Consider the following 59,503-nt stretch of genomic DNA (forward strand, 5'->3'; position numbering starts at 1 on the left):
TATTCATTAGAGAATTTTTTTTAATCAATTTTATTTTACCTTTAGGTTTTTTGATACTCAAAAAACAGTTTATTGTAGATTAAAGTATATATCAGACATTCAGATCAGGTTTGTACTGAATGGTTGGCAGAGGTACAGGGGCTGCAGTTCAAACATCATTGCCTACTTTGTGTGAAAATACTATCACGCAATGCAAGACACCAATATCATTGAGTGTATGTGTGTGTTCATTTAATCCTCCTGTGTCTGTTTACCATAATCTACCTTTGCGACTGTGTGTAGTGTGTTCATGTCACGTGTGTGCATGCCACCTGCATCACTGCTACTCAAAAGACCAGGGGGAGGAAAGTGTGTGGGTTAGTATGTGTGTATCACAAGTGTCACAAATCACAAATACATGTGGTCTCCTTTAAGGTATAAAATGTACCTCTCCATGATACCGGTACAGTTAATCAAATTACAAAGTCCCCATGTGAAATTATATAATGAAAAAAGCGTACAAAATCCAGTCCAGTCCGGTGTGTGTATGGTGATATTTTGGATTCAGCAACACTGAGTGGAGAAGTGAACTGTAGTTCAAGTTTGACTTGAAAAAATATTTATGTGAAAAGTACCACTAATTTGTGCATTTTCCTTGATAACCCACCAAGTAGACTTAAATTACAGTATCTTCCATAATAATCACATTATGACTTCACAATAAATCATGCAGTCCTAGTTCCCATAATATAAATAATTACGCTTTGAGATTTTAAGGTCAAGTACTTGTTTTAAGGTTATAGTTAAGTTATGGGTTAGGTAAGGTTTGGACATGTTTTGAGTATAGTTATGATTAACCTGTTGCTTGGTTTTTCTGGATGCCCCTCATCATCATGTACTTCAGTACCAACTTCATTTTTATTTTCATTCATTCATTTATAAGAGTAAGTACAAATTAATGAACGTTAGTCGTAAAGTTTCATCTGGAGCCTCTGGGCAGGGTAAAGTTATACATGGTTAGTCTTTTGAATCTCACAGCAGGAGGTGCTTTGATGTGTGTAAACCTGGTCTGTGTAGATGTGCTGTGTGTAAATCAACAGGAGTAGTTGCAGCAGCGACACCAGCAGCAGTCTCTGGGGCGCTCACTGAAGCCACAGATTGTCTAATTAGATTAAGCAAGGCTTTCCTCAGATAATCATTTAGCCAGCTCCTGTTTTTTTCTCCGATGGAGCGTTGCTGCTGACTGCAAGCTTGCTGAAGGTCAAACTAAAAGTGTGAACAACAGGCAGTTTTTGGGAGTAAATTGTGGTCTTGGAGTGGGTCTGCAGGCTGCTGGCTTTGGAGCTGTGGCTGGGTTATGGGCTGTTTCTGGAGATCTGTGTGTGACGCTGCTCAGTGTAATCGGACCGCCACTAATACCTGCTCCTGCTAACACAAGGCGATGGGGGAAGTTTCTGTAAGTAAAGCCTTCATTCTTACATACAGCTGATACTCTATTTAATATTGTTTCCATACTGTGGAAAGCTGGCTGCTAAGTTTATTCTGCTTATTGACAAAGGTACAGTTTGTGTAGTTCCATGTAATTCTAGCACGAGTAATATGTAAATAAAATAAATCAGTTGTATCTTCTGTAAAATAATCTAATTCTCAAGGTGATTATTTAAATCAATCCTTAGTTTCATCTTTTGTTCATGGGTTCTCTTTTGTTTTCAACTGTTGTTAATTAGCTAAATGAAATTAATGAAGCTTTAGTGTTGTGAAGTAAGCAGGAGAGCTTTATTGACTAGTGTAACCATCTTGACTTCTGTTCAGCTCATTTCTTTTCCTCCTCCTTAAACAGGCTGCTTCTCTCACTCAGATTAGTTCTGGGCTGACTGATTGACACAGATTACTGCTGAAGGCACAGAGGTCACAACCTAACCTATGAGGGACAATTACAAATGCTTTTAGTTCACACACCAACAGATATACTCATGTATTCTCAGACTTGATTTCAGCTCAAAGATTTTATGTTTTTACCGTACATTTGGAATACCAAATAACAAAAGTCTGTGAGGGTCAATGTAGCTCAGACAGCAGTCAGTAAGAAATACAACAAAAATACAACATATACCTACATAAACAAACATAGTCAAATTCACTGCTGTCAAATCTTTCATTGTAACAAAAACAATAAGACAGAGCAGTGTAAAATGGTAAAATTTAATAAATAAACAGGCCAATACAGGGTAAAAAACAAAGATAACGTCACTAAACACATTTGTTTAAAAAGCAAATAAAGGTGTTCCTAATGCATTAACAAACTTGATGTATCTGTTTTTTTGCTCCACTAACCTCTGCCTTTTAAACGTCTGATATAAAGAGTGCTAGGAGTTCAATAAGAGGGGCTTTCTGTTTAGTTTATACATAACAAGCAATGATTTTTCAAGTCCTGAACCACACTAATGCAATATTTTCCTAAATATAAATCAGTTAAATTCTGTTTTTTAGGTTGATAATGTGTTTTATCTGCAATTGCCATTTTACAATGGATGCATGCTTGTATTTGTCAAATTTGATATGAAATCAATAGTTTATAAGGTAGTCTACATTCTATACATTCTTTAGTCTTTTTAACTATTATTCTGTCTGTGAAATATGAAATTAAATATGCTAAAATATACATCATGTTTGCAAAGAAAATCTACCATTCTATTTAATACTGTTTAGATATTAAAACATATTATCATTTTAGTCATTTTTAATCTGCATTTGATTATAAATAGATAAACCCCACCATTGTAGAAACAGTACCAACTCCCCTCCCTTAATATCTACTTTCCTTCTAAACCTAAAGTCTTTTATCCATCCTCCCACAGTCACAGAGTCCCTGTCAAGGTGGATCTCCTCAGGGTGGCCACTGAATCTCAATTTTTGGGCAAGGCCTGTATCACGCCCCAGAGGACAGAGTCATGGCCAACTACAAGCCAGAGTTCAGCTGCTCTATACAGGAGCTGCGTACTCTTATGCAGCTCAGAGGAGAGCAGGGGCACAGGAAGATTCAGGAGGAATATGAAGATGTTCATGGCCTATGCTCCAGGCTGCGGACGTCACCTGTCGAAGGTAAATAAATGTGTGTTCAGTGTCTATTGTCACACATACGCCTTCAGTGCCATTTTCAGGGTCCCAGCATCAATAACATGATTCTAAAATTGAACATCAATTTAGATACACTTCACTTCAGTTATAACAACTGTGGTGTGGCTCAGACCCCTCCCCCTGCTGATGTGGGCATCATTGAACCAACCACAGACAGTCTAACCTGAAGTCTTGCCAGAGGAAGTGTTGATTATGTGTTTGTTTAAGTCATCTGTGACCTGCAGTCTCTGTTGGTAGTGTTCTGCTCCTCAGCAACTTCAGGGCCAAATGGACACATTGTGTTAGTTGGAGTGGTGAGGTAGGGGTTAGTTAGGGTAAGTAGGGGTGAGGGTCGGTGTGGTACTCATGTCCTTTTAACTTCATTTTTAATTTTCAGTTCTTACCACAGGTTTATCTGTGGTACCAGATGGTTTCAGTGGATTCATGTCCTACCTTCACATCACTGATATTTTGTCTGTCATAGTTTCTCATGCCAGTTGTTGTCCTGTGTGACACATTACATGACGAAATGAAGCCATGACTGGGCTGGGTCTTAAGTGTTTGGATGGGATCACATGTGGTAGCATTTGTTGAAGACATGTGAAATAAAGATATGGATCATCTCAGGGGCTCTCTTATGTCCTCTGACATTTTGCTCCTTATCAATAATTCATTCAGTCTGTCCATCTTGCATGCACTCAATAAACACCTTCAGTTTCTCACCCCCTGCAGACATAGAGAAGGAAAATGTCAGCAGCAGCTTGAAATCAGCTGAAAATCTATCACATTGCACTGTGTGTCATCATGCCAATAGCTAGAGGAAGCTTCTTTACCTTTCAGCATGATCCTATTCATGTAAAGGAAAGGATTTGGTCAGAGTAACACACTGAGTTCATATTTTCATTTTCAGATAGCACCAGCTGCAGTGGGTCCACAGGGACCCAACCCAAACATGTCCATGCATGTTCGGCTAAATGCAAAGCAGTTTGCTTTCTGTTCCAACATCCAACTAAAATACACAGTAAAATGAACACGGTTGTGTTCTGTGTTGAGTAAGACAGTATACCACTGACATTATATTGTTTTTACAGTTGTACAATTTTCAACTATATTTCCATGTATCATAAGAAACCAAAAATGCCTCCTTGGATTAGTTTACATTATTGTTTGTGTTGGCTTGATTAAGGCTTGGCTTAACCACATCATTTGTTCCTGACTTGATGTTAAATATTTGTTGAATCAAAGTAGCTAGATATTGTTGTCGACATTCATGAGACACAGCAAGGTTCAGCTAATGGGACATCACTCCTTATGCAATATATTGAATTTATCCTTCAGACTTGCCAACATGTGAACCATTAGACTTTAAATAATCCTGTTTATGTGTCTCCTCCTACAGGCTTAGATGGAAGCCCAGAGGACATCGAGAGGAGAAAACAAGCATTTGGACTGAATATCATACCACCTAAAAAACCAAGAACCTTCTTGGAGTTAGTGTGGGAAGCCCTTCAGGATGCAACACTTATCTTTCTGCAAGTGGCAGCCATCATTTCATTATGCCTTTCTTTCTACAAACCGCCAGATGGTGATACACAACGTGAGTTCATCCATTCATCTTTTACATGAAGCTGTATGTACCATGGTTGTCAGGTGATCAGATGTCCATTGTATTGTTAGTCCTTTCCATGACCATCAGTGTTGTCAGCAGTACCGTACAAAACTCACATTCTTTTATGTTCAAGTGGCCTCTTATTTGTAAAAAAAAAAAAAAACATTTATTTTTTCCACAGTTAAGTAGTTAAGTCTCACAAAGCTGTGATAGCCTTTGTCACTGATTTCACAGACATGGTCATGAAAATTATAAAGACTATTATTCTATTCTATTCTATTCTATTCTATTCTATTCTATTAGAAATTATTGAATATTAATGTGGCATACAGTCAGGTCCATGACTATTTGGACAATGCCACAAGTTTTATTATTTCTCCTCTGTACACCATCACATTAAATTTAAAATGAAGCAGTCAAGAAGTTACTGAAGTGTGGCCTTAAAGGGGTTTGACAAAAATATTTAATAATATCAACCACTTAGAAATTACAACCATTTTAAACATATTCTCATGTTCAAAAATAACTGGACATTGCCAGGTATGGCCTGTCCCCTCATTATTTTGTGCCACATTAAGCAGAAGAAAGATCTGGAGTTGAATCCAAATGTTGAATTAGCATTTGCATATAAGGTCCAAAGATGTGTCAAAGTGTGGGAGGGTGTCATTCGACTGAAAAAACAAAAGAAATCTATCTGTTACGTAGTGAAAATGAATCTGTAGATGAGTTCAGCAAAACTAAAAAGGACTGGAAGATCACAGAAGACAATTTAAGAGGCTGATCACAGAATTATTTTGTTGGCAAAGAAAAACCCTTTTACAACATCTAGCCCAGTCCAGAGGACACTTGAGGAGATAAGTGTGTTATTATCAGTTGAATGTAAATATAGAGGGTTGACTACAAGGTGCAAACCACTGTTAACACTTAAACACAGGAAGGCCAGGTTAGAAAGCCTACCCAGTTCTGGACTAAATTTTTCTGAACAGACAAAATCAAGACGAACTTTTACCTGACTGATTGGAAGAAAAAAGTATGGAGACGGAGAGGAACAGTACAAGACCCATAGCATACCATGTCAGTCATGGTGGAGGCAGTGTTATAACATGGGCATGTAAGGCTGAGAGTGGAACTGGGTCACTGGTGTTTATTATGATGTGACCGGTGATGGAAATAACAGGATGAATTCTAAAGTATACAGGTCTGTCCTCTCTGCTCAGATTCAGACAAATGATGAAAATGGAAAGGATGGCATTTCACATTGCAGATGAATAATAACCAAAAGCATCCTGCAAAAACATCCCAATAGATTTTGAAGGTAAAGAAATAGGATGTTCTTCAGTGTCCAATCTGATCTCAACTCAAAAGAGCAGATTTCCAGTTACTGAAGAGCACATTGAGGGCAGATAGACATGCAAACAGCAACGGAAGGTTGGGGTAGTAAAGACCTGGTGAAGCATCTCCAGAGAGGAAACTCAGTGTTTGTTGATGTCCATGGGCTCCAAACCTCAGGATTTTCATCCCAGTATTAAAAACAGTCTTCATACTTTTAACAGTATGAGTTTATCCAGTTATCTTGGGTTGTTGAAAATGAATGGACTACATTAAAAATAGTTACAATTCATACAATATTTGCAATATTTTGCATTTTTGTTAAAATCCCTGAATTAAAGTTGAAAACCCACACTTCAGTCACATCTGGATTGCTACAAGCCCCCTGTGGTGGTGTGCAGAGACCCAGTTACAAAATGTGTGTAACTGTACAAATACTTATGGGCATGACTGCATTTAATAGAAATATTCTGCAAAAATAACTTGATCAAAACAAGAATTAATATACAGAATGAATTTAGAGGGTATGTATTCATAAAGACAGACATGAAGACAGAGGAGAGACACAGATTATGTGCCCATTTTCCATGTTCACAACACCACATGAGGCATTTTATATATTATTATTTGTCTTCCAAAAGTGATAGAGGAGATTACTAAAACACTGCGACCATTGGGTCTGAACAATGCAATTGTGAAATAATTTCAATCAGTGACAGAAAATACTTGATCAACACAGTATTTGAAATTACGGAGATGAAGCATCAGGCTAAAGATGTGCCTTTTGTGAGTATAGTTTGTGTGAATGAAGGGATGCTTCACTCAATGTTCAAAATCAATGTTCTGGCAACAGAGATTAGTCACTACTGTGAGAATCAGTAGAAACTACTGGATACATTGCAGGCCAGTAGCATTCTATAGTTCAAGTACAGTACAATTTCTAGGTTTTACTTGTATTTCCACGTGTTCACTGTCTTGTAATATGTTATGAAAACAGTTAAGTTGCACTCAGAGCAGTAAAAAGTGAAAAATCTGGTAGAGTTTGGTTATTATATACCAAATACCTATACCTACTGTACCTACCTATACCTACTCACTGAAGATAACTAGAGGTATCATGAACCATAATTGACCTGTGTTTCATAGGGTTCTGCCCTCATGGTTTAGCACACTTGTGAGTTGCAGATTAATTAAAAATATAATCATCATAGCTGAACTACAGTTTCATAATTGTTGTGACTTAAATTTCCACAAATACTTTTCTGTTTGAAACTTAATGCCTCTAAAATCCCATAGCCCCACAGAGTTTCTGTCTTGTGGGCTGTTTTTAGCTGCTGTCAGTCACCAAAGTTGTATCAGTGTCTGGTTTATAAGGTGTTTTGCTGTCTGTTTAAGGGACCCATTCACCCACTCTAACATCTTCAACAAACTCCTCTGTTACCTGCACAGCTAGAAACACCTTTTCAGATTCCTCACTCTAAGCCCTTATTATTTCCTTCTGTCATAAGTGTATGAAATGAAAATAAACAAACATTTTCAGCCTCACTTCATCATCTTACATGACCTTATCAAAATAGCATTAGCTTCAAATTAAAGCCTAGCTTGAGGTAAAAATCATTTGTCTGTGTTATCTATGCAATGAGTTTATGAGGGTTTTTTTTTTTTTTAATTTATTATCACTCTACAATTTAAAAAAGTGAATATTCAAATTCTGAAATTGAAACACCAATCTCTACCCACCAATTGAATATCCAAGTCCAACCATAATCATTTCAGAATCAGCAAGGAAATTGTTGAGTTCGCATGTCTAAATGCAAATCCCATTAGAGACCAAGAGTCTGGGTCATGATTAGATTTAACTTTTTGCCTCACTGTGCAGTGTGTCACTTCCTGTGAGTTTGAAATGTTTTGGTGTAAAGGGGGCTTCAACTAACATTTCTAAAACTACCCTGTGTGTTCAGACTGCGGGGAGGCGGTGGGTGGTGTGGAGGACGAGGATGAGGCGGAGACTGGGTGGATTGAAGGCGCTGCCATTCTTCTTTCGGTGGTCTGCGTGGTTCTGGTGACAGCCTTCAATGACTGGACTAAAGACAAGCAGTTCCGTGGCCTTCAGAGCCGAATAGAACAGGAGCAGAAGTTCACGGTAGTCCGAGGAGGACAGGTGACTCAGATCAAAGTGTCTGAGATAGTGGTGGGAGACATCGCACAAATCAAATACGGTGAGAAAACAAAACACTTTCTGAATTACACTGAAATGTACTGTGTTAAAGGGTCAGTTAAAGGGTTTTTTCATGGGGCTCTCATTTTTTATGCAATGCCCAGTGCACAGATAAAATGGTCTCAGTACATTTTTACTTTACATCTGTGCTTGTATAACCTTAGTGCATGTTTATACACCAGCCCATTACACTAGTTTCATCTAGAAATAACTTTAATGTCTTTTTTTGAAATGAGCCACCAAGTCAGTTACATATGCTCAATGGGTATTGTGTATTTTTTGTCCAATTGACCAAAAATGCAGCCTATGTAAGTTTAGAAATAGAAAAATAAACCTAGATTTCTCAAGCAATGTCAGACATATAATACTATGAGAAGCAGTTCCATAAAATCTGGCCTTAGTGTTGATTTTCAGTTTTATTTGCAAAGCTTTTCAGATGCCTGCCATCTTCTTTTGTGGCGGAAACTAAGTGTTTTACCTGATGAATATTATTTAAATGCGTTGGTGTATTTTCAGGTGACCTCCTCCCTGCTGATGGTGTCCTGATTCAGGGCAATGATCTGAAGACTGATGAGAGCGCTCTGACTGGAGAGTCTGATCATGTCAAAAAGTCTGTGGACAAAGACCCCATGATGCTTTCAGGTGCTTTTTCTACTCCATTATCTTCAAATTACAGTTAGGATCACTGTGACCTGTGCTGTCATTATCAGTTGTTGCTGTTATTTCTGTCTAAATTTGCATTATAAACACTGAACAGTAAAAGTCATTCTCTGAACGCATACAGATTTGAACCTCCAAAAATAAAATAAAAAATTCACCCCCTTGGATGGTTTTCACTTTTATTCTACAAGAGATAAAAACATGGTCAACATAATTTGGCTTTTTGAAAAAAAAAAGTTCAAAACATCTTTCATGTTAAAGTGAAACCAAATGCATACACAGTAATGTCAGTTAATTACAAATGTATGATGTAAAATAATTGCATAAATGTTGTATAGATTATAAATATAAAAAAATAAATAAATTAGGAATATAAAAATGGTTTAAAGACAAGGTGAATATTCTTGAGTGGCCAAGTCCAGACCTCATTCCAACGGAGAACCTGAAGCTAGACTTGAAAAAGGCTCTTCAGACCAAATCACGATTCAACCTAAAACAGCTTCAGTAATGTTGGAGAAAAGAATGGAGTAAAATTGAGCTTCTTTGTGTGTAAGCCTTTGAACTTTCAATGTGCATTACTATGAAGATATTTGTTTTCACTTTTAAGATTTTTTTCTTTGCCAAATTATATTGACCATGATTCCAGTTTTGAAAGCAATAAAAGGGGAAAACATCCAAGGGAGTGAATATTTTTTTTAGGTACTGTATATTGTCAGGTGTTTTCAAAACATCAAATCACATTTTTTTACAGTCTTTATAGCAAATGAAAAAAATAAAACTTTACAAAGAGCACCAATGGAGGATCCCTCTTCTGGACACAAGAAATGTGTTTCATAACTTACACTGCAAACAGAAATAACAACCTTCCTATCTCTCAGGTACCCATGTGATGGAGGGCTCTGGAAAGATGTTGGTCACTGCTGTGGGTGTGAACTCCCAGACTGGAATCATCTTCATGCTGCTTGGTGCTGGTGAAGAAGATCAAGGTGATCACAGTGGTTTCACATTCACTCATTCATACACACTAAAGACACACATTGACTCAACTATCAGAAGCAGTTTGTGACACATTGACATATGGATTAGTGGATTAGTAGACGATCCACTTCACACGCTGAGCTGTACAAAGTCCACACTGACTGTGTTGATAAAGTATGTGTGTTAACATGTTTTTTTACTAGTAGTATTATTTAGACTCATACAGCATTATTACCAAAAATAAACCTACAGGTGATGATAAGGATGCACAGTAGATACTAAGGTTGCAACAGAATGAGAGTCTCAGTGTGATTACGCAAAATATCACTTGTTCTTGATATATGATATTACACTTTTATTATCAGTGTGTTTGGTCCATATTTGAATGAAAACAATAGGGATTTTTTTAGTTGAATAATTGTTTTATTATAGATGAATCTTGAAATTTTAAAGCTACCTTGACCATATTAATCAATACAATTATAAACATGATAGTTAAAATAGCATGTACCTATGACACAGAACTAAAGGATGACGTTTACAGCAGTGGTGGAAGATGTATACACATTTTTGACCACCTTAAGAGTACTAATACAACACACTTTTCTGTTACAAATAAAGACTTGCATTGATAATATTACCAAGGTAAAAGTATTTAATCGGTGAAAATGTTCCTCAGTTCAAAGTATCAGAGGTAATTTATTATTACTTATTCACCACTGAAATGCCTGTATTTGAACATGTGAGGTAACTTTATGTCATTCTCTTTTTCAAAAACTGGAAGTTGACACGTTTCAATTTCTTGCCTGGTACATTTGGTTGTGCTATGATGTGCATTCCTCATGAGTTTTTGAGGGTAAACCAATTGTCATAGGGTAACTTGAAAACTCATAATGGTCAGTGCCGTATATTTGTATTTTGGAATCCAGATGCTTTTCTCACAGATGAACATGGTGAACAAATTTATAATTAGTCAAACGTCCATTACATTTACATTAAGGTTAGTTTTTAATAGTCCCCACCTGCTGTTGTATAAATCTGTCCATGTTTTCAAATGGAAACACATTTTCTTTAGTAGAGCCTGCATTGAACTTTATATTTTATTGTCTTTGAACCTGTTCTCTATACTTGGAATGCAGGATATACAACTAAAATATCTCTATTCAGGCATGGCATTATAATTTTTGTCATGATATGATTTTTTAATCACTGTGGAAAGAGAGTCTGTGTAGAGAGAGGGAATTTGACTGTCAAGATATGTCCTTTATCACACCTTGATCAGTTTCAGGCCTTGTAACTGTGTGTATTGGTTCACTGGAATGACCTGCTCGGCAGCTAATGACAAATAGCCACAGTTAATGTTATCAGTAACACCTGTGCTTTACCTACTTGTACAAGCCAAAATGTCTGGTGTGAAAAAGGTCCATCTTGATCCAAGTGCGTCATCAGTGGCAGGCGCACTTGACCATGGTTTGGCACAGCCTCAAATGAACTGTGCAGCGTGGACTGTGCACTGTGCTATTTTTGCTTCTATAGCCTTAGTGCACCTTTGTAAGTGTGTGACACTTCTGTAGTTTCGTCAAGAAACAACTTTAACATCTTTTGTTGAAGTGAGCTACCAAGTGAAGGATAATATACTCGATGGCTATTGTGGAATTTTTGTCCAGTTGACCAAAAATACTGCCTCTTTAAGCTTTAACAACAAATATTTTACAGAAAAACTAATTTATATTTCCTGAGTAATGTGAGACATGCTGTATAGTACTGCAGTGAGTATCAAAATATTTCATTACAAATCTCACTTTAGTGTTGATTCAGACATGTTCATTTTTATTTCTACGGCTTTTCAGATGCCTGCTATCATCTTTTTGCTAGAAACTAAGTGTTTTACCTTATGGGTGTTATTATGGTGGGCTGATGTATTTTCAGGTGACCTCCTCCCTACTGATGGTGTCTTGATTCAAGGCAATGATCTGAAGACTGATGAGAGCGCTCTGACCGGAAAGTCTGGTCATGTCAAGAATTCAGGGGAGAAAGACTCCAAGAAGCTCACAGGTGCTTTGTTTTGCTCCTTTATCTTTAAATTACAGCTAGGGCACTGTGCTATCATTATCCGCTGTTATTAGAATGCAGGTTGCTGTTACATCTCTATCTATTATACACACTGAACAGTAAACCTCATTCCTTGAATACATACAGCTTTGAACCTCCAAAAATACGAAAGAATTGGAAATGTTAGACTGTAAAAAAGGTGAAAACAATAGTGTGTACTGTACAGTTCCTAAGAAAGTATACATCCCTTTGGATAGTGTGGAAGGTCTCATAACTGGTTAATCACTATTGATGCTGCACAACCAGTTGAGAGAAAGGGATATTCAACAGTATGGGTCAAGGAATCAATACAGTAAAAATTCCAAATCCTTCAACATCCACTGAAGTTCATTTAATTCCATCATTAACAAAAGGAAGGAATATGGCATATGTGTAAATCTGACAGATCATCGCACACACCATCCATGAACGTGAAGCATGGTGGTGACCGTATCATGCCTTTCAGCAGCAGTTAATGTCAAGTCAGAGATCAATGACCTGAAACATATTACAAAAGCTGTATGGAAATGGTTTAAAGACAACATTTTGAATATTCTGGAGCAGCCAAATCAAAGTTCAGACCTCCATGTGAATTTGTGGCTATGATATAAATGTTTGTTTTCCTTTCAATGTTTTATTAATGTTTTGTGATTGAATAACTGAAGCTGATTTTTTTTTTTTTAATCTACAGGTAAAAAAGCAAAGAAAGACAAAAAAGGTGAGCGTCTCATCATTCTGACTCTGTAATGTCTTCACAGTGAGTTTATCTGTGGATTTATTTGTGTTATGCACATACATAAATTGAGAACAGGAAACATATGCAAGCACTGAAGTATTTTGTAGCAAATGCTCATTTGCAGTGTATTACTATTATATTATAATTATTCATAGAAGTACTTAGTCTGCTTCATAAATGACCTATCCTCCAAGATTAAATATAATATTTGTTATGGCTATATTATTTATAATTGTTACTTATATAACATTTCTCAAACGGGTTTGTAAACAAGGCTATTGAATCTTCACTCCTGGGACTGGTGTTCTACTGAATGTTGTGCATGTGTAGATAACGAGGATAAGATGTGAAATAAAACATAAAATGTATGCATTGCATCTCAGCAATGCAGTAAATGAGAAAACCAGAGCTGTTTATACATTGTTCTGCCTGTCCCTGCATGCTGTTATTAGTTGGAGTTGCAAAGTGACTATTGAGAAGCTGAGGCTCAAAAGGGTTTCAAACACAGCAAAACCAGAGGAAAATAGAAAATACAGGCAGGGGGTAGGGCTTCTGCACTTAAATACACTATCATACACTGACAGGAGGGTAAAAAAGTGACTGGTGGCTGCAAAAGATTATTATTTTATGAGTCTATATATTGTTTTTAGGGCAATGTTACATACTTTGCCTTTAAAGACCCTTGATGCATGCTTGTTGAAGGTGTTTTCCTGACAATCTTCTGTAGGGTGTGGATCAGGGTATTTTAATTTGTCATTTAATGGGTTTTTTGTCACTGTTTTTAGCAGAACAGCCTTGGCACCATAATCTATGAATTAATCTGTGAAATCCATTTTAGTGTAGTTAAAGGTTTTTCTGGCCACAGTGAATTCTGTTGGAGAACAGGGGTGCATGGTGTATACTGGGTTCAACATTACGACTCCTGTAACTTCCCAGGCGGGTATGTGTGTGTCTCTGTGTGTCTGTGTGGTCTGAGCGGCAGCAGCAGGTGCTCCTGACTCCGTTGATGGTGATTAGGAACAACCAGATTATCGGCCTTAAGCTTGGCAGCTGCTTTCTTCTCCTCCCTGCTGCTGCCTGCTTGTCCACTAATAACCTCGTTACTGAGCAAGGATCAGCACACTCACACACACTCACACACATAGTACATATACACACCTGCAGATATCCTCGCACTCACATTCAAGTGGGTTTTTTGTTCCTGTACTGATGTATTAAGTATATAGATGATGCTGTCAGTAAACGGGACATTTGATTTAGTTTGGTAGATCTCACTACTGACCCCACTTTTTCTACTTCTCTGCTTTTTATTGACGGTTTGGCTACAGTCATGGATGCTCTATGTTACATTAAAGTTTTGTGCATTTTCAACAACTATTTACTATCACCATCTGACCAATCACACATGGTAAAATTTATTTAAATTTTTAATGAAAATGCATTACTTGTGTTCTTGCTTTTAAATATGTTTGGAAAAAAACACTAATTACGCTGTAACAAAGCAAGAGTAGAATCAATAACCACTAATGATGACTGTGCAGCCTGGACAGACACACTACATCACAACAGGATAATGTGGAGAGTGGTCTAAAAAACTAGATATAGTTTTATAGATACAATACTTCATCACAGAGTACTGAGACCAGACTTGAGAACATTGAATTTAGTGTTTGGTTGAAGTCTGATAAAAACAACTAATTAAAAACCAATTGATCCTTGGAACTTTTGGTTCCAGAGCCACATTAGAGCTACAGTTTATGTGAAGTCAATAAACCCCAAACCACCATCATCTAGTATTGCTGTATATTTACTGTACAAATGTAAGTCTCAGACAAAAATCAGACTTCATATAATCTATGCTGTGTTTTGCCAGTATTGATGTTGAATATGTGTTAAATTAGATTCATAATCTTAGTCTTATCCAGTTGGTAAGTCTGACATCACAGCCCCTTGAAACTAATTTCCATGTCTAAACCGAGAGGAGCCCTTATGCTGGTTTACTCTAACCTCTCTTTTGTGAGGTACCATTTTGAGTTCACACTTTGTGTTCAGCTGTGTGTTGACATGAATTGTTACTTCCCCAAGTGGGAACTGGACAACTCAAATAAAAGGCTGATGAGCCAAACATGAAGTGTGAAGAAGTTGCAAGTCATAAAAGCCATTTTCTACATCAGTGGAGCCCATAAAGATCTAATTTAGCAGATGCAGTGGTAGCTAACAAGTTAGCACCCAATTTAATTTTTTTTGCCTTTTTATTAAGACTTGTAACTCACTTATCAGTCTCATCCGCTTCGTCTGTGCTTTATTACCACATATAAAGTGGTGGAATGAAAAGCTGGATGTTTTATGGACTCAGGGACACAGTACTGCAGCAGATTGAACACAGAAGAACTTCATCCAGAAATAGGAAGTGATGTCATGGCTTAATAACCAGATATTCTTAAAAAGTCTCATATTGAATTAGTTTAAACTGGCATAAACTGTAGTATTATGGGTTTATACAGTAAATGAAATTGACCTCACTGACCAGTATCGTTAACACTAACTAACTCAGTGGTTTCCAACCTTTTTTGGCCCGTGACCCCATTTTAACATCACAAATTTCTGGCAACCCCAGACATTCAAAACTGAGACTTTTTTTTTTTTTTTGTTAACATTTATTTGTTTTTGATCATGTAATAGTTTGCTGTACTATGTTGCAAATAAACGTTAATTTTAGACGACATTTAGGCTATATAATGTATATTATTATGGACGGAGGCAGAAAAGCCAGGTGTAGATTACTGCACAAAGGGAGAATTTTATTTTCCTTGGTCAAGATATGTACAGTCAGTCCAGCTTGGATTTAAAAGGCTGACAATTAATACTGAACAAATAATAACTCAAACTATGAATTATGAAAGAGCTGCAGCATCTGAAACCAGCCACAATGAACATTTGAAAGATAAACAGTACCACAGTACTTAAGTTTTCTGCTTCAGAGTTTGTCATGTCTTTTATGTATTGTTATTGTCTCTCTCAATTCACCATATATGTTTTATTAGCAAGTTTGTTTGTTTGTTTGTTTTTTTTATCAATTACTAGAAATTTCAAGTAACCCCATTTGAATTCCAGGCGACCCCAACCCGATCCCAAGGTTGAAAAATGCTGAACTAACCTGACCACATTGCAGTAAAACAGGATGTTCTAATAATGTCCTGTGTGTTTTGTAGGAAAAAAGAAGGACGAAGGTAATGCAGAGATGCAACCACTAAATTCAGATGGAGAACCAAAAAAGAAGAAAGCCAATCCACCAAAGGAGAAGTCAGTCCTCCAAGGGAAGCTGACCAAACTGGCAGTACAGATTGGCCGAGCAGGTACGAATCAGAGAGTTGGTGTTAATATCACCATGGGAGAGCCATCATTACTCTGCTTTTTCCAAATAAACAGTATACTGGCCTATTAATGTTTAGTTAAGCATTTTGGGAATCTTAAACAACCACTCTGTAGAGATGCATGTCACCAGATCATAAAGGGATGTAACTTAATGCCTATATTGCTGCAGGGCTAAGGATTCAGATTCAGAAATTTTGGATATTTTATTGACACTGGATGGCTCAGCAGCTACCTGTTAAAATCTTTTGTCATCATTTGTCTAAGTTTCACAGTTTATCTTGTCCTACGCCTCAGTGATGAATATAATTTACATGTAAAACTAACATAACCCTGGATTAAACTGGCTGCAAGTGATTTAAAATAAGAAGAGGGTATGATGTAAATCTCTCTGCTTTATTTCTTTCTAATGTCTGTGTCTGTACACCCATCCCTTATTTGATTAACACTATGTATATTAATCTCGTAAACTATATCTAAAATGAACACAGTGGGAACATTTCCTTATAGTCACAGGAGTTGCCATGTTGCTTATGTGACACAATATGCAGGAGAGATGTAACATGCTCCGGCCACCTGTGTCTGATGGATTCCAGACTGTGATTGGTCATGACCACTCTCAGTCACCTGCAAAATGACAATATGAACATTAACTGTTCAAATCTACAGGGTGTCCCATAAGTCTCCATGCATAGGAAAAATAAACGTTTCTTGACATAAACCATTTTTATTTATATAATATGCTCTATATGACTGCCATTTTGTCGGGAACACATTTCAATGCGTGTCCTCCACTGCTGAAGAACTATAAAGAAGAAATATAAAGAAATACATGTTAGAACCATATGTATTATGTCTCCTATGTATGGAGACTTATGGGACACCCTGTACATAAAATTCCCCAAACCATCCAGAAATTATTTGATGCGAGCTTTGAGTTTTTAGTTTAACTGAAGACAAACTGAATAACATTGAGGGTTTGGATTTATGACATCTGCTGCAGCCAGCTACTACTGACAGACTGAGAGTTTTTGGAAAGATCTCTCAAAACACTAATTTCATTATATAGTCTGTTTTCAGTCTTGCTACTGGACTAAAGTCGGTTTCTCTGTTTTTTTCAGGTCTGTTTATGTCGCTTCTCACTGTCATCATCCTGATTACTCGATTTGCAATAGACACTTTTGCAGTTCAAGGACTATCACCAACCACAGAGTGTGTGCCCATATACATTCAGTTTTTGGTTAAGTACCTCATCATCGGTGTGACAGTGCTGGTGGTGGCTGTACCTGAAGGTCTCCCTCTGGCTGTCACTATCTCTCTGGCCTATTCAGTCAAGGTCTGTATGTATACACCAGCACAGTCCACACAGTCAGCTCATGTTGTTTCTCTTCATTTAAACAACTGAAAATGTGATTGAGATTAACATGTCTTTTTTAACCCATAAAGACCCAAATATCCAACAGTGACCAAAAGCATCTACTGATGTAAAGTGTTTAATACCTGTTGATCCATGAATCCTATCAATCTATGTAAATAATTGGTGTAAAATACGGTTTGTCATCTTTTCATGGTCATCATTTGGATGTTTAGAGGCTCCGTAGTGAACGTGGAAACACTGTCATCTTCTACAACATTGATTTACCAGTAAAACCCATGGAGTTGGATCAATGAAAATGGATGGAGACACTAGGTTTATGTTCAGTTAATGATGTATTTTACTTAAAAAGTCACTTTTTCTTAAGTCTTCTCTGTTTTTGATATAATAACCCTTAAATTTAATCTCAGCATGATGATTAAAGTACATGATCAGTAATTAAATATAGCAAAATACCTGTTTTTCACTGAAAAAAAATGCAAAATAGAGAGATAATCTTATGATAAATGGTGATAAATCTCTTAACCTCCTGAGACCCGCAAAGTACAAATTTTGGCTTTTTTCCCAGTTAGATAATTGCCTATATTGGAAACATCATGATGCAACAGTTTTTCCAGATGCAGATTTTTTTTTTTTTTTTTTATGGAATGTCCTTTGTGGTGGACAGTTTTTTTTTGTTTTGTTTTGTTTGTTTTTTTTAATAAAGCTGTGAAACTCTTGTCCACAAACATGGACAGAAAACTCATAGCTGGGTCTTAAGAGGTTAAGAAAGGTTAAATGGAGAGAAAAATAAATTTGGAACTGCCACAAAAGTAGCACTGGGTCTTTATGGGTTCAAATTAAACCCCCTGAAATCTATCATCTCATTTTCAAGGGGCTTCATGTGGTTAATATTTGCTCTATGTTTCTCTCCCTTGATCAGAAAATGATGAAGGACAACAACCTTGTGCGTCACTTGGATGCCTGTGAGACGATGGGTAACGCTACAGCCATCTGCTCTGACAAGACAGGCACGCTCACCATGAACCAAATGACAGTGGTGCAGGCCCATATAGCAGGACAGTACTATAAGAAGATGCCACAGCCAGACCTGATCCCCCCCAACATCTTGGACCTGCTCGTCAGAGGTATCGCGATCAACAGCGCCTATACCACCAAGATTATGGTAAGTTATAAAAATAGCCCTCCATTCAGGAAGTGCACCTAGCTAAGCATTTGGCTGAGAGAGCAGGTCAGTTTGGAGAGCTGCCGCAGAAGCTCAGGACTCATTATGTCACTGCAAGCAACATCTATGTCGCATGAAAGGTCTTTATATAAACCAGGCTGTTTTCTGAACTGTGATATACAGAAAGATGACAAATAAAAGGAAGGAATAGGACTGTCCCTATTCATAAAGGCTCACTGAATGACCTGATGAAAATGCTGTGAGTCATTGCTGTGGCTATTGCTGACTCTAGATCTCAACCCAACTGAACACAATTGGGAGATTTTTTTTGACCGACACTTGAGAACTATCAAAACACCAAATGTGGGAAGATTATTTGGAAGAATACTTGCCTTAGAAATCACAAATGATAGAATCAAGGGCAAAGAGCGCTGGAAACGGTTCCCAGGGCACTTGGTGTAACTACAACCGTACTCAGACACTTATGTTGGTTTTTCCTTTAATTTGCTACCTGTCATTAAATCTTAATGTAGACTAGTTTAGTGCATTCTAGATCCAAAATCAGAGGAAAATGGTGTAATTTGAAAATACACATCTTACTACACTCTGCATAGACATAAAGTTGAGCAGCTGAGTCCCATCCAGCTTGCATCTCAGTCACCCTCCTACCTTTCTGAAAGTATCGGTGAAAAACCAAAATCGAGTTCTTATTAGTCAATTTTCTACAGTCAGAGACACAGACAAGGAATGGATGCAGAAATCTCATGTCCTTTCAGACCACTTCACACAACAGTATGTTGAAAAGTAATTTGGGGATTTTTGCTCTGTGGTGCTAACAAAGTATCAGTCACTGCAGCTGTACATACATGTTTTTCCTTGGTGTCATTTGTCTTAATGACACTGTCTGTTTGCTTAATCAGTGATAAGTGATGTCTGCATCTGTCTAACTCTCACACCATGTAAAGCAAATTACTCATTTTTTAAATCTGAAATATGCAGTTTAATTTCCTGTCTGTTGCTCTCCCTGCAGCCTCCAGAGAAGGAGGGTGGGCTGCCTCGTCAGGTAGGCAACAAGACGGAATGTGCCTTACTTGGGCTCATCGTTAACCTACGTAGAGACTATCAGAGTATTCGCAATGAAGTCCCTGAGGAGAGATTCATCAAGGTGTACACCTTCAACTCTATAAGAAAGTGTATGAGCACTGTGGTGAGGAACCATGATGGTGGTTACCGAATGTTCTGCAAGGGAGCGCCAGACATCCTGCTAAAGAAGTATGTTTACCACTTTTTCTGTACAGATGTGTGTGTCATAAGGATCTGAAGTAAAATCTAATCATCTATTTGTCTGTGCAGTTGCTCTAAGATCTTATCAGCCAGTGGTGAGGCCATAGCCATGAAACCTCAGGTCAGAGCCGACCTGGAGAAGAATGTCATCAAGTCAATGTCGTCTGAGGGACTGAGGACTATCTGCCTTGCCTACAGAGACTTTCCTCCCACTGAAGAAGAGCCAAACTGGGAAAATGAGCCTCAGATTTTCAGCGGACTCACGTTCATCTCTGTAGTTGGCATTGAGGACCCTGTGCGACCTGAGGTTTGTGAGCGGCACAGACAGGATGATGCAATGAAAGCAAATACATTCACAACAACACAAGCTTTACTTTTTCTGCTTTTCAGGACTATCCATGCCACACATAAAAATTATTAGAAGAGCCATTTGGGTTCAATCAAAAATACTTCATAAATAATTTCATAAATAAAATCAACTTCAGGTTAAAGTACAGATGTCAGACCTCTAGTAATCTACGCCCACATTTGTCAAACACCACAGAGCAGGAAATCTCAGGACCAACATGATTTAGTAAATGACCGTGTGTACATGCACACTAATATCCCAGTTATGATACTGATCCAAGTATTGGTTATATTTGGGATGTGGCATTTACATGGCATACAGAGGAATCTTAACACTCATGTTACTGCTGCTTTTTGTGCTGACACCTGTGATGTTAACAGCACAATGTGTTTATTTAATCTGAAACTTAATCAAAGTTTTATGTTACTGTGGTGACAGAAAACAAGGCCACTTTAGTTTACAGCAGACTTAACACTAATAAATACCAAGACCACCTTGTGGATGTGTTTTAATAGAAATCATCTACTGCCATCAATGGGAGACCAGATCATTGGGGAAAACATGTCCTCCACCTCTTGTTTTGTCAGTGTCACATTATAAGACAGGGAGGAGGTTGTGGATGCACAGCCATGACTGATGACAGACGGCTGTTATGATGGAATTCAAGAGTTCAGTGACTGGTGTTGATGCTGATACACATGCCAATGTTCCTGTAGTATTTTCCAACATGGCTTGGCTGGTTGAACTCCACATTTGTTTCATGGAAGTTGACGTCCTGTTGGTTGTTTTACTACGGACTTGAAATTGTCAACTTTCCAATGCTTTTTCCTTCTAATCTGTCAAGTATATTTAATTTTTTTCATCTTTATCGCTCCATTTGTGAGATGCTTTCAAATCAATCAAATTTTATTCGTATCGTTAAATCATAACAAAAGTTATCTCACAACACTTTTCATTTAGTGCTGGTGTAGATTAGACTCTTAATAATTATCTTTGTCACTGCTGTATTGTATTTCTGTTCTGTCATTTTGCACCTGTGCAGTTTTCTGCCACTGTCAATAACTGGGACACTTACCAGGATGTATACATGTAACAGTACCCTAGATACTATTGGAGTGTGCCAGGTAGAGTGTATCAGTTTCTCAAAACCATGATATGGTTGAATCCAGGTTACCGAAATTGGGGTAAAAGGTTTACATGCAGAAACACAAAAACAGGAAAGACCCACAGCATTTGGGATACTGTTGTAAATGCAAACACAGTCAGTGATTTACTCTGAAATGACTCAATATTCTGTTCTCAATATTGCTGAGAAAAACTAGAAAAAAATCATTCTTCATCATTATACACTTGTTTTTTGGTCATCAGGTGCCAGACGCCATCAAGAAGTGTCAGAAGGCTGGCATTACTGTCCGCATGGTGACTGGAGACAACATTGACACGGCTCGGGCCATCGCCACCAAATGTGGTATCCTGCCTCCCGGAAGTGACTATTTGTGTTTAGAAAGCAAAGAGTTCAACCGACGGATCCACAACGAACGAGGAGAGGTCAGTTTGTCTTCTGTCAGTCTAATACAAATATGATAAGGCTAACTTTGCATTTTAGCTCCATTGTGGTCCAACAAAATAGGACCTATCTTCCAATAAAATGTATTCCCTCCATGGGATGCTTTGGAAACCTATTTATAAATTGAATTATAGCCAATATAATTTGACCTTATTAACAAGAGTCTACTATAAACTCTTTGTAGTATTGGAGTGTAATGACATCTGTGTCTGGGATGTCCAGTATCTGGTTACTCAGTGTTACTGGCTACAGTTGCACCATGGTTACTGAAACAGTATAGGTCAGGGGACAGATATCAAAGAAAAAAATCTGATGTGAGCAACTGTGCGTACAACAACTGTTGGCCTGGGTTCTTCACTTGTCAAAGCTTTATGGGATAGTGGAAAAGAGGAGGACACTGTTGGAAATAATCTCAACTAGAATTTGTAAATGTAGAAGGTAAAATGAATACAGCACAATATAGAGCTGTCCTGGAAAACAATCTAATTCAATCTGCAGGGGAACCAGATTTATAATCCAACCAGACAATGACCTGAAACATAAGGCTGCACAGGAATTGTTTGAAGACACAAAGGTGAATTATTCTGGAGCATCCGAGTCAAAGCCCAGACCTCAATCCACTGGGGAATTTATGGTTGGACTTGAAAAAGTCCAACTATTGGTTGAATTCCTACCAAATTGGGTTTATAGATTGCCAGTGACCCAGAATAGATTTTGTTGCATTTTGGGAACAATAGGTCAAAGTTAAAAAAATTGAGTTAAATTTTTAAAATCTTTTTTCTCATTTACTTATAATGGGTGAAATTTCAAATGTCTGTAGCAGCAACACTATTGGTTGAATTAAACCAAATTCAGTTTATAGATTGCCAATGACCGAGAATAGATGTCATTACATTTTGGGAAACATAGGTTGAAGTTTTATTAATGAATTTTTAAAATATTTTTTCTTCTTCCATTTGCTTATAATGGGCAAAATTTCTCATGTCTATAAAAACATCAGTTTTGTTTCAATTTATTTCAAAATTGCACACATATGGAGAGGCAGTTGATCACCACACGCATAGACATGATGACATCAGCTGGATCCATGCCAAAATAAACTACAATACATGTGAGGGGCGGGGTTTGTTGTGTCTGGCACCACTTGTTGCAAAAAAGAATGGCATAAAATTCATGTGTGCAAGCCTGATTGAGACCTGCCCACTCAGACTTAATGCTGCAATTGTGGCCAAAGGTGCATCTAGTAAATACTGACTAGAAGGGGGTGGATATTTATGCAGTTACTTATTTTCATTAGATAATTTTAATTAATTATTAACCTAATAGAAATTTGTTTCCAGTTTTTTGTCAAATTGTGTATGAATTTGTTTTTATAGGCACTGGAACTTGATTGAATTGTTTTTTTGTTTTTCAATAATGAGAAAAATGCTTTTATATATTATATTATTTTATATGCTGTTTTTTTAATGTTTATTATGTTTGTCTCCAGATTGAACAGCAGCGTTTTGACAATATTTGGCCGACGCTGAGAGTCCTTGCCAGATCATCTCCAATGGACAAACACACACTAGTCAAAGGTTAGACACACTTTCCACTAGTCAGACAGGGGAGACTTTACAGACCAGCAAAAACACAGACAGATGTGGGAGGAGAGTCTGTTCAGGTGTATCTGTGTGTTGTCTTCTCAGGTATCATTGACAGCACAGTGGTGAAGCAGAGGCAGGTTGTCGCAGTAACGGGAGATGGAACTAATGATGGACCTGCCTTAAAGAAAGCAGACGTTGGCTTTGCTATGGTAACAACTGCTGCTTTCATCATTCTGCAGTGTGTGGTTAAATTAGAATTATATTTATGGTTACGTGTTATGGATTATTTTATCAGCTCAGATTGGTGGTCGTGCTTTTTGAATTTTGAAATAATTCACTGTATCAACTCATTCTCAAATACATTTCCTTTGTTGAACTTGCTTTGTAATACACACTTCTGCTGTGTTATTTAGGGTATTGCAGGGACAGATGTGGCAAAGGAGGCATCTGATATCATCCTGACAGACGATAACTTCAGCAGCATCGTGAAGGCAGTGATGTGGGGAAGAAACATCTATGACAGCATCTCCAAGTTTCTGCAGTTCCAGCTCACTGTAAATGTGGTTGCAGTCATTGTGGCATTTACTGGAGCCTGCATCACCCAGGTGAGATTCAACCCACACTGCTACCAAAATAATGGACTAATAAAATGGTGACTAGAGAGAGCAGGATTCCAGCTGGAGGCTGTTTTAGTTTCACCACAAACAACAGAATGGAATGTAGGCTCAGGTTCAGCTGGGATTTCAGTTGTATTCAGTTCAGCTCTTATGTCGTATGAGTTTAGAAACATTTGAATTATTGTGTGAATAGTGAAATAATAGATATCACTGTGTAATTAGTGATTGTATTTATATTATCAGTGACTTATTTTATGGACCAGAAATTATTAGAGGTTCAGTCATGTCATGTTTAGTGTTTCCATGTTTCCTGGTTAGTGTTGAATTTATTTTCATGTAGTTGTTTAACTTAGTTTTGACACTTCAGCAATCCTCTGTGTTTGCAGGACTCTCCTTTGAAAGCCGTGCAGATGTTGTGGGTGAACCTTATCATGGACACCTTTGCTTCACTGGCTCTGGCCACAGAGCCTCCAACCGAGGCCCTGCTGCAGAGGAGCCCATATGGCCGCAATAAACCCCTCATCTCCTACACCATGATGAAGAATATCCTGGGGCATGCCATTTACCAACTTACCGTCATCTTCACCCTGCTGTTTGTAGGTCAGTAAATGTCAGACAGTGTCAGAGGCACTGAATCACATCAGTTATCACTATTACCTTCAGTAAATCCCTATATGATTAGGTCAGCCTTAGTTTTGAAGGGACTGAGGGATTTGCAGACCTTTACAGTGAACTCCGACCTTCCTTTTCATAGGTGAGCAGCTGTTTGACATCGACAGCGGGAGGGATGCCCCCCTTCATTCTCCGCCCTCTGAACACTACACCATTGTGTTCAACACATTCGTCCTGATGCAGATTTTCAATGAGTTCAATGCCCGCAAGATCCATGGAGAAAGGAATGTCTTTGAGGGTGTCTTCAGAAATCCCATTTTCTGCTTCATTATACTGGGGACCGTCTTAGTACAGGTGACCTGCAGCAGACTGACCAGGTGCATTTTAGTGGCTGAAGAAAAGCTCTGTGTGTGACACATCTCTGTCTCCTGTAGGTGATCATTGTGGAATTTGGTGGGAAGGCCTTCAGCTGTACAAAGCTGACCATTGACCAGTGGCTGTGGTGTATCTTCCTAGGAGTTGGCAGCCTACTGTGGGGCCAGGTGAGACATGTTTGTTATAGATGCTCACACTTTTCCTATTGGTACATACATAACAACAAATTCATCCCTATCATCATTTAAAAACATAATGTAAGCCACACATGAACCTAAGTGACCTTGATGACATTCTGTCTGTGTCCCTCTCAGCTGGTATCCAGCATCCCCAGCAGGTGGCTGAAGGTCATGAAGGCAAGATGCCGTGGCAAACATAAGGAGCAGATATCAGAAGACGAACTGGAGTACAAAGATGAGATCGACCACACTGAGATAGAGCTGAGGAGGGGCCAGATGCTCTGGTGTCGAAGCCTGAACCGTATCCAAACTCAGGTGGGTTTTATCTGTATCTTTTTTTGACATACAGAGAACATGACTCAGCAGCATGACCTTCCTGACGTTCGAGAGAAATTAGACAGTTGTGGATGATTAGCTGTAGGTGTAACAACAAGGTTATGTTCAGGCAGGTTTTTAGAACATAACTGACTCTCCTTGTGTGAGGCTGATGTAAAACCCTGTTCAGACCTGACATTATTTATTTATTTTACCTTTATTTAAGTCCCATAGAGATTACAAATCTCACTTGCAAGGGAGATCTGGCCAAGGTAGCAGCCATACAAAGTCCAAACAATACAAAACATATACATGATACACAATGAACAATAAAACACAAAACAGTTATTCAACCATATCAAGAAAAACAGTGACATTCCTCCTTCACTACATTCTCCATGATACTTTTAAAATCATTAACAGAAATTAATGTGTGTAGTTTTACAGTTTTTGAAGACTATTCCACAACCATGGTGCATGGTAGGAAAATAGTTTTTCCAAAGTCTTTCAAAACTCAGGGAACAGTCAAAAGCAACCACTTGGAGGAACATAGATGGAAACTACTAGAGCTAACAAAGGAAATTACTGAGGTATTCTGGGCATTTACCCAGCAGAGCATTATAGATGAACATAAACCAGTGTTTTTGTCACATGCAGATAATGACGGTTCTTCCCAGTGGTTTGTGGTTTTATTTTTGATATTTTCAGTTGGGTTCACCTTAAAACCTGCCAGTAGTCTTTGAACCACACAGTGAATTCAATTTGTAGAAAAATTACATGGAGCAGAGACATGAAACTCATTGCTGACACTGTTGGATTCTGATAAAACTAAAGGATACTACATTGTGTCTTAAAGTGCTTCATCGTACATCTAAACTTCTAGTGTTTGACTCAGCTGAAGTGAATCTGCTCATTGGTATATGTCTCTTTGTGTCGTCATGGGTGACTACTTGTGATTGAACCTCACTTCTGAAGACCAACGTCAGTTCTATTTACAAAGACCACGTGTTGTTCTTTGCCAGTGGGGCGGCAATGTACTTCCTGCGCTTCATCTACAGGAAACTAAAATGTTACAGGATTTGTTTCCTTGGTTCCATGTTTTAGGCAAAACAAATCATCCATGATTTTTGAAGCGTTCCTAATGCACTGTAGCTCAATGGGCTTTTCAGCATTTTAACACATCATGGACGAAGCCAGTTCAGTTCGGTACGCTCTCCTGACTACATACTGACACAGAGGATGTTTGTGGAATTGGTGATCTTGGGCCTAGGATACATATACACCACTAACATAAGTTCATCCCCCTTTGAATGTTGTCTACTTTGGATTGAATAAGCCAACATGTAACTTAATCTTACGTGTGACCTGGGTCTGAGGGACTGCAGCAAAACATCCACCTGAGCATGACAGATGTTAACAGTTTTAATAAACAGCAGACAGCAGTTGGACTAAAATGGCAGCTCTGCATGTGGTAAGACGTGGCAGTATGTGTTCTGCTGCAGTTAAACATCAATGTGACATATACTGTAGTTGCAGCTGTGGATACATATCATTAACCTCATAGCATAAGTCATATTTCTGGCCAAATTGTGATATCTGTGTAACTTTACTCTCCTAACACTGCTGTTTCTTTTTTCATCACTGACTATGTCCTGAAAAAAAAACAAAAAACGTGACTTAGGCAATTATGTTCTGAGGCTAACAATAAGGATCTATAAAAACAACCGCATTATATTTGTTTCTACATAAAAGACGTGGGTCAGATTTCCTTCAAAAGTCCTCACACTCTCAAGTTCTTCATCCCTAACCTTTCTACAGCTGCAGCAATGTACAACACTAGCTGTAGTTGAATTAGAAATGCAGTCAGCTTATGCCAAAAAGTAGCACAACAGACATACAAATATCATGTAAGCAAATACGTATGTGCAAACGTTCCAGACTGCAACCTAAACCATTTCAGTTTCCAATGATAATAGTGTTTGTTCAACCAAAAAAGCCCATTCTGTTGTCATTTCTTTACAGTTCAGTGTAAATCATAACAATAATGTGCAATACTGTAAATAATGGTACTGCGAAACTGTGATACATTCATAGACCATGAAAACTCAGATACTCTTTGCAAGTGTAAAGTGACTCAGACATGACAAACCCTTCAACCCTACAGTGGTCTGACGTGTCCTTTGTCCTCAGATCCGTGTGGTGAACGCCTTCAGGGACCGTGTGTCTCCTTTAGAAAGCCTGGAGACACCAGAGTCCCGCAGCTCCATCCACAACTTCATGAATGACCCCGAGTTCCGCATCGAGGACGCTGACCCTCAGATCCCTCTGATCGACGAGGTTGACGGCGAGGACGAAGCCCCCACCAAACGCAACTCTATCTATATTCCGCCGCCACTCACTGGACTGACCACTCTGCCCCCACTGGTCTCTGCATCCAACCAGAATAACAACACCACAGACTGTGTCATTCAGATTCACAAGGACGGCGCCCGGCCCGCCCTGATTCCACTGAACTCAGCAGGGCTTCCTCCGTGTCCTGGGAGCCCCCTGCACAGCCTGGAGACCTCCCTCTGAAACCCCCTCCCCACCACACAACTACTCCTGTCCACAAGGATGCAGATGTATGAACAGACTGGCTGACGCGTTGGCCTGTTGTTTGTTGTTGTTGTTTGTAGTTTGATGTGTCACATACAGAGCGGAATTAGTTTGTGTTGAGTTGAAGGTGACGTGTTTGTTCAGATTTCAGTTGTATCATATCCTATATCAGTTGTACTCTGTAGTTTAAATGTCTAATGTTGGGTTTTATTTTAGAACCTTTTTTTAAAAATGTTTTATTTAATGTAAACATATTCAAAAGTCTTAAAACAAAAAGTTGTTTGAAATGAACAAATATTCAGAGCCAGACAGATCACATCACATGAATGAAATGTTTTGTCAGGTTAAATGACTAAAATGATTTTTTGGTTTTTGTTCAAATAAAATTATTTAATTTAAAGACATTTTCACAGCAGTCCCTCTGGTCTGTCGGCCATGTGCCAGTCACATAGAAAACAGTAAATTTGTCAAAATATACTACGTACTGACTGTGATGTGAAATTCACGTGTTTCATTGCTAGCGAACAAATGTCTTAATGTAGTTATGTTTTCATCTGGTTTTGTGTGTTTGTCTGTTTGATTGTTAGCAAGATAACTCAAAAAGTTATGGAAGGATTTTGATGAAATTTTCAGGAAATGTTGATACTTGCACAAGGAACAAATGATTACATTTTGGTGGTGATCGGGGGGGGCTGATCTACCCTGGCAGAGGTCTGTGCTCTCCAAGTGCTTTTCTAGTTGCCTCCGCCAGGGGGTATTGTGATTGCTTTGTGTGTTTGCGTGCGTGCGTGTTTGTTAGCAAGATAACTCAAAAAGTTACGGATGAATTTTCATGAGATTTTCAGGAAATATTGATACTTGCACAGGGAAGAAATGATTAAATTTTGGTGGTGATCAGGGGTGTGTGTGTGTGTGTGTGTGTGTGTGTGTGTGTGTGTGTGTGTTTGTGGTGGGGGGGGGCACGGGGGCCCACTGATCTGCCTTGGTGGAGGTGTGCGCTCTCCGAGTGCTTTTCTTGTTTATATTGCAATAAATATCATTGCAGCAGTTTTTATTTAAAAAAACAGGTTTAACCCATAAAGACCCAGCACTACTTTAGTGTCACTTTTCAAGTACATTTTTCTCTCTATTTAACCTTTCAAAAGTGATTTATCACAATTTATTATATTATTCTCCATATTTTGCATTTTTTTAGTCAAAATCAGGTATTTTCATTATTTAATTTGCTAATCATGTAATTGTTAATGAAAGCTCTATTAAAGTTGTCAAAAACAGAGAAAACTGAAGGAAATGTACTTTTTCAGTAAATATAACATTAACTGAACATAAACCAAGTGTGTCCATCCACTGTCATTGATCCAACTCCATGGGTTTTACTGGTGAATCAATGTTGTAGAAGATGACGGTGTTTCCATGTTTACTACAGAGCCTCTGAATGTCCAAATGGGTCATATCTGATGACCATGAAAAGATGACCAATTGCATTTTACACCAATTATTTATGTGTACTAATAAGATTAATGGATCAACAGGTATTAAACAGTTTAGATCAGTGGATGCTTTTGGACGACAGTGAATGTTTGGGTCTTCATGGGTTAAGACTTTGGTTTATCCTTTACTCAATGTTTTTGTGTGTGTGTGTGTGTGTGTGTGTGTGTGTGTGTGTGTGTGTGTGTGTGTAGTGTTCTACCTCCAGATTTATAAAATATTTGTCACGTTCTGACCTTAAATAACCATTTCATATTTTAAATCACATGTAACTGTCTGTTTTATCCAACTTGCACTCAGGAAGAAAAATCAGTCTTTAGCCTTGGAAATACTGATTTGATGTTTATTGAGATACTTATTGACATTGAATGAACATTTTTGCCACGATATTTCACATAAATAGCAATGTCAAGTCCTACTAGCTGTAGGTGGGATGTGCCCCAATATTTTTGTCTAAATAGAGCATCTGTCATCATGTGCAGAGAAGGGACATTGAATATATTGGTAGAAGGATGATGATGATGGAGCTACCAGGCAGGAGGTAAAGAGGAAGTCCAAGTGCCCCATTTTGGGAAAAAAAAAGGGCAAAAAACAAGAAGGGTCCACAGGCTGGAGGGTGGCCCCTGTGACTGAAACCAGCGAAGAGGATAAAGATGGAGTTTGAAGCACTGAGGGTGAAGGTAAAGAATTTCAGCTACACATCCAGTTCATGTAGTCAGAAGTTCAGGGCTGTTTATCTCCGGATCCCCCCTCCTATCCACACACCAGCTTCAGGTCTAGGCTGATCCCTGGTCAGTTTCCCACACAGTATGAGCCTAGACCAGAAAGATTCACAGATAATGATCACAAGAAAAATTTTCTCAGTACACTTGCAGATGGCAAAAGTTAGTCTGGATTTTTCACTTAAAACCACCAATCACACTCGTACATATGGGAGGACTCTGTTGACTGTTCAGTGAAAAATGCCATTCTTGCTAAATATGACATTAACCCTGAGACCTACAGGCAGTGATTTAACTCCCTGGAGATAAAACCACATGAGAACCCCCAAGGAGCTGTCAGGGAAGTGAATCCCACTGAAAGGTAAAGCCATGTCCCCTGAGCAGTTGCAGTCCTAGCTTGAATTACGCCCTAGGCGAGAACCCCCTCGACCCCCCTCTACCTCCTCAGATACACAGGCCTCTGGAATGAGCTGGACACTTCAGGGACAGACACCATCTGTGTCCTCAGAGACAGTGTCTCCACTAATGTCTGATACTGAGGATCAAGACTGGTTTGCTCCTGCTTCTCCCCAGCAGGAGGATCCTTCAGGTCGGTTTTTGCAAGTGTGTGTGTGTGTGTGTGTGTGTGTGTGATTGTTTAAAAGAAAAAAATAGTTAGAAATTGACTGCTATATTTATGCTTCTGTTGGAAATTGTTTATAAAATGGTTCATTCATTTATCAAGTTCAGGAATGGCAAATTGGAAACATGGGAGCCCTTTACTTACATCACATTACAGTAGGCTCTTGTCAAGGTATTGTCCATTTAATTTAAAATTATATAATTTTTTTCCACACAGACCCTGCCAGTTTTTTTGTATTTTTAGATGTCCTTGTGGACATATAATAAAACATCACAGTTTGCTAAACTATGATGTGTGTTTTGTTTTTTTTTTTGTTTTTTTTTTGTTTTTTTTGTTTTGTTTTTTTTTGGGGGGGGGGGGGGGGGGCTCCAGGGGGTTCTCGCCTAGGGTGTCATTTAAGCTAGGACCGCCACTGCCCTGACATACTGCAGATCCATTAACATCAGGGTTACAGGTGTGCCAACCTTCAGGAGGGGTCCGACTGAAGGTCTGAACCAGTTGAGGTTTGCCTTCTGAGCATGACCCCAGTTCAGGACAAAGGCCCCTGGACTGGCAGACATCTTTGTAGTTGCCTGGAAGAAGGAACAACCACAGAGTCAAACCACATGGAGAACAAATCAGTCCAACAGTGCCATCTGGGGGCAGGTACCAGTGTAGCTAAGCCTCCTATTCTGTTTAGTCAATACCTTACAGTTGCATTGCTTTTTATTGACATTGACATTACATAGCATGTCAACTGTTTATTTAATTGGGGTTGTAAATGTGCATATGTTTTTGGGTTTTTTTTAGTCATAACAAACTTTTTTATTATTAATTATAAAATGGATGTATACATTGTTATATGTAATGCATTTTGAGTTAATCTGTTGTCCAACAAGACACTATCAGGACAAGAATCACAGATAGTTTAAGTCTTCCACAACCCTGGTTTCACTACACATGGCACCACCTTGTGGATTAACAGATCAATTGCAATAAATAGAAAAACCTGACTCCAAATTGGCATGAGCAGTGTTTATAGAAATAGGCCCACTCAAATCCTTTACTTTACTACTAAATGATCTACTCAAGATAATATTAAGAGATTAAAATGATCTCACAGCAGTAAAATACCCATAGAGAACCAGAGCAGTAATTATTTAAAAACTGAATAAATAAGTAAATGATGCGATAAAATAAATTAAAATAAAAATTGAAAATTAAAAAATCAAAACATGTGGTTTCAGTTGTATGATAAATAGGCAGGTGTTTTTTTTTTTTTTTTTTTTTTAATAAATTACGTATCCACAAACACAGAAAATTAAATAAATAAAATGTATGTATTGTATTTTCTGTCATTATTTATTTTCATATTTAATTATTCCTCAATTTACCTATATTTCTACATTTATTTATATTTTTGTTAGCTTATTATTCTATGTTTATTAAATCCTTTTTTTACAATGGCAGCTTTGATTCTGACATCCACATTAATACAGACGCACCCCATACCAGACGGTGGCAGTAAATGCATTCGAGAGACGATCGCCAACCGCCATTAAAGTCAAAAGAAGAGAAAGAAGAAACTCCGTCAGCCAATGGTTGAGCACGTTTCAGTCATGTGACAAACAGCCCAGCAGATTTGAATTGTCTGAGTGTTTTTCTGTCGCGGGTCAGTCAGAAAGAAGATTTTGTGATATTTTGGAAGAATTAGAGGTTTGTGATTTTATTTAAAGTTAAAGTGTGACACTTTATGAGTCCGTGAGCGGCTAAAAGACTCAGACTTTGTGTTTAAAGTCTTGAATTAAATCTCATGCGTTTCAGCTGTGAAGTTAGCAGGCTAATGTTAACCTGAAGGTTGAATATATGTGTAATTGTTATGTCCTCTCTATTGTCACCACAAATTCATGTTATTCTTACGGTTTAATGAGCTGAATTATCCGCTGCAGGTCTGATCTGGATCAGAGGAGAAGCAGCAGGATGGACAGTGGAGCTAACAGCGGTTAGTGCGACTCCCATTTAAACACACTGTTAATATTATCAACAGGTATGAAGAAGATGATGATAATCTTTTGTTTCTTTGAACAGACGTGTTCTTTCTGTCTGATGAGAAATTTGACTTCGACGTCTCTCTGTCACCGGCCAGGTAACAAACACCTGACAGCTGTGTTACACACTGAAACCCTCGACACACAGACACAAACCTGCTGCAACACATCAGCATTTAAAGATGTAATAAATAGTCAATATAACACTAGTTAATTCAGAGACATGAGTTACTGACGGTTTCTTGGTCTCAAGGATCCTTCCTCAATATTCATTTCATAGACCAGAGTCCTTCCTTCTGCTCTGTTCACTCATCGCCCTCAAAACACACTGACACACATGACCGTAGCATTTAATAGAAAACTAAGAAATACATGTACTATTTATGTTTTTTACTATATGACTTATTATTGGTAAGATCAGGAGATTTATGCAAATTAATCTTTAAAGGATCCTTCCTTTAGATTGACTAATAACCACTGTGAGATGTTTATAGTGACTCAGCTGCTGAAGGGTGTACACTTCATTCACAATGTAATAAAACCTATAATAATAAACTTTTCTGGAGGCATATACCAGGTGAGTTAATAATTGCCAGCTCCTAAACTCTTGCTAGCAGATATGATTGAGTCAGTGCAGGAACTAAAACAGCTCACTGTCAGAATAAGAACATTTGTATTATTAGTTACAATATACTGTATCATGTTATATATAGACTGGTAATAGTTGTAGGCCAGCATCACCAGTTAGACTCTCTTCTTTATTTACTATTTGGAAAGTTACAAACTGGAGGAATTTTCTGTGTGAAAGAAAATGTACTTGAAAAACCTGATCCTTAAGCTTTTAATATTAAGATCATTGAACCAAGGATTAATTGTATCTGCATCAGGGCAATGTCAAAATTCTCTTTTTAATTAATACAGCAGATTTCATTAAATATAAAATGAACTAAATGAATTGTGTTTGTCCTGTACTCATGTCACATTTTGAAACTGAGCTCAAAGTTGTCTGTGTCCTTCCCCTCAGCTGTGATGTTGCTGATGGTGTTCATCTCTGCAGTTCTACAGGTGATGATGACCACGAGGACGAGGTGTTCCTGGGCCCGGTTGGTCATAAGGAGAGGTGCATTTCCAGAAGCATAGTTTCACGGATTGAAAGCAGTGGCGTTGGTACAAGTTGGAGTCCACTATCTGGGGATCAGCTGGATGCCATTTGTCAAGAAGCTCGCCAATTGGCTGATCAGTTCCAGAGCACTGAGCCCAGCCAGACTCAGAATGACAATATAACTGCTGAATCAAAGGCCAATACAGAGACTGACACGAATGAGTTTGTTCAGGACGCTGAAGCAAAACTGTGCATGCTCAGTAAGCCTAGCAGCACACTTAGCCCCATCAAACGAGAGACTTTCTGTGTCCAGGACAGCCCACTAAAGGAGCTACCACCTGCTGTTCAGCGCCGCCTGCTCAGGGGACGCAGCTCCACTGCTGGAGGAGGATTGTCCACCCTCCCCACCCAGCACACTACTGCACCTACACACACTGCAGCCTCAAATCGCTGCTCAGGCACAGTTGGCAGGGGTAAGGCTCAGCCCAGGACATCGCTGCGAGGGAAAGCTGGGCTCGGTGTCGGTGTGGTACTGCCAAGCCGACCTGCTGCCCCAACCAATTCGTCTTCAACCACCAAAAGCCAGCCAGAGAAATCCAGACTCCAGCCACCAAGCAAAGTGAGAGGTTTTTCTTAATATCTGGTCTATAAAACATAAAAAGTTATAATACCATAGCTGAAATGTGAGCTATTATAAACACCATGATTTATAATTTTATGTCACGGTAACAGTTATACATCATGTTTCAGTAACTGTTCTGAATTGAGTTAGGAAATGGCTTAAAATAACTATAGAGTAATTTACAATGTAATTAGTTTCTTTTATTTGGTGCTTCCACACAAGCATCAACAAAGCATCTCATTAGAAAACACTTGAGTTAAAACACAAGACAAAATTATGGAAACTAATGGATCATCATTAGTTAGGCCATTGTCCAATTTCCCAAAGTATTGCTGTAAAGAGTGATTCACAGAACAAAAACTATTAATATGAAACTATGAACATGAATTACCTTGGTCTCTGGCTGGACCACTCACTTTCTATCAAGCTCCACATCAATAATGTACAGGCCAAAGTTAAGACCAGACTGGGGTTCCTTTACAATAACAAGGCTTCAGTCACACACTCTGAAAAACGTACCCTGATGAAGATGACCATACTCCTTATGTTTGATTATAATGTCATTTATAAAATGGCTCCCGAGTGTGCCCTTAACTGCCTGGATGCTCGCCACCACTCAGCCACCCGTTTTGCTACTGGTACACCTTTTTCCACCCATCATTGTGATCGGTATAAACTGATAGGCTGACCCTCCCTCCACACCAGGTGACTTCATCATTGGCTTCGATTTATCTACAAGACTCTTCTAAGGAAAACACCTCAGTACCTCTCCAACCTTTTGCACCTTTCCCACAGTAACTACCACCTGAGGTCCCACGATTTCATTACTCTATCGCCTCCAAAAGCCCGCACTGTCTTCGGTCAGAATTCTTTTCGTTTTGCATCAGCAAATGATTGGAACTCCCTTCAAAACTCCCTTAGACTTTCAGCTCTCCCATCACTCCGTACATTTAAAAAGAAACTACAATAGTCCCTAGTTGACTGTTGCATGTGTTGACTCTCCCCATACACTCTAGTAGTTATTTATGTTGTTTTTAACTTCATAGTCTCTTCACTATTGGTTGTGAGTCTTGGATTCATCTGTACTGTTTCCTTTTATCCATTTTTCTTTTGTTCTGTTTTGTTTTGTCACTGTTTTTGTCTGTTTGGGCCTCTTGCCAGGTCGTCATTGTAAATGAGAAGCTGTTCTCAATTGATTTTACCTGGTAAAATAAAGTAATGATAATAATAGTAATAAATCATTACACAATGGATATAACACAGCACTAATTGAGGTACAAATAGACCCATATTTTGTTCCTTATCTTCCTGTTCTACTGCTGTTAAGTGTCGTCGCTGTCTATGAAATCATAGTTTCCAAGTTAATTCAGTCAACAGAAACCAGCCATTGAAACTGTTCATATTTCAGGTGTCTGGGAGTCGGAGGCCGAGCCCAGGCTCCAGCAGGACAGGATCATATGAGGATCTACTCTCTGATTCAGCCAGCGTGGCTTTGGACGTCAGCGACTCGTCCCTTAACTCAAGCCTGCAGCGCAAACGCTCATTGGCTCCACCCACCAAGGTATCATCTGTTTGCTGTCTATAGATATGTTTCTATATATATTTAAAGTACATTTTGCATTGGAAAATGTTAAAATTGCCAAAATTAAAAAAAAAAAATTGTGAACTTAAAAACATTTCAAAAGATTCCGTTTTTTGCTTGCCTGAGTTGGTTTTTGCCTTTTCTGTCACAGTTAATACGCCTAGATGAAATGGAAGCACCCTGTCCACATTAATTTTGATTTGATTCTGATAAACTGTAAATCATGTTCTGGTTGTGATGAGGAGGCTAAATTATTCCGCTCTGCCATCCATGAAAAAAGACCTCACATCACATTTATTAGAGCCGTATGTAGCCTACAGCCTACAACTCACATTTAACTCTTCCTGATACTGAAGAACTCACGAAGATAAAAGAGTTTCGTGGAATCCTGCACATTTTCACCCTCAGTGGTGACCATCTTGGCTACATGGCAGTTTCACAGAGATGCAATGTAATATCTTTAATGTTTGTTTTATGGTAAAAATTTAATTGAAATCAGGTAAGTAAATTAAACTGGCTGATAACTGAGATGAAAGTTAGCGATTCTGAGCTGCCCGATTACAGTTTAAGAATCAATAATGCACTATGCGAACACATTGTGTACACAGTGTGCTACATGGAGGTGTCATAAATCAGAGAATAGTGTCTGATCAGATGAAATTGATGATGTTTATTTTGTTTTAACCAGATTGTTGTGAAGACCCGGTCTGCTATGAAGGCTCCCACCCCTGAGAGCAGGAGGGTGACAAACAGGAGGAACACGTCTTCATCCTCATCATCAGTGTCCAGCTTCAACTCCAGCCTATCCCAGTCTCCTGCTAAAAGTAAACTCCAGATACCTGCTACCAGACTGGATAAACACAGACTGTTTCTACATTAAACTGACTCAACTTCAAAATACTTTTTTGGTGTGAAAACAACTAACACTATATAAAAGTCTTAACCGTTTCTCATCTTTCTTTTTTTGTTTCATCTCAGGGAAACTCAATTCTTCTCTGGACCGGAGTTTGACTACCTGCATTAGTCCCTTGCCCACTAGTGTCAGCAAGCCAGCCAATCAGAGCAGACCTCGCCGCTCCATGGTCAGCAGGCCTCCAGATCCCCCATCCTCTGCCACTGGCCGGCAATCTCTGTCCATTCATAACCGAAAGCTGTCAGAACCAGGATTTCCTAAAACAGCCAGGGCCACACCCCTGAAGCGAACAGAGGCGTCGCCCATCTACGCCACGTCCGCCAAGAGAGCTGTGGAGAGGACGGCTTCCATCCCTGCCCTCCCAGCTTCAGGATCCACCTTATCCCAACTGCAGCGTGGACTGAAGACTAAACCTCAGACGCTACCTGCTCCAACACCCAGCGGAGGAGTCAGAGGTGATCAGTTAATATGAATACTTGTCAGGATAAATAGATGATCAGGATTATTCCATTGAAGTTTTAAGGCTGATTAAAACTTGGTCAATTGTGTTTTTTTAATTATTCTTTACTGTCAGAGAAACAGCAGAACAGTACAGCATGCCGCCTGTCTTCTGCATCATCTTTGTAGTTTAAGCTGTTTATATATATATATATATATATATATATATATATATATATATATATATATATATATATATATATAAAAACTCCAGTGAGGAAAATATAGAGTATAAATAAAATGATTACAAAAAGGAATGATAGCAATGATAATAAAAAGTTTAAAAAGATAAAGTGCAAATAAGATAAAGTCCCTCCTACTCAATCTCAATCTTATTAAATCAAATTATTTTAATCCTCCCCGATCTATTACGTTATGTTTTCAAAACACCATAACAAAAAACTAAGTCACCTAGAGTGTTACTGTCAACTTCGCTTGAAATTAATGGACCATGTTCATAGACGATGTAAAACCAGAGTAGTTTTAATTTCGTAGTATAGAATATTCAGCTCTATCTTTATTATATGTTCATATTTGTAATTTGTGTGTACTTCTTCAATTTCCAAAGCAATTCATTGAGCATGTTTGTGGTTTTATTGTAATTAGATTTGATTATTTTTGATGATGTCTTTGGTCCAATATGTTACTAAAGTAAGTTAAAATGGAAAAAGTATTTATCAGATCATGTAGTCGAAAAAAACATGCCAAACACGGGTGTAGTAAAACTTTTTATAAAGGCAAAAATCAGAAGTATTCAAAAACAGCTGAAATATGATCAGACCCCAAAGGGTTAAAAGTGCTCTCTGGTACAGTGTTATTACTGTAAAGCTATGAAATTATGTCAAATTCAACAATTCATCAGGATTACTCAGGAGATAATAGTCATATTGTTAAAGTATAAAATGTAAGGTTGCCACTTGTTAATTCAGCAACTATTGCTTCCTTTTTAATGTATTTTAGAGGCATTGAAATTACATTCATCAAGCAACTGTTTTATTTGTATTAAGGATAGTTTTTGATTAAGATCATGGAAAGTATCATTTCCTTTTTATTGCTCACTCTCACAGACATTTATTGAACAGCTCCTGTGGTGACTGATCCATTCACAACTAAGTCTTAACAGGTTTTTAAAAATCCAAATGTCAAGGCCTGAATTGTTATTAAAATAACTGTCTAACATTAATGAGTCTTAAAATGCTATGGCTACATATGCCACGAGAACAAAGAAATTGGTTCTTCTTGAGTTGGCAAAAACAAGAATCAAGTTCGTTCTGGCCAGGACACTGAATACTGTATGAGAAAGTAAAGTGCCTCTTGGGAGGTCCTCCACTTTCCTGCATTAACCACACCCACTTTAAATACCTGACCAGTCATGCAATAGTTCTCGCACACCGCGTGAGTAGAAAGGTCGGCTTGGATGGTGGAGAACAAGCTATGAGAACTCCAAAACCAGGGTTATAAGAAAAAAATGACAATTTTTTTCTCTGGGAGCAAGAAGAAAATTGTCTGTACTTGTGGAGTATGCAGCTTAAATAGGAACTGGCTTCTTATGATTCTCTGAACGTTTTTTCTGACATTGCAATTTAGAATGATCTGTTATCACAGCAGCGTTCTTTGGTTTGCAGCAGTGGCTGCACTGGGCAAGTGACAACATGGAACAGTGTGAACCCAGTGAGTCAACCAAGAGTTTGAGGCTCTGTATTTTCTGCAGCAAGTGGGCGTCAGTGCAGTGAAATCCCAAATGCAGAGTGAGAGGCTGTTTCTCACAACTGTTGGTTAATCCTATCTTCTCAGTGACATTAAAACAGCTTAAGACTAATTTTTCTTGTTCGGAACCATAACAGTTTTCTTTTGGCTCCCACAGACCCCTGGAAGAGGAACAGTTCCCCATAGTTACAGGAACATTAATGTTGATAAAATGATGTGCTGGGAATTGAAAACAGACTGAAATATTTTCACGGTTCTGTTTTCCCTCACTGTAGCCCACGTTGACACATAGAAAACTCCCATCTAAATGTCCCCAGTCTGACGGATTCTCTTGCTCTCCCAGGTGTTTCGTCTCCAGATGTGTCAAAAATGTTGAAGCCGAAGAGACTGGTGTCAACAAAGAGCGTGGACAGGTGATGAGACGCTGAGAAACATTTAAAGTGTTCAAACAAATGAAATGAAGTAAAAGGTTCAATATTTGCCTCTGAGATGTTGTGAAATACTTGTGTGAATTTACATAAAATGGAAATATGAGCCTCAAATTAGTCATGTTACTTTCCTCCACTGCATGTTTGTGATATTTCCGTTGCTTCCTCTCCATAGTCTTCCTCAGAAGCCCTGCATCAGTGCTCTGACGCCCTCTACTGGTACCAGGACTCTGCAGGTGAAAGCTCGACGTCCGTCTGCCCTCCCCACTCCACTGAGAAGTAGGTTGTCAGCTCTCCCTGTGGCCACACCCACCAGCCAGCTCCAGCCCACCCATCCACTGCCCGCCTCCCACAGCAGCCCCACCCCCTGCAGGTGAGACTCTTTGAACCGTGGTCATATGGAACTGGATCACACATCACCTCTGCCATATTGGAACAGTCAAGACTGGCCTGTAAATGGATAGAAGAAAAGTTTTTTTCTGCATTAAGTGCTAATATTGACCAGTCAACCATTTTTTTTTATTCAGGTACATTTTATGTTAATTCCACCAACATAAGTTTTTAACCTCCAGTTCTCACATTTAAAACAAGAGCAATGACAAGTGAATGTATGTTTGAGGCGACTTGTACATTCATTCCACCCACTATTTCCTTATTCTTTTATTATAGTAAGTTTCTTTTTTCATATTCTAGGTTGTGGTTTTCTTCATCATAACCTTCCAGTTGTAACTCTTGTTCATTGTGTTTAAAGTGTGTCTTCTCCAGTTAGACTGTGAAATGTCCAATTATCAGGATTTCTTACTCTTGGCTTCGCTGAGTGATGTTTTCTCAGCCTGGATGAAGCTTTGTAAAAAGCAGGTAGTCAGGATGCATGTACTCACCAGGTCCTCGATCTGATGGTCACTGATGCTGCCCCCAGACTAGAGGATAATAAGGATGTTTCCGTTTCCCGACCTTTTGTCTTTTTCTGGTAATATAAGGGGTTTTCAGATTTAGTCTTGACTCTGCCGAACTGCTCTCATACTGATCAGAGCTGCCACCGTAATTAATATTTAGCTGTGAGATCCGGATGATTGCCCATTTTCCACCAACATTCCAATTAACTTTTATTACCATGAATTTATTTACCCGGGTTAAAGCATCCCTCGTAATCTGTGTGGCTTGTGTTTCCACCTCAAAGTTCCTGGAAATGTATTCAAATCAGGCTCTGTCTTTTGAAGTTGCTGACTTGAAGTCCTTGTGAATTTCTTTTAAGCGTATTTGCCCAACAGGCTGTTTATCATATTTGGATGATCGGACCGATGATTGCAGTGCACTTGTAAGAGCAAACTGAGTGTGCTCAAAAGAGCCTGTTCTTCAACTGGACGTTGTCGTCTGTCTGATCCTCATAGCTTCTCTTCTTTTGCTCCAGTATCCAAATGACCAAAACACAAATTTAGTAGTTTTTAGAAATGCAATAAACACGTTTGCAGGCATGCACTGGCTTAAAAATTGTGGGTGATCGTATGTGTGGAACACTACAATTGTGTTCCACCAATCGGTGTTCTTCAGCACACAGCCCCACCCCTCAAGACTTCCAGGGAATCTGAAAAGTTCTACCCCCCTACCAGGAATTTTTTTTTTTTTTCCCAAGGAAAGTTTGGTGTTGAGGGAAAGTTTTTTTTTTTACTACGGTAATGCCAGTGGAAACATGCCAAGGTTTTTCTAAATTCCTCTTGTGGAAAAGGGGCTAATCTTAATGCTGCACTGGCATTGTAGCCCTTGAGGGTAACAAGGCTAATGTTAGGTAGCGTACGACTTTTGACCAATATTAAAACCAGCAAATCTCACCTCCACCCCTCATATGTTGACTGTATTCACCTGCTCTTTCCTCGTTCAGACTTTGTCCATTGTAAACCTTGTAGTGTTTGCTAGTTTGGCATTAGAGAGGTTGTTATTGGTAAAGGTTTCGGGTGATACAACCCAATGTCCAAACTCTAGTGGTGTCTTTGTCCTACATTTCTGAATTCTACTCATGTGATTGAGGCTTGTATCTAGCTGTCATGCTGATGTCTGATACTGTTAGGGATTTTTTATTGTGTGTTTTTTAGCATGTCCCCTCCTGTTACTGAAGAGGCCGAGTCTGTTGAAGTCACAGTCATTCAACCCTTCAGTCTGGAGGAGGAGGAGCCTATAGCCGCCCCACCCACAACCTCCTCACCACCCAACCAGACAGAGAACACAGCACCTGAAGCATTGAGTCAGAGCCAGTCAGAGATGAGAACACAAACCGAACTGGAGGCAAAGGTGGAGAATAACACCAAGACACAAGAGGTCAGATATCAAACACATTCATTTCAGTGGATTCTATGGTTTCAGTTCCTGGATTTTCAGTTGTCCTGTTTCTTTTGGGGAGTGTTGTCAAATGCAGACTCAGGTGTGGTGGAAGGTAGAAGACAATTCACAGAATGTTTTACAAACTGTATTATAGAACATGTCTATTAGGGATGGAACAGTACAGGTTATCCACAAGATTCAAGATTCACTTTATTGTCATTCAAACACAATACCAACACTGATACAGTGCAGAATGAAATTACGTTTCATTGACTTTTCAACTTTTTGCATAGACACAAGAAATATAAGAACACCTTAGCAGCCAAAAATATGTAGGAACAGCTTACAACAGCTTACATCCACGGTCCGGTGCGTATTGCGGTTCTTGAGTCACGGTTTGCAGTTCGGTACAGTTCGGATGCATAGGTTGGCTATAGCCTGGCTGTGTGCCGAAATGTAACTGGGAGCTGATGGAGAGCCTTAAGGTTCATTTATGCTCGCTTTACGTACGGAAATAGGTATGTCTGTTTCTAATGTTGTCATGCGTTACTGCCTTCATACTTCTGCATCATGTACATTGGAATGAGCATTTCTCAATCAATCCACCAGAGGGCACTGTGCTTAATTACCATACTGGCCAAATACCACGAAGAAGAATAAAGTTTTTTGAGAAGAAGAAGCCGCGTTCGGCTCCAACCAATGACTGGAGAAATTTGTAAGTCAGTCGTCTTGCAAAGCTCTAATATAAACGGGAGTTGTCCAGAAATGTCATTTGAAAATGACAAATGAGCCATACCACGGTACATGCTCGTACCGAACTGTACGACGTATACTGTAGCACCCCTAATGTCTATGGGTGTGAGGAATGAAGGCGTTATTTCCAATGTGTAATTTTAGGACGTTTTGGAGCAACTTATTTAAAAAAATTTAAAAAAAAAAAGGGGAGGGGGGCATAATTATGTTTTTATGTGTAAGAAAAGTGGTTTTGTGTTTATTCTAGAGGGATCTCTTCATATTCAGAGGGAGCGCAGAATGGATTTCCTGTTCTTTTGTCTGTTTTGGAATTGGGACAGTTCCACCCATTAAATATCTGTTCATTGCTTCATGGACAAAATAATCAGTTCAGCCTCAGCTGAACCTCTCAGCGTCAGTCTGATGGTCTACATGTCCTCTCTGGTTTTTGTTTCAGATTCTCCTCCTGGACCTTCCAGCTCCAGCTCTGCAGCCTCAAGAAAAACTGCTCATTGATCTGACCAATACCCCCGATCTGATCCGCACCAGTAAGACCTGCTCCACAGAGGTAACTGCCCAACCCCCTGCCATTGTATCTACCTATTACATTTCACAGTTAACCCTTCCAACTAGGGATGCAAATGATTGATTAATTTATTTATTATTAGTTGGTTGAGCTTGTCAACCGATTAACGATTAATTGATAAGCAGTGATTTTCCTGTGAATCTGAATTTCTATTTCAATAGGGTCGATACGAATAAAAGCTAAATATTGTTTATATTCTTCATGAAAAAAGTATGTCATGTTCCTTAATGACTGATTTATTGTACCATTAGGGATACACTACAGGCAATGACATTTATGTAGTATAATAAAATTAATTCTGCAGAGAAATTAAATAAATTAAATTGATCTGAAGAGGGGCAGTTTAGAGGGAATGGGCACTTCTGACTTCGCATCACTACCTGACATGATGGAGTGAGATTTCAGTATGGAGGAGGTTCATGTGGGGGACGGATCTCAAGGAGTGAGGAGATGCCGTGCCCACCCCCACCCCATCTGGACCAATTCTAACCCCCACATATGTGCACATATTTGGGCCTCCTCCTGCTGGCAGGGATGTACCGCTCCCACAAATAGGCAACCTGCAGCATGTGGGACAAACAGACAGGCCACTCTGTGTTTCGCTCTAATCCCTGTATTTTCTTGTTGCATATCAAGAAAAGAGAATGAGAAATAAAAAACTTTGCTGTTTTCAACCCAAAGGCAACAGTTAAAGGTGGCCTAAGACTTTTGCACAGAACTGTATGTATCGCTGTAAACCTCTAATTGTATCAATGTGGAATTTCTTTGCTTTTTGTCTCATTTGTAAATTCAGAGGCTCCATAATTTATTCAAACAGATATGTTTGACTTTGCTTTAATTTAGTTGATAATATTCTTTTCAGACACGTGTGCATGGTCAGTTAATTAAATATAAATAAATCCCCTGAGAAACACCCATGACATTATTAAAATAAAGGGCCTTAACTTCCTTTGTAGGGTTTAGATGAATAGAAAATATAATCTGGAATCTGAAAACAGTGATTACCTCTGCCAGGAGGTCTTGTGATCACTTTGCTTTGTGTGTTTGTTTGTTTGTTAGCAACTTTACGGGAAAACTATTAGATCCATCTTTATCAACTTTTACCCACAGATGGGCCTAGGCCCTGGGATGAACCCATTAAATTTTGGGCCAAGTAGGCCAAAGTTCAAGGTCACAGCAAGGTCACAAAATCTCAAATTTTCCTTTCTCTCATTGAGCAATTTTTGAAAATTCATTAAAAAATTCAAAACGACTGCGATTGGCCTCCAATTTGATCCACCCGTAGCTTATAACAATATCTTGTATCTGGCACAAAATTGTCCACATCCACTGTGGAATGTGGACTCTGTGGACATTTCAATTTATCAGTGTTAAATTGCACACCGTTTGGGGTGCTTGGCAGAGGTTTGCTTTCTCTGAACACTTGTTTTTCTATAGTTTTTCACCATAAGAATATAATTTTCATTTTTAATTTCAGTAAAATAAGACGAAGAAAATGTAAAATCTGGACTTAAGAGGAACCAGATGAATCTTTGGGTTGTTCTAAATTAAAGGCAATGAATGCTGAATGATTAAAAAATTAGAGAAAAACAGAATAAATACGGGAGAGGCAGAGGTCTGAAACAGTGCTCTGGACCTCTGAGGGTTAAAATATACGAAGTAATGCAGTTATTATAGTAGTGCAATAATGAAAATATTATCAAGTTAATGCAAGTGTAAGTGCATTAATTTGATTGGTAGACAAGAGGAGGTACAAGTATGAAAAAAGAGCACCAGTAAAATGTCAGAGTTTGGGGGCGTGCTGCAAATAACTAGACCTGCCCATACAATTTAATATGCCACTATGTTTTCTGTCCCAGTATAGCATGTTAAATGCAATCTACCAGGAATTCCTAGGATGTCCCACTACATCAGGTCACATTTTGCTTTTCTGGCTAATTACCTCTGTTTTTTTTTTTTGCTCAGTTGATCGATCTGAGCTCTCCTCTCATCAAATGGAGTCCAGAAAACAAGAAGAACAACGATGCTCCACTCATCAACCTGTCATTCTGATCCACGTCCTTGGAAGAACAGAACCAAGAACTACTGTACAACTGGACATAGACCAGAAACTGTATCATCTCTGCAGTAATTTAGACTCTAATCAACTTGAATATTGAGTGGAATGAAGCTGAGTTTGTTTTTGTTTGTTTGTTTTGTTTTGGGTTTTTTTGTGCTGATTTTATTTTATAAGTGACTGAGTAAATGTTGTTTGTGTCTGTGTGGATGAGCTGCAGAGAAACATGAGTACCTAATAAAGTTTAAATCAGCTAAAACAAACATGGAAAATAAAAGTTTATCGAGTTTAGAAATAATAACTCTGATGTTGTCAGCTGTCTCAGCAGGTTTATCAGGTGATCTGAGAATTCTTCTCAACTTTGATTTTAAAGCTGTGTATGACGTCCGTCACCAGTTTTTTTTTTTATCAAATCTGTAAAATCCAAGTCATAGCCTAAGTATCATGAATCTTTGAGTCTTTCCGGGATTCCGCACCTGAATCTCTTCCCTCATGGCGAACATCTTTGAAATGTACTCTGCTATAAACAATCCATTTGTTTACAAATAGAGCCAGTAGGTCACTGGGGCATTTTCAGAAATTTGTCACGACATGCATTGTGGGAAGCCGCAGTGGCAACAATCATGGAATCGGTTTCATTGCGTCTTGTTACTGCGTCTGCGTGGAGCTCCGCTTTCCACAAAGCACGTCGTGACAAATTTTGAAAATGCCAGAGTGACCTACCGGCTCCGTTTGTAAATAAATGGATGTTTATGGTGGAGTACACTTTGAAATTGTTCATCGTGAGGGAAGAGATTCAGGTGAGTAATCGAGGAAAGACTTACGGATTCATGATCCTGAGGCTATGACTGGGGTTTTACAGATTTGATGAAAAATTGGTGATGAAAGTCCTACGCAGCTTTAATCAAGTCTTCTACTTGTAAAGCTGCTCAATGTTTGTTCTGAAATGTTATAATAAAAATATTTTATTCCAATTAACTGTCACAGGATCTGTCTCATTCCCATGAATCATTCAATTGTAGGGTGCATGTACACGTCTCGAAAGTCTTAAAAAGTATGGAATTTTGAAACGCTGTTTTCCAGACCTTGAAAAGTCTGGAATTTTGAGTGAAAGACTTAATAAAGTATGGAAAAAAAGTTTTTCTCATCATCAAATTTTAGAGTATCTCAAAAGCACATAATTTTGTAAGATAAATACATGAGGAATCTGAAACAATGACTAACCTGTGTAATGTAGACTATGTGAAGACTGCAGTTGTAACAATATTGAAATTGACTGTAAGAAGTACAGCCGATGATGCCAGCTGTATCCTACCATGACTTGGTTGTGGTCATATAGTTAATGAACAGCAGCAGAAAAAATAAACTGGATCAGATTATTTTTAGCAGTGTCAAGTAAATGCAAAGGCCATGATATGTCATTACAGCAGTTTGTACACAGACCTGTATATGGTAATGTTATAATGAATTGGTTAAATTTGTTACTTTACTATAGATCTAGCGTGTCTGCAATTTGTGTGTCACATTGAGCAAGCTCTTCTTTCCCAGCCTTGTACTGTCAGTTAATGCATTGGTTCTTAATGGTTCTGCATAGACACCAACAGGAGAGAGGAAGTTCACTTGGAGGCCTAGATGATCACTACCTTCGATATTGGGCTTCAACAGTGAAGGACTTTTGTCATTAATTTTCTTTTATTAATTACCTCAATACTTAAATGTAAATACATTCAAAAACACAGATCAGACGTAACCTAAATCTAAAATGGAATACATTTGTCTGGGTGGCAAAGTGCAGGTTGTATGGAGGCCAAAAGCATTTATTTGCTTCAAATAAAGTACTGTGAAAAATATCCTTTTGTGCTCAGTTCTTCATTTTGACCTGGTTTACAGCAATAAAAAAAAAAAAAAAAACTATATTGCATTCTTTATAGTGTACATTTTGATTGCTTTTTCTACAGTGATGCAAAATGTAGAACAATTTAAATACATTCTGGGACAGTATTTTTTTTTCAGTATTAGTGTGATTCTTATTATGATTCTTGTTATTATATTATTATTAACAACAATTATTGTTTGTAATAGTAATTATATTATTTATTATTGTTGTTTTTATTGTTGGGCTGTTTCATAATTGACCTGTACCATACTGCATACATACCAATAATGAACTGTTTGCATGACTTTAAGCTGAAAATATGTACTAGGAGTTAAACTCGATCCTTTCTTTTTGCCTTTCTGGTGTACTTTTGGTTCACCCAACACTAAATTAATATTTAATGTAATATTCAATTTTTATCAGTGCCTTTAGTTGAACTAATGGAGATTGCTCTAAATTAAACCTAGCATAGTTTGTAAATTTGATTTAAATGTGTCCTGCCATAAAACCTTACCTTAAGCATTTGACTTTACAGTGAGTAGATATGGTAGAGTTTTAGGTCACAACAGATTGAATGAATTCCCCAAATCATACTATTAGTTTTCTGATGAGAATGGAATCAGTATTAAAATTTTGCTGTACTTTACATATTTGCTGTGGTTATGGTGACACACATAAAGAGAAATTGGGTTCTATTAGTGTAAAAGCCTCATTACCCACAAGGCATCACAGCAGAACCAATCTAAACACAGTGCCTCTTTCACTTGGTCAGAGCTATGTGTGTGTGTGTGTGTGTGTGTGTGTGTGTGTGTGTGTGTGTGTGTGTGTGTGTGTGCATTTATATTTATATTTATTTATACACACACACACACACACACACACACACACACACACACACACACACACACAGAATGCTTTTCATATCATTAAGTTATAAAAACACACACACACAATTACATTATAACAATACAAATTAAATTATATGATGAAATATTTCATATTATGAAGTAAGGTTTTATAATTAAGATATGACTTTTATGACTTCATTGATCCCACTGTGGGGAAATTCCAGTGTTTACAGCAGCAAAAATACAGGAAACAAAGTGCAGAAGACAGGCAGAATATTTACAGTAAAAACAGCAAAAATATAAGAGTGTCTTCTATTTCAATAACTTTTTCTGTACAGATATATTTTCACATTTACAGTATATTTATGTGATGTTCTGTTGTTAAAAGTAAGCAAAGGGGGCCCTCTGGTGGTCGTAGTGAGTTGCATTTGCGTGTGTTTTGTACTTTCGGTGTTGCCGTAGTCAGTGCGGACGTGGGAAGGAAACAGCAAACACTGGCCAGAAAGAACGTTTGTCTGTGAGTATTTGATGTTCAGTTGTTGTGATAATGAGCAGTAGAACTTGTCTCTGATGTGAACTTTTATTATTAGATTAAAGGACGTTATAAATCTTAAGTTTATCTGTAAATGCTAATCGTTGGCATGTCTATGGGTTTTCCCATTTGTGTTAGCATCGAGCTAGCGGTCTTTTCTTATTCATTCGGGTGTATAATCCTATGTTTATGTGCTGGATAAATGAATGTAACTGAGACATGTTTTGTATGTATGTTACAGTTTTACAGTAAAATATCAAGTAAAAGCTTTGGAGAGAAGTTTCGGTGTCCGGCTTTTCTTGGGAGGCCTGTTGTCTATCTGCCATGCTGGTCGCTGTACACACAAGCAGGGGCAGAATAATTTACATAATGTGAAAAGTATCACATTAACAAGATAAATAGTAGTCTACACAATCTGGCCAATAAAAAGTTCCCACCTTGATTTAACTAAGAAAATCCTTCAGATCCTAAAGACTGCAGTGATTAATTTGTATAAAGTATACAAACTGGACTGTGTTTCAGTGAATAGCTCCTCATTTCCTAAACAACCATCAGTTTGATAGAAACCATAAAAACTGGACAGTGCCAGAATTCATCAGGCTCAAATTGTGAAACAGAGCTTCAGAGAGAATGACGCATCATTTTCACAGATGGATCGGCTTCCACAGAGTCCAAATTTTAACCCCACTGAGAATCTTTGAGATGTAATGGAGAAGACTTTTCGTAATCCAACTCTCCACATCATCAAAATAAGGCCTGGGGCGAAAATGAATATGACTCAAGGGGAAAAAAATGATAATTTTGAATTTGATGGCAGATACTTGTCTCCAGAAGGTTGGGACAGGGCCATGTTTATTACTGTGTAGCATCTGCTGTACTTTTAACAACTGTCTGTAAACGTCTGGGAACTAAGGAGTCCAGATGACAGAGTTTTGGGACAGGAATGTTGTCTCATTTTTGTCTGCAATGGGATTTTAGCTGCTCAACAGTCCCAAGTCTTCTTTGTTGTATTTTTCATGTCCTGATGTGCCAGATGTTGTGAAAGGCATGGGCTCTATGATGCTATGCTGTTTTATTTGATGCAGTATTTGCTTTAGTCTTACTGAAGAGGGCCATGTCATCCTAAATCCAGTAAATACCCCTCAGGCATTGATGATACCTTTCCAGATATGTAAACTATTCATTACATAGGCACTAATACACCCCCTATACTATCTGTGCTATCTTTAAGTTAATCATTTAAGATAGGGGTGTCCAATCCTGGTCCTTGAGGGCCGCTATCCTTCATGTTCTAGATGTTTCCCTCTTCCACCACAACTGGAAGCCATTCCATTGTTATCAGGCTTCTGCAGAGCATGTTGATGATCTGATCATTAATTGAACCAGGTGTGTTTAAAGAGGGAAATATGAATGAATGAATGAATGAATGAATGTTTATTTCAGTTAAATACAAAATACAAAACATATACATATTAAAAAAAACAAAACAACACACATACATATTGAAAAAACAAACAAACATAAAATTAACACATTTTGTAACTGAAAAAGGAAGAAGCTGAAGCCGGAGGCTTATTTCTGCTTCTGCTATTCACATCCTTAATTCAAGTCCACACCCGTAGCTGCAGCAGGTAAATACTTAAACACAAATTATACTACATTCAGTGTTATAAATCATTTTGTAATCATATTACTTTCATAGCCCTTCATAATTTGACAAATTAAATTCTTTTTGAACCTCAACAGTGAGCTACACAATTTCACTTCATCTTTCAATTCATTCCATAGCTTGACACCAATAACTGAAACACTGTGATATTTAACGTTTGTTCTTACTTTACATTTTTCAAACACAAACATCCCTCTTAAATTATAATGTCCTTCTCTTAACTTAAAAATTTTCTGAATACAAAAGGAAGGTTTTACTTTTAACGCGAAACATAAATTCCATTGTTTTTAAATATACAATATCAAAAAATTTTAGTAAACCAGATTCTACAAAAAGTGGATTACTTGACTGGAGATAACCAGCTTTGTTTATGACTCTAATAGCTTTTTTTTGGAGTTTAATTATCGGGTCTAAATTTGTTTTATACACATTGCCCCATATTTCCACACAGTATGACATATATGGCATTACAAGTGAACATATCTACAACATGCAGGATACCGGCCCTCCAGGACCAGAGTTTGACACCTGTGTTTTCGATGTTTCCCTCTTCTACCACACCTGGAGGTCACTATCAGGCTTCTGCAGAGCCTGATGATAGGCTTATCATTTGAATCAGGTGTGTTGGAAGAGGGATACATCTAAAACATGCAGGATGGTGGCCCTCGAGGACCGGATCTGGACACCCTTGATTTAAGACAGGGGTCTCAGACTCATTTTCTTTCAGGGGCCACATTCAGTCCGATTTTATCTCAAGTGGGCCAGACCAGTAAAATAATAGCATAATAACCTATAAATAATGACAACTCCAGATTTTCGTCTGTGTTTTAGTGCAAAAAAAACCCATTAAATTATGAAAATACTTACTTTTATAAACTATGCAAACAAAAAAGATGTGAATAACCTGAAAAAACTGAAATTTCTTAAGAAAAATAAATGCAATTTTAACAATATTACGCCTCAACTTATCATTTCTACATGTGCATTATGGATCAGATCTACAAAGACACTAAAAACTGAGTAACAGGCAGAAAATAGTTAAAGTTGTGCTTAATTTTCTTTAGACATTTCAGGTTGTTCACATTTATTCAGGTTATTCGCATTTTATTGTTAAAGGATAGTTTGTAAATTTAAATATTTTCATAATTTAATGTTATTTTTTGCACTAAAACAAAGACAAAAATTTGAAGTTGTCATTATTTATAGACATAGTGTAATATTATTTTTTTCACACCAAACCGAGAAGAAAATATGGAGTCATTATTTCTTGCAGGTTATTATTATTTTACTTGAGATCATATTGAACCTGAACTAAAATGAGTTCAACAGCCTTGACTGCGGAATTTTGCTCTTCACAAACTCATCCCATGGGCTGCATTGGAACCTTTGATGGGCCGCATTGGGCCCCCGGGCCGCATGTTTAAGACCCCTGATTTAAGATGTTTAACTCTTCATTTTACACCCTGTGCTGTCACCTACTGGTCACAGCTAATTTCTGCAGTCAAGCTTCTCTTCAGTACAGTCAGACACAACAGGAAAACCCTCTCCCTGGGAAACTTTGTGTCTGTAATTAGTATGTCGGTCGTTTCTACGGACTACTTGTGTGCTTTCACTTCTACATGTGGATGGAAATGCTTTTGTCCATTTTTTTTGTCCAGTACTGGTGCAGTTTTACAAAAACAAATGGAAGTCTTCAGTAAAATATAGTCAAGTCTTATGTGTTTATTGGAGGATTTCCAAATGTTAACCGTCTATCTTGCTTTGCACAAGTGAAGATGTTACAGATGCAGAACATCATCAGAGACCCAGGCTTTGGAGCTGAGCACTGATAACCAGCTGGATGGCCTTTCCTTCTCTTCAGACCGGAGGAAACAGCATCCATGGTTTACTCAAAAAATTTAAGATTTGGGTTTATCTGACCAAAAAACAGGTTTCCTCTTTGTGTTAGGTCATTTTACATGACCTTTGAACCAGAGAAGATCACAGTGTTTCTGGATCATGTTCACATGTTCTCATGTTGCATCATAGAGTTTTGACCTGCATTTGTAGATAACACAAACTGTGACAGACTGAGAAACTTGTTTTTTTCACCTAGTTTGACCTTTTGTCGTTGAAGCTGAAAATGTTCCTCCAAACCCACTTTCTTTAGGGACACTTCCTTTCAGCCTTTGTTGTTCCCATCTGAATGTTTTGGAGATGCACTGCTGCCATCAGTTCAAAATTAACAAATTTGTACTTTGTCATTGTAATTGTATTCTCACGTTAAATATTTGTGTAAGACTTTGAATAATAGATGGGTCTAAGAGATTTGAAGATGTCTGCATTCTGTTTTTATTTACATTGTACTCAAATGTCCCAACTTTTTGGGAATTTGGGATATATTTCTTATATTTTCATTTTATAGGCACATTGTCAATTTAATCACTTTTAAAAAGTATCCCAGCTTCCTTTTCTAGGTAGTTTTAAACTCAGCTTCAGTGTGTACAGTCAGCTGGATATTCCTGCCCCACCATCCCCTACAGCAGTGGTTCTCAATCTTTTTCTGTCAGGCCCCCCTTTGGAGCACGAAAAATCTCCAAGTCCCCCTCAACCCCAACAACATTGTACCTGTGGTGCAATTATTACTTTTATTGAAAGAAATATCAATATCGTAAGAATACTTTTTGTTTTTCCTTGAATAATTTGTTGTGCAGATTAAAAATAACGTAGATTTTTGATTGAACGATACAAATGAAGTCAACAAGACTGCTCCCTGAGACATTATTTTTCAAAATAAAAATAGGAAATGTGTAATTATCTTACAACTATGACAATAAGGTACTTTTTTTTAGAACAGCAAACACATTTTGGTAATGAAGATGAACATTTTAACAATATCAATGGCTGCAATGAGCCCGTTTACACTGCACATCTGAGAACATCAAAGTGAAAACTGTACAAACTGTGCAAAAACAGAAACATTGCACATTTTTCTTTTCCAGTCCAGTCCTTGTCCAGTCTCCAAACCTAAACTCTTGGTCTAGTCTAGTGACAGATCACCATGGCAGTAGATTTATTTGTTGTACGTCCCTAAAATGAGTCCAGGGTGCTCCAACGCTAAAACATTAGTTCCACCTGCTACATGTTTGAACCTGAAGAAAAAATAAACACCTAGGAATGATCCCATGCCCTCCCGGCAAGCCTTTGTGCCCCCCCCCCAGGGGGGCCCGCCCCACCTTTTGAGAAACACTGCCCTACTGTAACCTCAGAAAATCTTACTCTTAACCAGTGGTGTAGTCCAGGGTATACGGCGGTTTACGGAGTATACCTACTTAAATTTCAGTCATTGCGTATATCCACTTCTAAATCCCCCTAATGTGCACCATTCAGTTCTATCTGTGAGTCAAATTGCCCATGTTTTCCCTAGGATGGTGAAGCCATGACCCGCCTTACTCTGCCTCTAACTGGCTAGTACTTGGTGCCTTCACTGATTAGATTGGTTAATTTTAGTCATGAGGACTGATGAGCCAATCAGAGATAGAGTAGGGCGGGTCATGCCAAGAAAAATTTTGCTAACTTAGCACTCAGGTGTCAGTGCCACGCTAGTCGATTGACAGGTCACTGCACATCTCGTTGAAAGATGTGCGATTATTGGAAATGTGAACAAGAAAGGCAGAATAAACATCTTTCAAGTGAGCAACACTTACCTCAGAATTACGTATTCCATGAAAGTAGGTTCTAAGTTTTAAGGTGGTTTCAGAATGAGCCACTGTTTTAAACTACTGGCCATATTACTGCACATTTAGAGAAGAGATTTTGTCACCAATACTTCAACTATACGAGTAGGCTAACGTAATGAAAGGGTAATGTTATGAAAGGCTAACGTTATCCTATGTTTGCCTCATGTTGAATACATTTACATTCATGCAGCTGCTTGTGTGACCAACAATACCTACAAACTGCTCCTGATCAAGTCATGATAATTTTACAATAGTGAGCAAATACTGCTGATGGATTTTTGGGTAAACTAAACAGAGTAGTCTTACATGTTACTGTTTCTAAAATGGCGTTTTTCTGGACTACTTTAAAAAAAAAAAAAAGGGCAAAATTTAGGGTATACCCACTTCTCCAGACACCACTACACCACTGCTCTTAACCTAAATATATTTCTCTCTGAATTAGTTTTTGCTGTGGTCAGTTTTCTTCTAGTATGAAGTTATTGGTCGCTTGGACAACTACACTTTGGTCCTCCAGCTCTGTTTTCAGTCTCACAAATAAATTTTAGGAAGGATAAATGCTCGTGACAAGACAAAAAAACAAGTTCTGCTTGTGATTTCCACATGAACATGGAAACAGGCTTTGTTTGCTGCAAGCGCTCACATTGCGAAATCAAAAATCTTCTCTTAAATTGCTCTCAGTGTGAGCATTGGAGACAAAATAATAACACCCAAAAGTTGTAGTTTTGAAAAGTCTATTAAGAAATGTATTTGCAGACATGATTATCAAACACAAACACAGTACACGTCAAATTCAAAACCCATGGACATTAATATGGAGTATCACAGTATATGAATTATGCGGTCAGTCACATTATGGAGCAAACGCCTCTCCAATACTAAACCCAGACTCATCCATCTGCCAGATTATGAACTACGATTTGTCATCCCAGAGACCTCATTTCCTGCACACACTCCTCCACTGAGACTCTGGCAGAGGCGTGATTTGTACAAAAACATCTGATGTTTGGCCGTGTCTTCAGGTTATGTAAGGTTCTCGTGCAGCTGTTTGGACTTTGACACACAATGCAAGCAACCCACACACTGTTTTATGTGTTGATGTTGATGCCAGAGGCAATTTGGAGTTCTACAGAGACTTAATCAACTGAGGTTTGGGTTTTTACACGTAATGTGTCCGAGCACTTCTGTTCCCAGCATCTACAGTTTATTTACACTCATTAACTTTACTATTGTATACTGGTCAGATTTCATAAGTTTCACTTTATTTACTTTAGTTTAACCCTTTTATGCATACTGGTCACTACAGTGGACAGCTATTCTACAGCTGTTCTCTTATATATTCATGGATTTTGTTGTTCTTTTTGTTTTTTGTTACACACATCTTTATTAAAGTTTTAAGACACTGCATATCTTTTCTGACATGAATTGGTAACATTATACAGATCTCTCCTGAGCATAAACCCCCAGAATCACAAGCCCTCCCCATAGTTTTCACACAATTTATCAGTAAATACATGTTTCTGTGTGTCAAAAATTAAACGTGTGGTGTGCAGCTGAGTGGACATTTTTGCAACTTCATGAAAAATAGGTTAATAAGATTTTTTTTTTCTTTTATGTGTTTAAAAAAAAATTATATATATTTTTATCTATTCATTTTTTAAAATTTATTTTTCAGAAGAAATTTTTCAGTTCATTGTTTTTTTCATGCCTAAAGAGGAATAAAAACACTCAGGAAAAAATTTTGAGTAAGGGTCTCATCATTCGTGCATGAAAGGGTTAATGTTACTTGAGACTGGTTGACCCCTAGCTACTACCCTGGGATAGCTCATATGTGGAACTAAGGGAACACAGGAACGACTCCCACTCCCATCCTGTGGTTTACATAGTCTTCTACTGTATAGTTAAACAGCTGTCATTTCAGAACATTTCCATTTTGCAATAACACCACTTAATGAGGCACTTCTAGAAGGAAGGAAATTTTATCATCTGATATTTTTCAGTGTTTCTGAACTATTCATATTGTAAATGTTCATATAAAAGCACAGGACTGATACATGCAGACAAACAATCATTTCCTCTCACATTCACACCTATGGATGATTTAGATTGACCTCTTAATAGCCACACTTGCACCACCCATGGATGAAACACCTGAATTTAATGAATAATACCGTGTCCCGATTCTTTTTGTTTTTATGGTGTTTTTTTATGGTGTATGATGAAACCTCCGTTGTTTACATCAGACCAGTCAGTGACATTTTCTCTGTGGATCAACTGACGAATATTTATTTTGATTCCTGAATTCAGCTGGATGTTAGCAATCCCTGGAAAAGACTGCAAACACCTGCTATCTCAGTAGAGCCTCAATCATCACCAGAGACTATTTGCACCCAGGAGTCCACCACTTTGACATACTCTCTGTGGGAAGCAATCCAGACTAATAGATTTAATCACAGCTTTTTTACTACAGCGATACACACAGTGAACAGACTCAGATGAAATGAATGTTCTATTGTGGTCAAGGTTATTATCGTTAATGAAAACTAACGAAATGACGAAAACTAGAACTGTAAAAACATTTTCATTAACTGAAATAAATAAAAACTAGAATTAAAAGAAAAAAAAAACGATAACTAACTGAAACTGTATCGTGTGTTTATAAAACTAACTAAAACTGATAAAAATTATGGATAAAATTCCCTTAGTTTTCGTCTTTGTCAATGTCGGACTGATACAAAATCGATTTATTTCCCTCAAGCAATTTAACTAGCGGCACCATATGATATTCAACGGTCTGTCACTTGTGGTTTCCAGTCGTCTTCTGGTCCCCACTCTGGAAACATGGAGACTAAAGTTAGAAGAAAGCAGCAGAGTCCTGTCTGGGATTTATTTGAATACGACGGTGAAGAAGATAAAAGATATGAATAAAACTAAACTAAAACTAAGCATTTAGAAAATAACGAAAACTAATAAAAACTAGCAAACCTGCTCTAAAAGTGAATTAAAACTAACTGAATTAGAGAGAAAAAAAAAGTCAAAACTAAATAAAACTAAACTATAATGAAAAATCCAAAACTATTATAACCTAAACTATTATAACTATTATAACCAGTATCAACTGAGGACTTCCTTAATGTTGTATTTATGATTTGTTACTACTGTATGTGGTAGAGATATGAATAAATGTATGTAGACTGTGTTTAACTTCTTAAAAATGTACATAATGTAAGTATACATAAATAGAAAAGTGTTATATAAATATATTCCATTGTTATTATTACAAAAACACAGCCTCAGTGTGCTACTACTGCAAGAAGTTAAAAACACAGCCTCCATACATATACAGACGAACAGACGATTTCATTGTATGTATTTCAACAATCCAGTGACTATAAAGGCATTCTATTATGTTCTATGGTAAAAAGGCTCTGTCTGTAGAAGATCATCACTTCATTTTTCTAAATTGGACAGCTGAACTCCATATAAACTCTGGATGAACCTTGAAAAGAATTTTAACAGGATCGGCTTTCTTGTCCCCCATCATTTACAACAAGAGCACACTGCAGATGAAGTCAAAGCATGATATTTCAACTCATAAAAATAAATATACTCCCTCAATGTTGTAGGTGTGTTGGACAAGAACAAAGTATATGACAATGATTTGTTAAAAGTCTGATATATGTACATTAAAAACAAAAACAATGCTTTTTAGTTTTGTCTGTAGGAGTATAACTTAATGAGGACCATATTATGGGAGCTCAGCCCTCTTTGTGAGACAAACAGATGTGCCACGTATTGTAAATCATAAAATGTGAATGTGGATTATATGTAGTATTAATATTCCAAATTTGACAGCAGGTGGAAGTCATGCACCAGAACACACTTAAGACTAATAAAACCACCAACGAATCAACATTATGGATCCACAGACCGTATCACTTACTGAATAAAGTATTAATCTCATTATTTATACAAATCTGTATTATGGTATCATCAAGTTTTTGACCTCAAACTAATACTCATAGTTGGTTATTTTGACAATCAGTCAAAATTTTCTTTTGTTTTGTCTTTATATATTTCTTACATGTGTATATTTGGTATTGTGCTGTCACTGGAACCTTAATTTCCTGAGGGATCAATGAAGTTCTATCAAATCTAATCTAAAATAACACTGTGTCTTCTAATCTTCATGTTCTGCATCAACTGATAGTTTACATTATAGCTCTGTTTAGCTCTGTTTTTAGACAGAAAACAGACACAGTAAAACCACAAATCACCTCTGTTTTCCATACGGTTTGTTTTGTCAATAGCTGAACTAAAGATCTGTTTGGAATCATCCAAACAAGGTCAGAATAGTCACAGTTTCATCTGAAATATGGATCTTCGGTCAAAGTCCCCATGTTGTTAATTTTCCTCACTATGGGAGCTGTGCACAGTGACTCACTAGTCCCTCTAGTGGTCACATAAATCTGTCTGACTATAGTAAGTTCAGTTTACATCTCTGTATCTCTATGATTCCAATACATTGGCACAAGTTCATTGCTCCTCAGTCTTAACACTTTCATGACACCGTTAGATCATTTTTTCATATGTGAAAGTGGAAATATCACGTATAGCCCCTTTCAGATTAGAACTTGTTTTAAGGTTATGATCTTTTCAGAGTTATCTCACGATTAGTTTACAGTGCATGAAAAAACAGATTATCAGCTCCATAAACACCCGCTAACTTCAATGATTCCTGGTAATGTTCATGAGTTTACAGAGAAGTTCAGCTATGCTGGAAACTGCCGGAAATGGAGCGTCAGAGGTGGGGGATATGGAGGGGTGGGGCGGGGGGGTAACACCTCACAGCAGAGGTGTGAATGGCCCTAATTTACATTTGAATGATAAGGGCAGATGCCATGTCTGGCCTCAGAAACACCCATTGGATGTTTTTTTTTTTTTTTTTTTTTTTTTTTTTTTTTTTAATATCAACCCATTGGATGTTACCACAGACATTTCAAAGGACAGCTCACATGTATTGTGAGACAGTACTGGTCATATGTGCGGCATTATAATATTCCCCACCCATTAAAAATAATAATAATATTATTAATGTTTTTATTATTCAGGGTTTTTTAAATTTATTTATTTATTGTTGAAGGCTAATAATTTACATACTGAAAATATTACCACCAACATCAATTGAGAAAGAATACAACTGCCAAGATCATGCTAGAAAATAAAGGCAAGCTTTAATAAAATGCAGAATGCAAAAAGCACACTTACATTTACATACATACATTATACATGTTTAAGAAAACAGTGCCAACACTTTCAAATTAAAACAAACTTTTAGAATAAATAAAAATGA

The 59,503-nt window shown here is 37.9% G+C and overlaps 2 protein-coding genes across 2 annotated transcripts; both read left to right on the top strand.

The window, feature by feature from the left end:
• Positions 1-1,140: 1,140 nt before the first annotated feature.
• Positions 1,141-28,512, top strand: LOC115420642 (plasma membrane calcium-transporting ATPase 2-like). The gene is made up of 22 exons (XM_030136040.1): positions 1,141-1,435; positions 2,838-3,081; positions 4,496-4,693; positions 7,996-8,253; positions 8,769-8,894; positions 9,791-9,898; positions 11,820-11,945; positions 12,673-12,699; positions 15,930-16,073; positions 17,211-17,425; positions 18,387-18,629; positions 19,660-19,901; positions 19,983-20,220; positions 21,631-21,810; positions 23,319-23,406; positions 23,518-23,624; positions 23,829-24,020; positions 24,419-24,632; positions 24,787-24,998; positions 25,079-25,186; positions 25,334-25,513; positions 27,704-28,512. Exons 2-22 carry the CDS (start codon positions 2,931-2,933, stop codon positions 28,085-28,087), a joined length of 3,741 nt encoding a protein of 1,246 aa, XP_029991900.1. The 5' UTR covers positions 1,141-1,435; positions 2,838-2,930; the 3' UTR covers positions 28,088-28,512.
• A 4,085-nt stretch (positions 28,513-32,597) lies between these two features.
• gtse1 (G-2 and S-phase expressed 1) lies at positions 32,598-45,770 on the top strand. Its single transcript, XM_030135695.1, has 12 exons — positions 32,598-32,635; positions 32,869-32,921; positions 33,008-33,065; positions 34,025-34,688; positions 36,100-36,252; positions 36,962-37,097; positions 37,252-37,641; positions 39,735-39,804; positions 39,995-40,192; positions 41,910-42,132; positions 43,325-43,435; positions 45,419-45,770. The coding sequence occupies exons 2-12, from the start codon at positions 32,900-32,902 to the stop codon at positions 45,503-45,505; spliced, it is 2,112 nt and encodes a 703-aa protein (XP_029991555.1). The 5' UTR covers positions 32,598-32,635; positions 32,869-32,899; the 3' UTR covers positions 45,506-45,770.
• The last annotated feature ends 13,733 nt before the right edge of the window (positions 45,771-59,503 follow it).

This window comes from Sphaeramia orbicularis, chromosome 6 (assembly GCF_902148855.1).
Source record: "Sphaeramia orbicularis chromosome 6, fSphaOr1.1, whole genome shotgun sequence".
Classification (NCBI taxonomy): Eukaryota; Metazoa; Chordata; class Actinopteri; order Kurtiformes; family Apogonidae; genus Sphaeramia; species Sphaeramia orbicularis.

Excerpts from the sequence above, each read along its gene's own strand:
- LOC115420642 (XM_030136040.1), top strand. The coding sequence starts at position 2,931 with ATGGCCAACTACAAGCCAGAGTTCAGCTGCTCTATACAGGAGCTGCGT. Across the intron at positions 20,221-21,630 it reads AGGACCCTGTGCGACCTGAG|GTGCCAGACGCCATCAAGAA; the intron begins GTTTGTGAGCGG and ends TTTGGTCATCAG. Across the intron at positions 25,514-27,703 it reads TGAACCGTATCCAAACTCAG|ATCCGTGTGGTGAACGCCTT; the intron begins GTGGGTTTTATC and ends CTTTGTCCTCAG.
- gtse1 (XM_030135695.1), top strand. The coding sequence starts at position 32,900 with ATGGACAGTGGAGCTAACAGCG. Across the intron at positions 32,922-33,007 it reads GGACAGTGGAGCTAACAGCG|ACGTGTTCTTTCTGTCTGAT; the intron begins GTTAGTGCGACT and ends TTCTTTGAACAG. Across the intron at positions 34,689-36,099 it reads GACTCCAGCCACCAAGCAAA|GTGTCTGGGAGTCGGAGGCC; the intron begins GTGAGAGGTTTT and ends TTCATATTTCAG.